Source organism: Pagrus major, chromosome 18 (assembly GCF_040436345.1).
Source record: "Pagrus major chromosome 18, Pma_NU_1.0".
Classification (NCBI taxonomy): Eukaryota; Metazoa; Chordata; class Actinopteri; order Spariformes; family Sparidae; genus Pagrus; species Pagrus major.
In genome coordinates, this window is record NC_133232.1 from 37,682,356 (window position 1) to 37,754,444 (window position 72,089).

General features: G+C 40.3%; 3 protein-coding genes across 3 annotated transcripts in view; all 3 read right to left on the reverse strand.

Moving 5' to 3' along the window:
- Positions 1–3,696: 3,696 nt before the first annotated feature.
- Positions 3,697–14,873, reverse strand: fgf24 (fibroblast growth factor 24). Its single transcript, XM_073487217.1, has 5 exons — positions 14,842–14,873; positions 14,620–14,656; positions 9,961–10,138; positions 5,946–6,052; positions 3,697–3,969 (listed from the first exon to the last, which is right to left on the reverse strand). The coding sequence occupies exons 1-5, from the start codon at positions 14,871–14,873 to the stop codon at positions 3,697–3,699; spliced, it is 627 nt and encodes a 208-aa protein (XP_073343318.1).
- A 24,561-nt stretch (positions 14,874–39,434) lies between these two features.
- npm1b (nucleophosmin 1b) lies at positions 39,435–58,436 on the reverse strand. The gene is made up of 11 exons (XM_073487152.1): positions 58,354–58,436; positions 57,957–58,039; positions 56,214–56,333; positions 55,784–55,877; positions 55,028–55,119; positions 54,702–54,760; positions 54,425–54,497; positions 49,466–49,564; positions 44,713–44,808; positions 44,546–44,620; positions 39,435–43,341 (listed from the first exon to the last, which is right to left on the reverse strand). Exons 1-11 carry the CDS (start codon positions 58,400–58,402, stop codon positions 43,288–43,290), a joined length of 894 nt encoding a protein of 297 aa, XP_073343253.1. The 5' UTR covers positions 58,403–58,436; the 3' UTR covers positions 39,435–43,287.
- Positions 58,437–67,328: 8,892 nt separating this feature from the next.
- The window catches only part of tlx2 (T cell leukemia homeobox 2), a 12,047-nt gene continuing 7,286 nt past the window's right edge, over positions 67,329–72,089 (reverse strand). Inside the window, exons 3-4 of the mRNA XM_073487430.1 lie at positions 71,684–71,921; positions 67,329–67,545 (exon numbers count right to left, since the gene is read on the reverse strand). Coding sequence (XP_073343531.1) covers positions 67,329–67,545; positions 71,684–71,921 — 455 coding nt within the window. The remainder of the gene's footprint in view (positions 67,546–71,683; positions 71,922–72,089) is intronic.

The window sequence follows — 72,089 nt, forward strand, 5'->3', positions numbered from 1 at the left end:
GGCTTTCCAGAAACCGTATGTACACTAAGCACATTTGTAATCCTGTAAAAACACAACTCAGCCGTGAGTTCAAAAATACTTTGAGAATCAGTGTTTCCCCTGTGGATTTCAGTCATAAAGGCGACCAGTCGACTGTGGTTTAGCGTTTAGCATGAGTTAGGAGGGCGGCAGTGGCAGGCCTGTTTTGACAGTAAATGACGTGACGTGAAACTACATTTAATGGCACAAGGTATATTATAGCTTGAAATCTGTTTTGTTTGGCGCTGGAGTTTTGTTTTTCACTGACCTTGAGGGAAGATTTCAGTAATATTCAGGAGACAAAACTTGTTTTATGTCTCAAACTGAACACATTTCTGTTGACAGGGCTAATTGTTAAGTGTGTGGTTGCTGATCTCGAGGCCAAAGAGCCACTTTTGGTTGTTCCACTAAAATTTGTGTAACTTATGCAGAACCACAACGTTGTTTTTTTTTATTTTCTCTAAATTGACACCGCTGTCTGGTCATACTGTATCCATTGTGCACAGTTTCTGTGTGCTGAGATTTTCTAATAATAGAATATAAACTACTTGGCAAGAAGCAGGACTGCATTTAAAGATTCCACCTCCTTTGTAACGGGGCTGGGCTTTGCAGAAGGGAATTCTATGTTTCATTTTGAAGTTATTGGTCCAGTTCCAAGACCATCTAGCCTCCAATGATCAAAGGTTGAGTCAGAGAAAGGCCTAGCGGGAGGCTTATGCAAAAATGTCGTCTCCTTATTGCGAATCGGCCGACGCGTTGGAAACCATCGGCGCTCGTTTAAATGTCAATATACCCAGATGCAGTTTGGCTGTGCTTGGTGAAGTTTGAAGTATGCAGACGGGAAAAAAAGAAAAGCTTCTTGCTCGCATAAATAGACTTTGGAGGGTTTCGAAAGTTGCATTGATTAAATTCAGTACACGACTGACTTTAACTCCCAGAACAATAAATATCCACACAGAACAAAACTTTTGCAATTATTTTTGAAGCAGTGACTTTTTAAAGGGTTACTACACATTTAATACATATTCGTGTCTGCGGTTGTAACTTGTTCTTTTACCCCTCAGTAGTGTCATCATTCTTGCACCGAGGAGATAATAAGCAGTCGACAGAGATGATGACAAGATGAAGGGACATAAAACATTCCTTGAAATCCTGCAGTCACCTCAGCTCACTGCTCCCCCCCTCCCCAGACGAGCACTACCTCCACCACTGATCCATTATGTTAATGGTGGATTTCTGGGTCACACATCAAGCACTACGTTTCCACCTTTAAAAGCAGGCCAGACGTCCAAAATCCCATGACGGAACGGGGGACTTGGAGTCGGAGGTGGAGGGGGGGAGGGAGGGGACCTGATAGCATCGCTAGGAATTTAAACAAAAGTATTTTTTTTCTCTCTCAAAGCCACCATCTTTCAGTCTGACGGTTACTGTAAACATCATTCCAGCACACGGCATTATAAGACATGCTACTCCACATTCCTTTAGCGCTTTTAAAAGATGGATAATTGTCTAGAATATTGTATGTTTACTGGTGTGGAGGACGGAGCGTTTTCATCAAAGTAAAGTCGTGTTTACGGCGCTCAAAGGTTTGTGAAGGAGCATCTGTGATCATCTTCTTCACTCTTGTTTTTTCTCATCTGTGTGTTTTGACTTCTGTGCCGCTCACTGCAGCTGTGATGTGGTTTATGATGCAACATTTAATCTCATTTCATTAATACATGTGCTAGTTGTTGACACTGAAAAAAGAACACACACAAAGATAACACTTTTCGTTCTCTGCCAGAAATACTTTTTATAATTATGCAATGATATCGGTGTTTAAAAAAAGCACAACTCTCAGCGATATAAAAAGCCTTCAGAGATGTCGCAAGAGGCCTTTCTCAATTTAAAAACCACTGACCTTAAAAGCAGTCCTCACACTTTGGGTTTGTATATAAAAATGCATACCTTGGCAGTATGCAGAGAAGGGAATGTACTCTATGTGGAACCAAACGCTACCTGCAGCATTTCTCTTTTAGGCAGTCTGATATTCAACGTGCACGTCGTAAAATTCCAGTCTGAACCGGGACATCGAGGCGCTTTCACCTTTCTCCACAGAGCAATAAAGACATAAAATAGGTCCTTTTTTAAAATATAGTCCTCATTTTATTAACAGAGGCCAAATAAAACTCATCACATTTTATTTACAAAGGGAGGCAATAAATATCTTAATAATAGTCATAAAATTATTTTTGCTTACATTTGTTTAAAAAAAATCATAAATGTGTCATGTTGTTAGTAGCAACTCATACAAAAACCTGCCGGCAGACAGGTGAATACATACTACTGGTGAGAAGGGCCGGAGTTTGTCGTCAGTGACAGAAGGAATGACAGAATCAGACTTTTCCCTTTAGGATTCAGACTCAAACTGCTGAAAATGTTCCCAGAATCCTGGAGGAGTTGGTCATCATTGTCAAAGGTTGGATTTATGAAGTGATCAGGGTTGGTTGGAGCTACAGTACTCCTGTCTGTGGATCTCTGATCTGACAAACAAGCACAGGCCTCTGTTCTCTGAGACTGTCATCCAGTGAGAGTGAAAGGAGCGAAGATGAGCTCACAGTCGGAAGATGATTTTGGAAGGAAGGAAAAAAAAAAAGAGCTCGGTTCAGCTCGGCGGCGACTGAAAGGTTCTTGAGATTAACTGAACACAGACAGTCAGACTAGGTGAAAGATAAACAAAGAGGTAGAGGAAGTCTTCATCACCAACCCCAAAATATTAGCTAGCTCACACTCAAAGAATCAAGGCATCCTTTTGTAGAAAGAAAGAGCTGTTAAAAAGCGACAGGAGACGAAAGGGATTAACATCCGTCTCCAGAGTGTGATGAAGTTGGAAGACTTTGCTGAATTATGAATCACATCAGCTGTTATATTTTTGTTTGTATTGTGTGTGTTTTAACAAGACTAAAGCCACGGCGGCTGCCTGACTAGTCAAAGCATGTCGTGTTTTAGCTGAATCACAGGCTGCATGGAAATGTCAAGGAAATCACACACAGCACTCGGAGGGGTTCAGCGCATTCCTGGAGCCGCGAGTGAAGCTGAGGTTGAGAGACATATGGAAAAAAATCAAGAAGAAAGAGAGAGACCTGTAAAATATTGCACTCAAAGCTACACAGTTATCCCGGCAGCACAGTGTCACCTGCGACTGCCACCTCTCTCCGTTTCATCTCCATGGTGTCTGATTCCAGTGGAAAGTATGGGATCCACGTTGTCAGGGGAAACACAAACAAAAACCGACAGGTATTCCAATAAATCTCTAGTTGGCTGATTTTTATAACATTGCGTCAGCTCCTGCTTCAGCCCCCATTGTCAAAAAAGAAAGCATGCCTTCAGCTTGCAGTTCAGACGTAGCTGAGGACGACGGCGACAGGAATTCTCTCAGAGGTCCTTTAGTTTATCCAGTATAAATAACATGACAGACACGTTAGCACAATGACATCAACCCAGAAGAATCCAAGAGTTAGGAAATATTCAGTCATCCTGAAATACAAAAATAAAACATCTTTGACTTTTTTTGTTCTTTTTGTCTGTCTTTCTCTTACAGAAGTGACTCTTTTAAGACAAGAAGCTTGAGATTTTCAGATATAGTTTGTTTTGTTTTTTCCACCCAAAAGGAAATGTAGTGCTGTCCCATTGGTCCCATCAGTTCCTCTTGGGTTTTAACCGCCGAGCCCTTCGTGTCCGCTTAGTTACTGTGGTGAAACGAAACTCCTCCAGCGGGTCCAACCTGCCCTTCGGCTGGCGCTTCATGAAGTGGACTTCCTGTTGCCTCTGCGTGGTCCGCGAGCCTTTCTTTGGCCGACCCTTCCTGTTGAAGCCAAGGTACCATCCTTTGTACTTGGCCGACACGAGAGCTGTGTAGTTGTTCTCTAGGAATTCCTCGACAAAGACGCACTCCTGCTTCCTTCCATCGGGCTGGAAGAAGGAAATGAAATAGGACATTAATTAATTATTAACAGGACAGCCTGACCTCTTTTTCATTCTGGTTCACCTCCATTGCATCAGTGTACCTGGGCTCAGAAGGGTTTGCTTTTCTTTGTGGATTTTGTATTTTCCAGTTCGCTGTCAGATCTAAGTCTGAAATGCTGACAAGGTTCCTACAAGCACTTTTTTTAAGCACCTCAAACAAAAATGTGTCGACTCTTGAAGCCTTTTTCATCACATCTAGGTTATAGACTTCCATACCAGCAGCAATCAATTTCTATTGTTGCTATTTGTATGATCATGATACATTTCTTATTTGGATGCCATAGATATATGATGACGGAATTGTTTTTGGTAACATGATTATGTTGATTTTCCAAGGACTATATTCAGATTCCAGCATATTCCCAAACTTGAAAACACAAGAGTTAAAAAATGTAAAGTGTTCAGCCCTGTGTTGGTGCATTTTCCCCTTCTTCACTGTGATTATCAGGCAAAGACAAGTTTACATTACAGTAGTAATTTATGTAAGTAGTATTTTATTTTATTGCTAAGTATTTTAAAGGTAATTTTTTTTTTTGGGAGCCAGAAATGACATATTTGGACAAGAGCGTGGACCATCATCTAAAAATGAACATCATGCTGTATTGAAGAAGACTTAAAACTGGCGATTGAGCCCATAAACTCATCAGGAAACTATTTATTGAGGCGATGAATCAAGTGAGAAGTAGGGTCATTTTCTCATAAGCTTACATACAGTCGTACTTCATTTTGAAACCAGTGCAGGTGCCCCCTGCAGGCCATTAGAAAGAATGCAGGTTTAAGGTTCTTGGCTTTACTTTTCCGACCCAGAGGCCTGTCCATATTCTATAAAGTCAATGGTATATCTTGACAAAAGAGTGGTTTCAATCTAGTGATCGAATTCTCTGCGAGACGTTAAACTATTGCTTTTAAGATATTGAGCAATAAATTGATGAAAGATTGGTCTTTTATATCCTCTCAAAAACATGCTGGTGTGGAGAATATCATGCAGTTCTACAAGACTCCAAAAGCATGGTTCTTTATTGAGACTGCACTTCACTATCGACACATTTCATAGAGTTTTTCTCTACAAGAAAGTAGCTCCACTGAAAGCTCTTCACAGTGAGGTGGATTATCCAAAGTAACAGCACGTGATTCTAGAAAAACTGACAGCAGAATTTTTAAGATTCATTTTGTAGTGAAAATCTCAGCGATAGCTATTTTAAAAGCCTGGCCCATAAAAACAAAACTCCCTGCATGTCTACACAGCAAAGGGGGCATTTCTGTGATTTTCATCATTAAGCAAGCTGAAAGCCTCCAACAATCAATAATTTAAACATCATCTGATCCGATTTTTTAAAATAATCCTACCGCGGTTTAAAGGAGGAAGTCAGGAAGTCATTTTTTAAACAAATGAGGCCCCAGCAACTTAAACTCAGAATACAGGTTTCTAACAGATGACCACGACGAGAGAGTGAAAACTGGTGTGAATGGCCGCTGACAGCACGAGTTATTAATGCCTCCACAGTGTACGTGTTCAGATATTAACTTCTTTTCCATATCGAGGCGGCCGTCCGCAGAGTCACATGCAGTCATCCCGCGCTTGTGGGCCACCTGGTGTGACTAAGTGATATAATTGCAGTGGCATTCCTCCTAAGTGACCATTAGTCTCTCAATGCATTGTGGTGATTGCAGTCCGTAATTGACTGATCGAGTGTCAAAGGAGTAGGCCGATTACGTAATGGAAGAAGGGCTGTGAGTTATCAAAGGGGTTTTGTTGAGCTACAAAAACAGCAGGAGAAAACAGATCTGAGGCTGCATCACATTCAGACCGGATTAAGAGCTCTGTTCAAAATATTCATTTTGATATTAAGAAGTGGCGATTTAAACTTTTCAGTGAAAGATTTAAGCTTTTACTAAAGTTTATAAAAAATTAAGATACTCACCCTTCCAACTATTTTGCCCTTCTCGTTCATGCAGATGTAATGTTCGCTCTCCTTTCCTTTTATTCGGATGTGGCTCCCGAAGGTTTCTGTCTCAACGACAAGAAGAGCTGGAAAAGAAGAAGAAAAGCAGACTCTGTTAAGGGCGCGTTTAACTCTTTACACCTGCAGACAAATGGTTCAAGACATACATGCATTTACTCAAATCTGGTATGATTTTTTTTTTTACTTGGTCGATAGTGTCTGGCTCCTGTACTTTTTTCAATACTCATTAATGTTTTAAAAATATTCCACACATATTTAAGGCCTAAAAATTATTAGGTTTAATTTCTAGTCCTGTAAAGGAACCCTAAAAAAATTAAACCTCTACACTCAAGGGGGCTAACAAAGAGCTTTTTCAAGCAAAAGTCTAATAAAGAAAACCTAGTTATTTCAACTGTTTACAGTATTTTAAGGTTTGTCATTTTTCATCACATACGTCATCATAAAGCAGACAACCGACACGATATTTGTTGTACCGGAGATTAAAATCCCTTTAATCACATCAAGGATTCCAAATAATTTATTTTAATAGCTGGAACCAAATAAATTATGTAAGTACTGGACGAATACATTTGTGATATTGGAGTATATAAATGAATTGACTCGACTTGACAAACACACATTTTTTCTCTGAATGTGGAAAATTGTGATGTTTTAGCCTGACAAAAAAACAAAAGAACAAAACCGATCAATTTTGGGTCTCCAGAGCAAATCATTCAAGTCTTTTAAAGGTATATTAAGTGTATAACTTTCTTTATACGACATCATACATGCACCCAAACAACAATGCCACCGTCACTTCAGCCTGACACAGTAGTAATCCACTCTCGAGATGCATCCTGGCGGCTCTTTTATTTCCCCACCCTAAATGTTAACCCCTGCGAGGTCACCTTTGTCTCTGCTCGCCCCTCGACCAGCAAAGAGATCTGCCAAACATTTGTGGAGCGGTTATGTGCCCCTCAGGATTAGGTTTCCAGTTCCCTTTAGTCTGTGCTCACTCAATCAAAAAGTTAAGATGATCCATTTGTTTAACACACAGGGCCATTCAGTAGCGCTCAAGGGAGCAGAGGAAGAATAGGCGAAGGGGATGGGATGGGCTCGAGGGCAGAAGTAACTCCCCGCCTCCCTCCCCCTCCTCACCCTTAGATCCAACCTTGGGAGGAAAGTGGGGAAGGAGGAAACCTGCCTCAAAGGTGAGACTAAAGGAAGGTTGAGGTTAGTCCTTCTCTTGTTATGACAGATTTCTCTTTGTACGTCTCGTTTGGGAACTAAAGAACAGCATTTCTGACTCTTTTATATCACTTGAAGATCACTCTGGACCTTCCTGGAGTCCTTGAGAAGGAAAAAAATCCAACGAGACTGGTTTGTATATAGAGTGAATGATGATTTAAAAGATATTTAATCTCTTTAAGTCGAATCAGGAGTCATTCAATAACACTTTGGCTTTCTCACTCAGCTGGGTTTGCATGGAGTCCCAAAATTCAACCTCAAGTTTGAAGCCTCCATGCAGAATGTCAGATAAAACAATATTTATCTTCCTACTGTTGGATATCAAACCAAATCGGCAGAAATAAATGTTGGCAATGTATGTTTCTTTAGGTTCAGTTGTAAATTAATGTTGTGACAACGCTGTGCTTATGTTCTGGTTACGTTCATCGTGTTTTGGCTTAAAATACCTGTTTTTGTCACCACAAACACAGCTGGACAATATCCTAACGTGTCGTTGAAAATATCCAGTGTTTTCACTCTTACAAATGTTGAAACACAGTCTCGAACAGCGGTTTCTAGCTTGGCAGATGGCTCTCCTAGCAAGCATCGCCTAGCATCCCCTCCACCCCCGAACAAGTCAGCTCATATACATATAATGTGAACTTGATATGAAAAGGATTGTAGAAATGTTGAAAAGAAACCCTTCCAAAGCCTCGTACGTGTCGTAGGCTACGTACTGAAATGACATTTCAACAAAACATGTCTTATCACGTTCACATTACATGTTTATTATCTGACTTTCATGTCATAGAGGTGGAGGAGATGGTGGTGGAGTACAGGCTGCCAAGCCAGTGACGGCAGTTCAAGCCTGCGTTTTAACATTTGTTAACATGACACCACTGGATATTTTTTTTTTAAGAGACCTCCTTAAGTGTTTGTGGCGACAAAACATTTATCTTTTAGACAGGAAGTCACCTGTGTGCAGCAGTGTTTGGTGGCCAAGAGGTTTTTGTGCCTAAACCTAACCAGACAGCGATGTGACGAGACAAAAATTGAAAATTGAACCCAAAAAAAATTTAGTTGCAACATAAAGGAAATTAAGGAAATTTAGCTAACTGTGCAGAAACATGCTCTGGAATGTCAGAATGAATATTTTAACATAAAACCCCTCTTCTAGTGACTTCTGAACGTTTCACCCTCGGTGCAATATGAACAATGCGGGGCATTGGGTATTCATTAGCCTCAGCATGGGGTCACCTGTCAAAAAAGCTGAAAACTCCTGCTTTAAGTCCACATTGGCGCATTTATTAGTTTAAAAGCCTTTCTAGTGACCTACCATGTGCTCTGAGTGGACAACAGGATTCATTTACAATGAATTGTTCTGGAAAAGGATTGTTCTAGTCTCTTTAAAATAATGAATATGCTACACTAATACCTAAGAAGAATGATAACACCCGCACTTTGGCTGCACTGATATGGAGTCAGCGGTCCTAAAGCTCTTCATCGACGCAACATATTTCTTCTGTGTTGTTTTGTGGCCCTCCGCTGTGAAGCTGCAGTGACTGAGAGCGGATTAGAGCACAGAAGAGTATCTTCCTGAACATTATTAGTGAGTGCAAAGGAGTTCACAGGTGCCAGGTACTGCAGCTGGATGGGGAGGAGGGGGAGGAGGAGGAGGAGGTGGGCGGCGGGAGAAGGAGGAAGGGAGGAGGGGCGGAGGGCAGAATTGGCAAGGCCTCATGGGAAAAATTGGATCTGCTTCCACTCAAGCTCTAACAAGCAGTGAGGAAACTTCGCCTCGGCGCATCTGCGACTGAACACACTCACTCAGAGGCATTCAAGACCAGCAATTTTCGAGCCGTGAGTCAGCTGTTATGAGCAAAATATCTGCAGGAAAGCACAACACAAGTCCTGCTGCCTTATGTTTGTGCCACAGCATCAAAGAGCGCTCCTCTGACCACCAATTTACTCAACTGCCACATTTGTTTTGATTCTGATTCGCGAACAAGTCTGCACAGAAACCAAAGACAATGTATTTAAGGTTGACGGAGGCATAAAATTGTAACTGAAAATGTTAAGTTCATTAAGTTTGACACTGCTAAACTGAGCAAAATCACCCTGGTCACCCAAGTCCAACATAAATGTAACAATGCACATTGCAAACCAATGTTTAGTGAAGAAAATGAAGCATTATACATTTAGTTTTAACTCCCTCTTGCCCTTTCAAGCTCGGGGACTAAACAGTTTTAAGTTTTCACCAATTTGTATTTCTCAATATGGACAGCTGCAGTCCCAGTCAACAGTGAAGTTGAGTAATGCCACAAGATTGCATCCTACATGACCATGGAAACTCATAACCTAAACATCAAAAACCAACAGTAAAGACCATTTTGCAGAATGGCAAAACAAGTCAGTTTTGGTCCATATTAGACATTCTGGCAGCAAATTCACACCGTTGGCCTATAAATCTATCGAGATAAAAATAGACTTGCTCTGGATACCCAAATGCTGCGATAAACATCCACTGCAAGGTCAGCAATTTCATAATGTTTCCAGACACTCCAACCAGTAGTTGGTGGCTTCCAAAAGTCACCATCCAGAGAAAACCAAATTCCAAACAAAGGGCCGTAAACAGCCAAAGCAGCTGGAGGAGTGAGACAAAATCTCAAGAAGCACCAAATCTGGCTGGAAGTAGATGGTGATTTCTCTTCCTGTTGTATCGAACTAGCTAAAGTGTCAGGTGAGATGCACAGGAGTTCTCCCATACCATACTTGCCCCCATCATCTCCGTTGGCGTTGATTTTCTTGCCCAGGATCTGGACGTGTTTCCCCGTGGTTCTGCTGTAGAGCTGATAGATCCGGACCTGCTTCCGGCTCAGGTCGTCCGGGTTCCTTGTGTGGTTCTCGATGTAAAACCTGAAATCAGCAGAGCTCTGCTGGGACTCCTGCACAGAGGTGTGAGACAGGAGGAAACGGAGAGAGAGAGACAGAAGATGAAGAAACATAGAAGACAGACGGTGAGAGATCGTCACCGCACAGGTGTTGATTGTAATCTGTGCTGTTGCTTTTATGGGCTCCTTGTCAAAAAATTGCACTTCAGGGGTTAAAAACTCTGATACCAACCGGGAAATTGCGGCTGTGGCATTTTAATGTTGCTCTTCTCGCTTTCAACTGGCACATTTTATATGCATTGCATTTACAAGCTGATAACTATGCTACAATGTGTTAATGAAGTCACGGTTTGAGTAAAAATCCCACAGAACAAGTGCAAAGCTCATAATGCAACCGTCTGTTGCTTGGTATTGAGACAGCGGTATACTATGCGCCCTGGGCGATATTGAGAAACCTGTACTCCATTTCCACAAGCAAGCAAGCCACTAGCAATTATACACCTGAAGCATCCAGACCTGTTGCACTATCATCAAACAAATATCTGCCTGCAGGCCAAGCAGGGTCCATAAATTAGGAAACGCAGCGGGCGGGAGACAAGACGGTGAGCCTGAAAGATGGCAAGAGGCACCCTGAACCACAAAAACACTCCTGCAGGAAGACTTTTGGATTGTATCGTCCAAATCCGCCTTTCAGGATCCACTATCCTGCTGTTTACGAGTCACCTTAGACCTGACATAAAAACAGAGGAAATCGTCGACAGCATGTCAGCCAAGCAACTGTGTCACCCAACATGTGGAAGAGCGGGAGGAAACGTATACTTTCAGAAGCCCTGGAATCTCAGTTCACGCCAAGATCTCATTTCCCCAGCTGTATGGTGTGGTAATTGCACAGTAATGGCTTTTTATGTGGCTGCTCTCAGGTGGCTAATTATATACACATTACATACCCCAAGTCCTTGTTATTCTAACTTGAGTAAATTAATGACATGTAGCAAACATGATGGGAAATTGTGGCCCTCAGAGGAGCAATTCCTTAAACTAAGAGAGGAAAAAACGAGCAACTTCTGCAAATCTTATAGAGGCTCCTAGCGTGGCTCTTATGAACCAACAAGTTGAGCCCCAGTTCCGGCGCCTAATCCTTTGAAGAACCCATGAAGATAGGTTAGACCAACACGTCCCCTAAAACTGATGGTTTAACCTCCCAGAAACCAAAGCTGATGGTTAGTTTGGACTTCAACTTGGAATATCAAGAACTGCCAAGTCTTTTTCAATGACTTTGCCCTCCAGTGCCCAACGGATTGTGAGATACAGCACTAGGCAGCATTTCTCTGCCACATTTGTACAAGCCTTTGAATTTGGAAGATCTTGTTGGCTCATTATGACGTATTGGGTCTAGAAATGTGGACCTCGGAGGATCCAGCCCCTGAAGTGGGACACAGCTTCTGTATCTTGACATTTAGGAAACACGCCCATAATGTTACTTTTGGCATCAGGCAAAGAAAATGAGAGGCTGGATATCAAAAAATCTGATTTGTGGTGTAAATACTGACTTCAAATGGTTTGACTTTACTACATGCTCTCTCATGAATACTTTGGTTTTTTTCTTAAAGCAAGAACTTAGCTGTTACTCTATTGGCTCATTTTGTCTCCAACCCCAACCTCTTTTGCTCCGGACCAAATTACTCGCGTAAATATTTTGTCATTTTTTTCACTACAGTCAGCACAATATTGCAACAAAATGAAAAAGACCAGTTCTTTTCTGAAGCCTGGCCCTAGAGTCTTTTTCAACCAGTCCCTTTATCCTCTAAACTCACCAAGAGATGAACAGATTGTGGCTTGAAGAGGCACATTTACATCAGACCAGGGAATCTGATGATCTGATTACACAATGCATTTCTGTGTTACCCTCCTTGTAACTTAGAGTAACAGATGCATAGAAGCATAGTGCATCAAACTACATTTACTGTATATGGAAGGGATGTTGAACAAGCTATGTTACTGAGTCATAGAGTACTATTAATGAAAGGTTTTTGCATTTGATGCTCTGGACATCCCCAGAAAACGATGCATTCTAGAGCTGAGCAGTTTGCATGAGCAGCAGCAGCCACAACGGCTGAACAAACAAAGAAAAAAGCGTCACCTACAGGATTTTTCATCCAAGGAACAAGATGACGTCATAGCACCAGTCAGATTGTAAAAATATCTCCACACTTAACAAAATACTACTACAAAGAAAGATGTTTCTAAAAAATGAGAGCAGCTGAATACATGTTGATTTTAAAATCAAACATTCATGCAGCTGCTAGAATTACACACAAATGTGTTGAAACCGATGCATCAGTTTCAGAAGTCAAACATCAGCATCTTCTGTTGTCAACGCTCTCTCAAAATGAACCTCAAAGCTGACGAGCCAGAAAAAAAAAAGCGAACACACAACAAAACGCAGCCTAACTGGGCTGCTACGGGATTTATCCCAAATCTCCCCATCTCTAAACAAACATAAAGGTGTGTTGGGTAGACAGTTGCATTTTGCGCCAAGGGAAAGACAAGCCTAAGCACATGGCTGAGGTGAACGCTAGCGACAACAGTTTTTTATCACGCTGTCTCCTTTCTTCAAAGACACAGCATGAAAACGGATATGGTTGAAACTTCAAAAGTCTGGCGCTCGTCTTTACCCAGGAAGCTTAGTTGTCGCATCCATCTAAGATACACCTTGCTATCTGCTCCACACACACACATGGGGTCACACACAAGAATGGTTAAAGATGCACTCTCACACATTGGCAGTGCATTCAAAGTTAACTTCCAACTGTGGTTGCTTCTGTTGTTTTTCCTCGTGAGATCACAACCACAGCATGACATGTAAGGGCCATTAGCTGCTCGGAGCAGCGCTGAGGAGGCCAACAACATGGAGAGGCAAAGTGACAGAAGCACATTAAAGGGAGATTCCTGCATTTTTTTTATCATCATTGATCATCAGCCTGAAAGCACTCAAAGAGCCACAATGCATTTGATAAATGCCTTCTCAAATCTGTCAACAAACATGCCAGAACAGCAAAAAAACAGGAGCAATCCTCCATCAATCAGCCTCATACGTGTCGGGCCACGATCTGCATGAACTTCATCCCGTCTTACATGTGACGAGCGGTCGGTCAGCACTGTCGCTTTGTTTGCGGCAGCTCTGTTGGAATAATCAAAGCACATAGACTTACATAGCTAAAACGTCCCGGTTCAAAGTTAGACCTGGTATTTTGTCCCTGAGGGCTCGTGGTTCCCGGCTGGGACAAGATGATCCGAGCAGCGCTGAGTGAACTGTGCAATTAATAAAATGTATTTTATATAAACAGACATTTGTTCCAGAAGATCAAACGTCAGCTCCTCTTGGTCTGATTCAGTTTTCTCTGACTAAACATATATATATATATATATATATATATATATATATATATATATATATATATATATATACGTATATATATGTGTGTATATATATATATGTATATATATATATATATATATATATATATATATATATATATATATATATATTGCATCTGTTAAAGATATAAGTGCATAAATAAAAACAACAAAATGTTTCCAGCTGTGAGATGCACCCTGCTCTTTTTTCTCTCCTGTTTTCATATTTAACATCATAACAACAACGAAAATTAATTTGAAACAACAGCACGTGGACTATTATGATCAAACACGTCATACCAATGAACTGATGATGAGAGAGCTTTATGAGTGAAGGAGCGTGCCCTCTGCGTCTTTATCTGAGTCGCGGCGCGCAATTAGGTGAGTGGATGCCTGCAAATCATTACTGTTCAAAGTGAGACGCGACTAATAAAAAGCGAGGCAACGAGCGCCAAACGAGCCCATCTGTTCACAGAACAACTCCTAACCCCGGGATCAAAATATTTATGACACAATTCTGTTGTAAAACACCCAAACTGCTACCTGAACTCCAGATTAAAAACAGGATTTAAATATACATTTTTTTTGCCAGATTGATTAGAGATAATTGTAGATTAATCCGGAAGAAAATGGTGGATAAGCTTCAGATTCGAGTTTAACCAAAGCCGAACTGCCTGTGATATTTTTTTTTTCACTGCAGGATGTTACAATCTTTATGCATTAGTCATTTTATAAGGAATATAGTGGAATTATTCTGTTTTTATCTCATTGTATTGAGTTTGGTGACGTTTCCTTATATTTACTTTTTTCATTGTATAGCATTATATTATCACCTCCTGTCTCTTCAGTAAATTTATTTTAATGTTTTTTCCCCTCGTTTAATTTTCATGCTCTCTTTCTAAAAATTCACGACCGATTTTTTCACTTTATGACCCAAATTAAAAATAATTCCAAAAGATTTCATTTAAGCAAGTCAACCCTGCCTCAAACACGGCAAGGACCACCTTGACAATAACCTATCCCCATCATCAGCATTATTCATCCACATTAAACATGTGCACAGTGACATGCAAACATACACACACACAAAAAGGAGTGTAACGTGGGAGTAAACATACCTGTAGCTGGAAGTAGAGTACCAGAAAATGTAAACACCTACGTGGAGAGAGAGGGCGAGAGAAGAGAGGAGGGGAGTGAATCACACAGGCAATTACATGAAGAAATAAACGCAGCCTACCTGGATGAAAGCAATGCGCGAATATGAAGCTTTTGGCGACTTCTATTGGTAAGAATGCACGAGTTTATGTGCGAAATTTCAAACGAAGATGTGGAACACTTACACGTATATGAACCTCGAAGGCAGCAGAGACATCTTGACTCGCAGAAATACACCTGAAATACACCTGCTTCCACAGATTTAGAGCCCCGGGAAAGGTTGGCGAAATCGCCCCCCTCTCTCTCGCTTTCGCTCCCCTGCGCGTCCTTTACGCACACAACTCCGGCGGTAAGTAGGAGATTGAATCCCAGTGTAAGGATAGATCGCTGGAGAGCAGTAGCAGAGTCACGGGGTGCAACATTAGGTGCTTCCTTGTTGGGGGGGGGATTATCCAGATTTTTTTTCTCAGCTCAGTCTCCCCCGCTCCCCGAAATCCTGCAACGTCTCCGTAAATCGGTGCCAAGCGAATTCAACCTCTCCAAAAAAATCCCCTCGCTCAAAAAATTATCCTCCGAGTTTTGCGCACCTACAGCCAAGTTTCCCCCACAATCCCAAATCCTGCTGCTCCAGAGATCACAGGCTCCTCAGCTCCGTCCGTACCTGCGGGGGATTTCTACACCTTGCATGGGTCATTTTATTCTACCAAGTGCTGCGGTGGAAAAAGGACACGCGGTGGATAAAATAACGCCCTTCCACCAAAAAAACACAACTCGCTAAAAGTGGGCAAACAAACTTATCCAGTCATACAAAAAAAAGTTGTGCTTTAAAAAAAAAGAAGGTAGTGTGGAAATCTTAGCGGCAGCAGCGGATCCCTGGAGAGGTTTGGGGGCTGATGATGGCGCAGCAGTGCCTGTCAGTGGTGTTTGTGCGTCTGCGGCTTGAGATTTGGGCACAGAGAGGCTTTTTTGTTGTTGGTGGGTGGAAACATGTCAGCGGTTTGCACCTGATAGGGTAATCTTGGAGAGACCATCAACTTGGAGAGGGTTTTTTCCTCTCGGTGGGCAAAGCGCTGCGCAGACGAGAGCAAGGACAAGGAGATGAAGTGCTTTTGGTTTGTTTTGTTTTTTTCTTTAAATGAGATTTTTTTGAAATCAGATTTCACTGTTTTTCAGATATGCAGAAGACAACTTGATTTAATAGATCAGAATCTAATGGGGGCATTGAATGATGTTCTTTTTTATTATTTATAAGAGTTTAATTAAACCAACTTTTACATCAAACAATATATTTCCTTTATTCTGATGACTTTGAAGGCCTGTGGGATAATAATAATCAGAGTTGCTGCGCTCCAACAGCCACTGAAACTACCTCTCTCTCTCTCTCTCTCTCTCTCTGTTATTTGGGCTTTTTAAGCTGCTGCCGGTTTGTGGATTGGCCTCGGCTCTCCAGACAGCATTCAAATGCAGCTTGTTGTCGATTTTTTTTCAATAATGTGCTATAACTTATCCCGCATTTAAATGAAAGAGAGGTGTGAATGTGTTTACGAGCTGGCAGCAGTAAAGTGAGCCCACATCCCTGCTGCCATTAAAGAAAAAAAAACCTTTGTGGTTCTCCTTTATTGTCCCATTAAAACTGGATCCTCGGCATTCCTGAGCCATTGATATTCAAAATGATTTTTAAATGATTACATACATAACTTCCCATGTTGGGGATTTCAAAGGGCCTCCTGGAGTGGCTTCAGTGGGAAATAAAGAGGAGTGTTTGACTGCTGCTGATCAAAGCTAACACAGAAAAATCAACAACAACAAAAAAAACAATTATTTATCTGGAAATATATCAATTTATGGCTTTTATTTTAAAGTATTCATGATTTATAATGACAAGTTAAAGTCATTTGCTTGTCTGTTTGTACAAATGTGAATAAAGTAGGTTGATGTGGGTTCACCCTGTGATTCATGGCTGTCTGCCTAACAAGAAGGTTTGATCCTGTCAACCACAGTGCTCTTTAATAACTCCTCTAACACAGCTCATGTATAATGTCATTTAAAGCATGACTAATTTAGTCGTGTCTGCCTTAAGGGAGGGAAATCACAGCAAAATCTGAGCAAATAGTAATTACAGAGAACATTACAAATCCAAGGCTCTGGGTTCTGTTTGATCAGATAAGGCTTACATTAGCTGTTGCTCACTAGCTAAAGATTTCTCTCAGAGTCCAAAATAAAGGCAGCTGATAAGTGATTTAAAGAAGGAAGGACGATAAACAGCAATTACCACACCGACTGTGACGGAGCCAGCACTGTGGAGTCACTCATCGCCTCTTAAGCACATGTTTGTGACAAACTTCTCGGAGCATGACTGTAAATCCACAACTGAGAGGAGAGAGCGCAGCAGCCGGCTTGGATGTGGCCACCTGTGAGTCACCAGGAGGAGGAAACGTATCTGCACTGGTGGCGAAAGGGAAGATCCCAGAGGTCTTTTATCATTTTATCAGGCTTAAAGGAAAAGTTCACCTGAAAATTAAAAACACAGTTGTCATCTACTCACCCCCATGGCGACGGAGAGTCAGGTGAAGTTTCATAGTCGACAAAACATTTGTGGAGCTTTGGTGCAAAACAACTGAAGTAGCTGGAGACTTGTTTTAAAATGTCAAACAACAACCGAAAAAACTAAAACGGCCTCATGCACCTGGTCCACCTAATCCAGACTGAGTCCAATTTGATTTAAAAAGACGTTATTCACACCCTCGATGCGTGGTCGAGCTTGTGCATCAACTACAGACAACGCTTTTAGCTTAGCAGCTACAGTGAAGATTTCAGCTTAGAAAAGAGTGAAAGTAACACACTTTTACACCAATTCTCGGGTCTTATGGAACTTTGGATTGTGCCAAACAAACCGTATGGTGCCATTTTATGTTTTGGGGTTTTTGGGTTGTTTTCCCGTTTTAAATCAAGTCTCCAGCTACTTCAGTTGTTTAGCAGAATGCTGCAACTCTGTTTTACTGTGAAGCTCCAGAAATGTTCTGTGGACTACGAAACTTCCACCCAACTGCATTAGGGTGAGTAGATATGGACTGATATGTTCATTTGTGGGTGAACTTTTCCTTTAAGAGTATGGGAAATAAGTCATGGCTACAAGCCAGATTTTGGATGGGTCTGCCATGTACTTGTCTGGACAATCATTCACTTTGGCAGCTGGCCAGTCAGGAGTCAGAGGAACAGATTTATTCTAGAAACTAATGCCACAAAAGACACTGAGGTGGGCTCAAATATTTATGTTTTTAGGCCCTACCTTCACATCATTGGACTGATGAAAAGGGATTTATAATGACCTTTAGGTAACTTTATTTGTACACGTAGGTGGTTCGGAAGATGAGGCGTCCTGCTTGACACACATTTTACAAACAATAATGACAATAGTCAATCATAATAGAAGTACTCAAGACTTAAGAGAGAACTAACAATAAAAAACACTAAAATAAATAAGGTAAAACAAATTGGTGTTGCTTCTATAGCATCTGTGCAAATGTTGCTATGACTTTATATCTCTTTGTTTCTACAACTTGGGATTATAAACCTCCATCAGAGGGAAGAAGCTGAAATGAACTGTGTAAACTGTGGGAGTTGTAACTGGGCTGTAACTGTCTGGTGTAAGCTGTGACTCACCGCTCAGTCTACTAGAGCACTTAACATTTTGATTCAGAGAATTTTTGTCAGGTTTTCAAACCATGAAGACAAAAAAGAGAAGTAAAAGATCAAATTGACTCAATGACAGCACGATAGAATGAGGTCATCGTAGTTCTTATTGGCTACATCTAACCACCTTTATCCATATGGATCCCCGGTTAGTTTTTTAGAGAGGACAATTTCTGCAACGTTTGTATGTTAAGAATAAAGTGATACTAAAGTCCAATACAAGGTGACAGGTTCATAAACATAATATGTCATCTGTAGCAGGTCGGTTGGTTCATTTTGAAGAATCCAGCGGTGCCATCGATCCTTGTGTTTCCCAGTCTTTTTTTTAAAATACATTTCCCAGATTTCTGCTCACAGCTCCAATACAGTGAAAGTAATTGACAGCATCTTCTCTGGATTATCCAGAGAAAGTGGGATATCTTTAAAATGTTTAAATGTTACATTTTTTGCACAGTACAGTCCTGACCATGCACCGTTCTTTATTTGGTGGGAGATTAACTGCCATAAATTTTATTGGTGTCACTATTTTCGTTATGGCATTTTCCTCCAAGAAGACACATGAAACAGGAGAAGTTGATACTCTGCTTTAAGGTTAGAGTATTAATGTGATATTACTTTGCACATTTTGAAGATTTACGTTGCTCAAGTGTTTTCTTTTTGTGCTTAATGTCTATTTATGCACAAGTACACGATAAAGATGTAAAACGGGAGTCAAGTTGATTTTTAAATGTTTTGAGTGCAAGTAAAAAAAAAATTCCATCAACCTCCATTTTAATCATGTGGTGGCAAAAATGTAAAAACCTGAGCATCTGCATGGAGAGAGAGCAGGAAGGTTTGGTTTTGGTTTTGTTTTTTTAACCAATTTGGGTGAACTGACCCTTTTAAAGGGAAGATTGCAAAATACATTGTCAGACCATCAGTCAGAAGTCAGTGCCTGCTGACACTATTTGAAAAAGTAGGGAAAAAATCGATAATACAGCGAGAATCAATCAAACGCAGTATGCTGCTGGTCGAGCATAACAAGAGTGAGCTTTATGAATGGGGAGAGCTGTTTCGCAGTCCAGTTTCTGAGGCCCAGAGGAGGGGGGGAGGGGGGGGCAGCCACTCAAGAGTTGGGATAAGGTTACCCACAGAGATTAGTTGACAAGAGTGAGGCAGTGAGAAAAACAAGCAAGCAAGTTAAAGGTCTTAGTTTACCTGGCTCGCTGTGCTTGGCAGCCAATGAAAGTGCTTTGAAACCACAGATTCAAACGGAGCCTGAAACGATCCTCTGCGGCCACATTTGCCAATTCTGTTTCAAATTTGATGAGAACAATTTGAGGTCAGGAGCTCGGTCGCAGAGTAGCAAATGATGTTATTTACACGACTCCCAGACTCCTTTCAAGCCTTTGAATCTGAACCTCGCCGCGGCCGTGCAGCTATGCGTGTCTGTCCGCAGCGACGGGACTGTGGGAATGTCAGCGAGGATATCTCATTGAAGCTAAAGGAGGAGGCATCAGAGGGCGGGCGAGCGCTCAGCGGTTCAAAGGGCCCTAGCAGGCATTTAGGGCTTGACAAAAGAACTTGGCAGATCAGTAAGTGAAGCCCAATGTACTACATTAGTGTCAGGACCCCCTCCGCGTCCCTCCCACTTTGCACTTTCATCTCTGACACGGACATATTGACTTAAAGGAAAGGAGGGGTGTCAGGGCCGCGAAGGAGGGGTGGGTAGCTGCGGTGTGTGTCGGGGGGGGGAATATGTGTCCCATTCAATTCCCAAGGTGAGGCGATTGATGCAGAGGGGTGACCACTGACTCATATAAACCACCCAGAAGCCCTTTTTTTAACTAGAAGTCACAGGCCGACAAGCGTGTGAGACCTGAACAGGATGGCCCTCTTCCTCTCATCTCGCTGAAATCAGCCTCACCCCATTAGTACAGGCTGACCCCACCCCCGCCTCTCCAAACACATCCCTTTTCACACTGTCGGCCGTGCCCTTCTGCAGGCGACTGAAGTCCAACGGCCAACTCGGCTTTAGGTCGTAACGGGGTCGCGACACCTTGACATTGCGGAGGGTGACAGAGAGAGGAGCCAGAGGAGGGAGGGGAGGCCACAGCTACCTCGGAGATCTTTCAACTGAAGGAGAAGGAGGAGGAGAAAAAAGCAGGAAGTGTTTTGGTAATTTGTCCCCCGTCACACGTTGTTTGCATGGAGTCATTAAGGCCCATTTAGGTTTTGTCTTGAAGGGAAGAAGCCAGAGAGTTTTGGGTGTGGGCGCTCTTTTGGGGGAGAGGCAGTGGAGGGAGTGAAGGGTGAAAATTAAAGCGTTGCTCTTCAACAAATCATCTGCGAGCAGCACGGTACACGCAGAACATATTAATGTTTCCACTGACTTCAGTCGCCTGTTTGACATTAATGATGATTTGCTCCGTCTCATCCAGCGGGGAGCCTACAGTTGTCCAAAAACATAAACAAAAGTATGGGCTGTCTTGTTGCTAACACGTGGAAGAACTTTATGTGACTACATGCATTTTAAAGACATCACTAAACTGTTCTTGCTTGGACGGATTCTTTGGCCGTTGCTCAGTACAGAGAATCTGCCAAAACGTCACAGCGCTACAGCCCGCTAACAATCAGCCGACAGACCCCATGTGTGCACAGTTTTTGGCCGGTGTTTGACAGATAAATGTCAAGTCCCCTGGACAAGCAGTGGTAATCAAAAAGTCTGTTTCTGTTCTCAGACTTCTGCTGAACAATATGAGTGCCTTAATGACATAATAAGCCGTCAGAGCTGGGCGGACTGCTGGTGAAAGTTTGGGAAGTGAAATGATGTAAGTGTTCTTTCCTCAGCTCTTTAATTTCTTTTTCCTCCCTGAATTGAACGACCCCATAATTGTTTTCTTGGATTGCTGTAATTACCAAATGAAGGTGCTGGTTGTTTGTAATGTGGCATGAAATGGCTGTGAGACTCACAAACTGACTCATTCACACACAATGTGAGATTATTTGACAATTATTAAAAACACCTCGCTGCCCTGCTGTGTTTTTAAAGCATCGTGAACCTTTGATGGACGGCACTTCATAGATCTCATTAATGACACAAAGGCCCAAAGTAAATCAATAATCAGCTTAAAAGCAGCTTTGAAAAGGTGATACTGTGGAATCAAAAGGATGTCGAAGCCCACCAAGAGTGTGACCCGGACTCACCCACATAATTTGATGAGGACTTTGATTTGAAGTTATTACCTCCATGATAGGGGTGAGAAGTACTAAGTGAGTGTTCAAAGGGGAAACCTGTCAGGCTCATGTTTATCTGATTACTGTGCCGTCTGAAAGGAACTTCCTCAGGTGCAACTGGTCTGTTGTACATTTGTTGTGGCAACACACCAGATTGGTCTCATCTTGTGTAACGATCAAATTCAGGAACAGTTTAATGATAACAATGCTATTTTGATTTTGAAAATTGTGGGAGAGATGCATTGTTTAATAGATGCGATTAATTACATATTTTTTAATGTCCACCTTTCAGAATAAAAGGCATCATTCTCATGTTAAATGGCTTTTATTCGTCTTGCTTTGAATTTGAAGAAAAACATTATTTTACACAAAATATTTTAGACTTGTTTTAAAGTGAGAGTCAGCAGAAATCTGCAACAGACGCATCTCTGTATTGTTTTGTTTTTGGTCAAATGATAAGATAAGTTAGAGATATTATTGATCCCACAGTGGGTAAATTCAGTCGTTAAAGCAGTTCAAGAGTCAGAATCATTGGGAAACAGTGATGAAGTGGTAGATAAATATGAAATAAGACAAAGCAAGACAATGAAATGGGAAAAGATCAAAATAAAGACAATATAAACTACATACACTCAAGTCACATGAAAAGGGATAAAGCAGAAAAGTCAAGTTTTTTCTGCTAGCCTTGTTAAGGACCAGAAGGGTCGTCGTGAGACGGCACTGCAGCCCGCTTGACTCGGTAAAACTGGTAGTGGAAAAACAAATCATCGCGACAAGTGCCAGTGGAAAAGCCCCATTAGTTGCCTGTTGAGGGCGTTATATCCCCTTTCCCCTGGTAGCTGCTATAACTTCAAGGAAAACACAGGAGAGACCCGATGATACATCAGAGAGTGAGGCAGGAAGTCCAGCATCCTGCTAGTTAGCTCCTCTGGTGTTTACCATTGTTTGTTTTCTCAATCGTGATGGAAGACGATTTTTCATTTCATTTTAGTGAAAATCGCTCTCATTTCCTTTTTGTTTCCAAGTGAAGTCAGTGTCACTTAACTCAGTAATCAAAAAATAATTTTCCTAAAGCACGTAAGTCGCTTCAAATCACATTTTAAAGCAACATGTTATGAGTGACCTTATTTCATTGCTTTGATTGAGAAACTTCTAGCGGCAGAAATGGCACACTGTGAACACAGTGGGCTATAATGAACATTTTACATGGAATTAAAGGCCTTTAGTCCTAACCCAGGTTTCGGCAGAGACACGACTAATCCAGAGCAATACAAGAGGTCAGTTAGTCCACTACACAACTCCCTCAGCTCTCCCTTACAATTTAAGTTCAACAATAAGTTGCAGTGGAGTGCAGCTGCGGCACACAAGTCCACTTTTCCCAGTCACGAAAGGTCCCACAGCAGTTGGAGTGGATTCCCTCCTTGAGCTGCCTCTGCTCTGCTAAGCTAGCCTGAACCTGCACTTCCACTCATCCTAATCGCTGAGCCCAATCCATTCCCCTGTCTAGCACCTCTTCAGAGGCCGCTCGCCCCCTTTGTTCTGACAATACACAAACGACCATTCAAATGGAGGGACTCTGTAATCAGTGAAATACTAGCCTCTGGGCTTTGTAGAATAGAAAAAAGGGAGGGACAGAGAGAGAGAGAGAGAGAGAGAGAGAGAGAGAGAGAGAGAGAGAGAGAGAGCAACATAGAAAGAGAGAGAAAATCCATCCATGACCAATCAGCTCTAACTACCTGTCTGGCTTTTTGCTGCAGATGTTATTTGGAAAAGAGAGAAAAAATGTGCCCGTTCCAGATGTAAGATGTACAAAGGGAAGGCAGGCTGGTACCTCCACCCACCAAGAAAAAGGCTGGACCCTCCACACCCATCCAGCTTTGATATGGCTGATGTTGTTTTTGCTCTTGCCTACATTAGAAATATGTGATGGGTTGCATCACCTTAAACTAAATTTAGACAGTGAGAGAGATAAAATAAAACATGATTGATGCAGTCTCACTGTCAAAGCATGCCGAGATCTTACTGGATCACTGGTGCTGAGCTTCACCTGGGAATGATTCTGGATCGTTTATGCAGGTAAAAAAATAGCTCATAAATATTTATATGAATGTGTTTATAGTGGATATAACTCATCTCTGGAAAAAGGGATAGTATTAGAAATTCAGTTCAATGTCTTCAGATTTATAAATCCTGAAATCTTACTACCTATTTGGATCAGAAGTCTTAAGATGAAGTGGATGCTGGTTTGCTGCAAAGGCACCAACCAAAAATATACAAAGGGTTTACTGCATATTGTTCACTTTTGCTTTGCTTTACCTCTTGAGCTCCTGCAACAGAGGAACAAGCTCCAAGTCATGCATCACAATGCAATAGTTTAAAAAAACAAGTTGATATTACCTGAAATCATGAGTGTTGTGCATTTGTTAAGTATGAGTGACTGTTGATCTGAGCCAAAAGAAATAGTTTATTGCATTTGCGTATACGACTTGGTTCATTTACGGCCCTTTTAAACAACCTGTCCGAGGCGGGAACGATGCGCCGTTATTCTGCCTTGCTCTGTATAAAAGGAACAAAGACGGAGGGGGTCAGTGTTGTTCTGCCTCTGAGCAGGCAGCAGGGTTAGTTACTGTACAGCAGTATAAAAAGAGGAAGCCAGTGAGACGGACAGACGTGTGACGTGTTGTCGACATGTTATGTGTGCATCACACCGGGAGATTTAAAAAAGCAGATCACAGCGAACTCAAACAAAAGCTACAGCACTGCATTGTCTGCCATATAACAGGGCGGTAAACTCTTGTCATTGCCATGTTATGCCAGTGTTACTGTTTAGAAAGCGCTGCCCAACCTGAATGTGAAACATCACACTAGATGCTGATGCCGTGTTAAATGTCATGACAGCTGTGCCTCCTTCGTTTGTAGAAGGCTGGCATGCTATCCAAAATCACAGTGTGTGGCGGCTCGTTTGGTTAATTTTAAGAGACAACAAACAAAACAAGCTGGTGTAAAGAAGGCTCTTTGTGGCGGCAGCATCGCATAATCTTTGTGTAAAAAGGGCGAGGTAGGTTGTTTTGTGATCGGTTAGGTGGTGTATTGTTCTTTTTTAATCTTTTATGCCTTAATTTCACCTGTGTGCTGTTGTGCTGGTGATACAGTAAACAGATATAATATGAATTTTATGATGTTGCCGTGCTGAGCAGTTGACAGTCTGGTCAATACGTCTGTATTATTAACTGGATACTGGATAACCTCTGTCTCAGTCAATCAATATTTACAAAATATCTGATTCAAAGATTACCTTGACATTGAGAATTTGATGATACCAAGAATGTATCTGTTACTGCGTCCCTGAAGAACTGCATGCTGGGTGTTGTAATTTGTCAATCAAACCCTCAGTGTTGATACACTGACATGTCAAAGAGCAAGAAACATGAATACTCAGCACAGATATCTGACAGCCAGCTGGTCTGGGGCTGGTGGAGAGCTTTTATTGTGTTGACAATTTGTGTCTCTGTGTCTTAAAAGGACTAACATTGGTTGCTAAGCTAAAACAGAAGCAGTTAAGCCAGTAAATCAGGTTAAAGCCCAGTGCAGCGTTGTGTTGTAGGTGAAATAATGCATTAACTCAACCCCAAATAAAGTGTGGGATGTTTTGCATTGAAAAAAAAAGGAGTACAAAGGAGGGACGAATTACAACTGACAATGTGAATCATATGTGTCTAGAGCCTCGCAGCTTGGCCTACATGTGCTGGGGAGCAGCACAGAGTTAAGTAATGTGTGAATGTGACTCGTATTGTAGAAACGTCAGTATGACATGAACACATTTGAATGTATCTGTGGTTTGCAGAAATGTAAACTGTCAGCTTTTTATTCTGGCGACTGGGCTGTCCATTATGTATCCTGTAGAAAAGCTGACAATGAAACAACGATATCACTGGCACAGAGAGAATCAACCAATCATTCTAGTTGCCATGTTTTGCTTTATCTTCATCTTGTTAAGACCTTGTAGAGAATATACAAGGGAAGCACGACAAGATGCAAAAGTGAGACAACATGCAAGGTGCGTCACGGCCTCACAGACCCCAGGGGCTGAAGTCATTACAGATATCAGCTTTTTCAAGTTTGGTGGCTGACAAATGACCTTGTTGAACCACACTGGTTTGAGTGAGACATGTCAGTCAAATATATGATAAAAGTGCTGCCTCAGGCTGCTGGTGAACAAGGACAGATAGGTGTGAAACAGACAAATGTGCATTTAGTGAAGTACATTTCTGGTGTAGTGATACATTTAAGCTTTCCTGCAGAGGATAAGCAGTGTGAATCCCCAATAGCTGCAGCACATACTCCTTTTATAAAAACAAGAATCACCACATCAGTTTAGCATTTTGTAGACCTAGTCCTGAATTTAATAAAACACTGGAAAGACATGCTGAAGCACAAGGGTCCTTATAGAGGCCCTCTGGTCAGGTAATACTCAGAGGATATTAGCAGTCAAGGTCAGCAGTTCTCCTCTGCTGAGAACCACAACTCCACCCACCTCTGCAGTAAAAGGTTTGAACTGGCAGTTTCAGACCTACTGATGACCCAGTCATTCTCCGAGGAAACCTTTACTGGAGTGGTGTTGAAGCAGGACCTCATGACATCCTTGTGGGCCCGGTGCATCTCACACTAGAAAACTCCAAAAAAGGAGGGAGGCCAGCCTCTTAACCACAAGTCTTGTTCCAGAATCTGTGGTGTTGCTCCATCTTCCACACCAGCTTTGGCTCGCTGACCACCACAAAAGTGGCACATCTGAAGAGTCAGTTGTCTTAATGACATGCCAAAGCCCCTGTTGCGCCTGCTACTAGATTTGCAACCCGTCCTTCACCCACACCTGAACCCACAGTCGGTTAGCCAACAGGGCAACCAGACCCCTCTCCGAAGTCTGGCTCAGGAAATGGCCCCGGTTTCACTGTTCTGAAAGGGCTTGCCTTGGACTCCATCTTTACATGGGACCAATTTGCCACGAGAGACCCTGCCATGTGCTGTTGCCCTTGACCACACAGCTCATGGCAGCACGAAGTATATGTTGAAAACAGGACTAATCAAACAATGAGACAGATTTACTCCAGTCAAGCACAATCCCACACACCCTGTACCCGATCACTGTATATAAAGATGAACAACACATCTCCACTTCTTCTGTCTGTACAAAAATGAAGTCAGAATATCTTGGATACGAGCGCAGCCATCTTGTGCCGGCAACAACTTTTTGAGCCAGAGTCTGTGAAGTAGTGCCGGGGGTTGGATCTGCAGCACAACCGGTCAGCTTTCACAGCATCCTTCAAAGGTTTTATATCATCATTACAAGATAATTAATTGGCAGTAATTACTTCAGAATCCAAAGAAACTGTTGTATCTGTAACTTTTTGGTCGTACATGATTTCTTGTAGTTTCAAGTAACTGGACAGGAGTTTTTAAGATTTTGATGAATGTTTTACCTCTCCACATTCCTTTTAGGAGGGTTTGAATTATTCACCCGTTTAATATGTAATTTGCATCAGTCACATCAAGTCATTGTGATAGTTACCAAACCAAACACAACACTGAGTCATATAGAATCTGGCATCTCACTGGGAATTTTGGTAAAAACAGATTATCTTTTGAAAAACTATGAGCTGCATCTTTATTTTTACTCTTAGTCATACCTTATTTAGTTCAACCTTTACTGAACAGGTAACCTACATTCCAACATATTGTTTCAGTATATATCCAGACAGCTGTTTTCTCAGCCACTTTAGTTAAATTTCAACAGAAAACATTCAGTACTTTTGCAAAATCATCATCAAGTATAACCTTAGAGATGAAAATGTGCGAGATGAGTTGTCTTAAGCATTGCCTGAGCCTTGAAACCCTCCCAGACGTGAGCCTGACAGTCAGAAGCCTCTCCTCTGTGTCAGGGGAAAACAGCTCTGAGTTTGTGGGCAGAGGAATGCAGCTCACATCTTTGCCATAGCAGCCGTAGAGGTAATGCGCTCGCGTGTTGGCGCTTGTCGAGGTGAGTGCACCTCCCTCTTCTGTATTAATAACCGCATGTCCTATTGCTGTACCAACTGGGCTGTGTTTTACTGGGCCAGGGTTTGCTTACGGGAAGATAGATGATGAACTCCCCCACCTCTTCCTCTAATTTACACAATTACTTCCCGTGATGTCTGTTTCGCTGGTGTTCCCAATCCCTGAATGAACAACCCCACCCTGTCATCCCACACATATTCCCAATGCAAAGAGCAGCAAAAGATTTGACTACAGCATTAAAAAGATGACTGAAATAGTTAAAAATAACTCTGTTCACACTATTCAGGATAATGCCACAGAGTTCACAAATCCTGACAAGAAATGAGTTGCCTGAAAGGAGAAGAAGAAGAAAAATGTTTACATAAGCGCATCATCCGTGACAATTGACTTATACATAGAAGGAATTGTTATTAAGATACAGTCAACTGTCAAAATCTTGCCGTGAAAGAGAAAATCACTGGTGATGACAATGATGGCTTCCTTTCCGCCTAATATAAACATACCAGCATGATCACTTTTTTCCCCCAGGGCAAAGTCATTGTTCCATTTTGAAAGCTCTCTGTGAATGCTTGAAATGTTCCCTTGATATTTTTTCCCTCCGCTCGTTTATTTGCTTGTATCCAGGTGATGTGCCAACCTGTCACATCAAGCACAGACGGCCTTATTTCCTCAGAGCAAAGGTCAAAACAATTGTCATGGGAGGTGTGCGTGTGTGTGTGTGTGGGGGGGGGGGGGGGTTGATAAAACACTCTCAGTAGTTTTAGTTTGACGTGTTAAGTACAAACTACCAGAGGAAACACATTGTTAACAACATGCTCACTCAAACAGGCCTCTGACAGGCTTTGACATATTGGGAGACATTTTTTGAGACATCTGTGATTTTAAATTTTCTTTTAAAATAAAAATACAACATTCTTTTCAGTCTAAATCACAAACTTTAACAGAGATTGTATGTTGACATATTTGTATATTAAATGAAATTCAGCTGGTTTTAGTTTCAGTGAAAAGAAACTACGTTGTCCATCTGCAGAGGTGGGAAGTACAAATACATAATTCACTGTACTTCATTTTTCAGGTATCTGTACTTTACTTGAGAATACATTTTTCTGGCAACTTTTTACTTTTACTCTCCACATTTGACACACATATCTGTACTTGTAACTTCTGATCTTTACCAACCCAAAATGTCTATTTGACGTCCTGGGAATGAGACTCAACAATCAACTGTCTTTGTGGTGCGTTTACGAGCAGCCTTGACAAATCCTACTGATTCTACAGTCTTTAAATTACATTAATATGACGTGAAGTTCAGTAGAGATGTTCTTCAGAGGGATACTTTTTACCCCGATACTTTACTGAGACTGTACTTTCTTACTTTCATTAAAGTAAAGATGGATCAGTACTATCTTTACTTTTACTTGAGTAATGAATGTGTGTTCTGCTGCCACCTCTCTCCATCTGTCCAAATCACATTATGTTACATTACATGGCTGAAAAAGAGGGTAATTAAGTCCAAAAATCCAAAAGTTATCTGTCACCGCCACTCGGGGCCGCCAAAGTAAAAAATCTGACAGTGCAGCTTTGAAAAGAATGCTTGTTTTTGTCCCAACTGAACAACCATTACCACCAGTTACATTACTGACTACACTGTAAAGCAGTTACATTACTGACACACTGTAAAGCAGTTACATTACTGACACACTGTAAAGCAGTTACATTACTGACCACACTGTAAAGCAGTTACATTACTGACACACTGTAAAGCAGTTACATTACTGACCACACTGTAAAGCAGTTACATTACTGACCACACTGTAAAGCAGTTACATTACTGACCACACTGTAAAGCAGTTACATTACTGACCACACTGTAAAGCAGTTACATTACTGACCACACTGTAAAGCAGTTACATTACTGACCACACTGTAAAGCAGTTACATTACTGACTACACTGTAAAGCAGTTACATTACTGACCACACTGTAAAGCAGTTACATTACTGACCACACTGTAAAGCAGTTACATTACTGACACACTGTAAAGCAGTTACATTACTGACCACACTGTAAAGCAGTTACATTACTGACTACACTGTAAAGCAGTTACATTACTGACCACACTGTAAAGCAGTTACATTACTGACCACACTGTAAAGCAGTTACATTACTGACACACTGTAAAGCAGTTACATTACTGACCACACTGTAAAGCAGTTACATTACTGACACACTGTAAAGCAGTTACATTACTGACCACACTGTAAAGCAGTTACATTACTGACCACACTGTAAAGCAGTTACATTACTGACACACTGTAAAGCAGTTACATTACTGACCACACTGTAAAGCAGTTACATTACTGACACACTGTAAAGCAGTTACATTACTGACTACACTGTAAAGCAGTTACATTACTGACCACACTGTAAAGCAGTTACATTACTGACTACACTGTAAAGCAGTTACATTACTGACCACACTGTAAAGCAGTTACATTACTGACTACACTGTAAAGCAGTTACATTACTGACCACACTGTAAAGCAGTTACATTACTGACTACACTGTAAAGCAGTTACATTACTGACCACACTGTAAAGCACAGACTTAAGCAGTGATGGAACTCAGTACATTTACTCAAGTGTTGCACTTAAGTACAATTTTGAGGAACTTTTCAGCTACGTTAAACTTCCACTCATTTTGGAAACAAATGATGTATTTTTACTCCACTACATCTATTTGATAACTTTAGTTACTTTGCAGATTGCATCATGCATCAGAGCAGAAGTTACACATTTTTTAGTACATTTATTTTAATGGAAATTAGATACAATTGGACAGAAAAACACCAATAACCAAAGGCCAAAAATCTGAAAAATGCTTGATGTCGGATCGTATCAGTCAACCCATATTATGCAGTATATCTAAATACATGTATAATTCTACTTTGAACTGTACTTTTGATACTACATTACATTATAATATTGCATTTGTTGCCAGACAATTACTTTCGCTAATTAAGTACACCTAATATTAGATACTTTTTACCAAAGTAATATTTTAACTTGATATCTTTATGACTTTTGGCTACTTTTTGCAACACTGGAATAATGATATAGTAATAACATGTGTTAACAACGCCTGTTGTGTAGAAGTGAGTTCTTTTTCAAACTAGATGCACAGATGTGTTTAAATCACACTTCCCTTTGGGTCGTGAGAAAAAAGAGGGCGGAAATGTACATGCCTGCAGAGACATGACCTTACATTTCTTTCCACCAGAGATGAGCATGAAAACATTGTCCTCAATTAGATGTCCTGCAGGTAAACCCCAGGAAGAAAATTTGACTGATAATACACGATTTCATTGAACATTTGCAGAAGCTCAAATGAAGTAAAACAACACCTAACAACAACAAACAAAAAGCTGGAGTTCACACTAACATAGGTAGATAACAGGACTCTCAAAGGTGACATTACTTTAAAAACCCTTAAGATTAGAGTTGTTTTACTCTGCTTTTAGCTATCAAAACTAGAGTTGTGAAAATGCAGGCTGAGTGACAGTAGTGTTAGCATTCCCTGAAGGCAGTTTAAAGAACAGTGTAGGATGAGATTGCATAATATGTGCCTCAGATTCATGGAAAAGAGTGCTTGGTGTTTGAGAAAGATGTACTGACACTTCCAACACGTCTGCAGAGAAGCATGTGGAGCAACACTCTTGGCAGCAGCACAGGTGATTGTATCAAATGGAAATTTGTAGTTTAATTGATACTAGTTGCTACAAGCCAGACTAATAAAGGAGGTGATGACAGGTGACAACACATGTCTGAATTTTAATGAATTTGAGTGTTTGTTTCTTCAAGGTTATGTAAACAGATCTTTTTATAAATGACTGAACTGATTGATGGACTTTGACTTGGAAACAAATTTAATCTGACAGTTTTAAATAAATGTCAATTATTTCTGATTAAATTCTCAAATGAGCAATCAGTACTTTCTGTAGAACAAGAGCATTGGTTTTATGGGGTTTGCATTTTGTTGTTGTTGCTTTCACACTGTTCTGTTGACCACACATTGTTTGGGTTGCCTGTCCTTCTTCAAGGTCTCCATGCTTGAGAGAAGGTCCTGTGGGTAGGTTCTACCTATCTGGCGACACCTGAAGCTGCTCAACGTCCTCCTTAATCAACGCATCCTCATACTTAAACAAATGAATAGGTTGATTGCCAGTCACTCCCAAAATGACATGCATCACCATTCCCAAAATAACTTGAACGTTGCAGCATACCAGCGACAGGTGCGCTGAACCCTCATCACACAGTAGCAGTTTGGTTAGGTTTAGGAAAAGATCATGGTTTGGGTTTAAATAACTATGTAACTTGCATATGTATGTAACTTAAGTAACATTATCTATGTGATGACAGTTTACTATGTAATTAAGTTAAAAATACTCACTGTTGACTTCCGGTTTCACATGAGACAAGATAAAAGTCCTGTGTTTATTTGACCTGTCCAACCACCCCATCCTGCTCGTTATGTGGTCGCTCTTCATACTCACCTGATTTCTGCCTTGGCTGCCATAATACTTAATACGGCCACTAGAAGTCGCTGCATGACAATAAACGTAACTATGGGTCATAATAACCTGCTGGTACATTCGTACAGTTGTACATTTCTGATGAGTACGGGCTGCCTGCATCCACATCTTTACCAAATATGATCAACATTTATCTGTTTTGTCCTCATCTGAATTGAGGAACTAAGGACAGAGGCTGCCGGAGGCTGAACAGATTGTAAAGCCCCTTGAGGTAAATTTGTGCTTTTGGGCAATATAAATAAAAAATTGGCTAAACTTGCAGCTAAGATCATCAGCACCACTCAAATCCAACTTTCAGAACTTTACAGTCGTGCAGTAGAAAGAAAAGCAGTTTGTGTCACTGAGGACCCTTCACACCCCCTTCACCGCTCGTTTCAGCTGCTTTATTCCCACTGCCATAAGCCATTTTAAAGAAGGCAAAACAGACACTACTCTTTTAAAGTAGCTTTGCACGCGTGCTTTTAACTGGTGTGTGATTTTATGTGAGTCTCATGGGAGTGAATGTTTTCTCATGTTGTTTGAGCCCTAACCATTGGTCATTTTCTGTCGCTATGTGATAGACAATAAAGTTTCTTGAATCTTGACCAAAAGTTGGTGGCTGCAACATGCCAGGAAATGCAGCAATGCGCTAAAAAAGACAGTGTAGAGGAAGACAACAAACAAGCTAACATGGATGTAAACCATGCACAATTAAAAAGTATTCTAAAAATCTTCTGAAAACGTTTCATGAGAAAGTTTGGTGTTTGTTGGAACTCAAAGAAATACAATAGATTTAGTCCAGAATCACTTAATGTAAACTGACTGTTGCAGCCACAAGCTGAGAGAGTTTGAACATCATTACTGGAGTTGTATAAGTCCCAAGATTATCCTGGCAGACGTTGAGTATATTTCTGGTTTTCATCCGTGGAAAACCAGTCAATTTTGCAGCCTTTTCATTTGCATATATCCACACAAAGTGTTCTGTCATGGCTCATTAACCAGGTAAATCCAGGTGAAAGTTCTAACATGTTGTTGCTTTCATCAATTAAATCCACTACAATCATGCAGAAGAGACAAAAAGAGGAAGAGCGTAAGCTGAAATAAGTAGATGGTGTTAAACAGGGTGAACTTTAATTTGGAGTACAGCAGATCTTTTTCTGCTGTTTCATCCATTTTGCTTCACAGTAACATTGTCCCTGGAGGCTGGTTCTCATTTTGTAATGTAGTCTGATCTGTCACTTGTTTAACATGGCATGTTGGTTTATATTACACAGTGTTGCAATCTTTCAAAAGTGTTTTAAGGACTATCTAAAGGTTCTTGCTGCTTTCACAACAGATTGTTTGAATGTACAACAACAACCGTAGCTGTTATCTACTGTACCTTCTTCACCCACACCTGTTGTGACAACAATTATTTGTGTGCAATCATGTCTGGTTTGCAGTTGTTTATATATTTAAAGTTGTAATGAACACAACTTCCCTGAAGCTGCAAGTTTTTTAATTGAAATTTTGAAAAAAAATCAAAAGCAAATTATACGGTACAAATGATTCACTGTGGTTGAAAGATTATTTAATCTGTCCCCCCCCCCCCACACACACACGCACGCACACACACACACACTCACACGCACGCACACACACACACACACACACACACACACACACTCACTCACTCACTCACTCACTCACTCACTCACTCACTCACACACACACACACTCACTCACTCACTCACTCACTCACACACACACACACACACACACACACACACTCTCACACACACACACACACACACACTCACTCACTCACTCACTCACTCACTCACACACACACTCTCACACACACACACACACACACACACACACACACACACACACTCTCACACACACACACACACACACACACACACACAGGCTTGAGGCTTTTAATAAGGCAGATGGTAGAACAAGCTGGTTTTATTCAACACAAACTGTCGTTCTGTGCTTCACTCACACGTTCTTCATAGGGGGCACAACCACACTCACAAAAACAAAACACACCTGTTCTCCTCAGAGCACAATCACACACACACACACACACACACACAAAGGTTGAAGAGATCGTCCTCTGATGTTTATGACTGAGAACACACTGTCATGACTGTCCTGTGCCATATCGTGTGACTGCTGGATTAGAGGAAAGGGCGATATTTCCCTAATGGCCTAATGTTGTGTTTGGCTGCTGCCACACGAAGGGAAGTGATACCTGCTGTCTCACATGTACAGGACACCTGCCTTGTCCCTGTGTGCTTTAACTGTTATAGTAAGGCACTTACACTAACAGAGTAAGAAGAACCATATGAGGGTCAGTCAGGGGTGGACTGGCCATGTGGCATACCGGGCATCGTCCCGGTGGGCCGTTGACCCAATGTGGGCCGGTCCGGTCCGGTCCGCTATGTTTTTTGTTTTTTTTAGTTTTTTCTTCTTCTCTAAATTCCCTCCAATTGGCTACAGAGGGCTATCAGTGTGTTCCCAGCATCGACACATATAATTGGTCTATTGTTTGTCATTGTCAATCAATCATGGGCTGACAGTGCTGTCAATCACGACACGAACCAGGGGGGCGGGACCTCGATGGGCGGGCCGGGCTGCTGCTGAGCCAGTAGTAACGTTAGTGAGTGGTGGTAGTGAGCGTCTTCCAAACTGTGTCCGCTACTTGAAATGGATAAGAGGAAGAAACAGCTGAGAAACAGCGATTAAAAAGTCGAAGTCTCTGGAGGTGGAGGCTGCTAAATGTGCGAAGTTGACGGAGCTTTTTGGTGCCGGGACCAGTAACACCGACCCACCAGCAGCCACAGGTGCTGCTGCGCCGGGAGACGAGGGAGGAGGACCTGACGATGATGAGCGAGTGGAGGCAGACAGGGTGAGTAACGTCAGCCTGGGGCTGGCTCGGCTAAATGTTTGAGACACGTCCAAAACAAAGTAAAAGACGTTTTTACATTGAATGTGATGCGACCTCACTAACATACTGATGAACGCGGCTGCCGCTAATGCTAACGTAGCTGCCGCTAATGCTAACGTAGCTGCCGCTAATGCTAACGCGGCTGCCGCTAATGCTAACGTAGCTGCCGCTAATGCTAACGTAGCTGCCGCTAATGCTAACGCGGCTGCCGCTAATGCTAACGTAGCTGCCGCTAATGCTAACATAGCTGCCGCTAATGCTAACGCGGCTGCCGCTAATGCTAGCGTAGCTGCCGCTAATGCTAACGTAGCTGCCGCTAATGCTAACGCAGCTGCCGCTAATGCTAACGCAGCTCCTCAGGGACTGAAGCCGTTATTTTCTAACTTTGACAATCTAACATGTGGCAGCACATCAGCCCGGAGTTAAAGGGCTGTGACTGTTGGTAGCTGTGGTTGATTTTGTTCAAATATGCCGAATTGTGATATTATGGGTTATTATTGTTCAGATGATTTAGCTAAGCTAGCTAACAGATGCTAACGTCAGCGGTCTCTTGTTGCCATAGCAACAGTAAACATTCACGTGGCCTGATGAGCTGTAAACAGAGATGCAAAACACAAGTAAACCTGTAGGAAATAATAAGTTTAATTTGCAATATTTGCCATTGAATTTATTGTAATCTTTCAATTAATTTATTGTTTACTGAGGTGATAACTATCTAATAGGTATAATTTGTGTGTAACTTTAATGTGTGTAAATGTGTTACTTTTACTGTAGTTTTCAAATGGCTGTGTATAGTGTTAGTGTATAGTCTTGAGCATTTTCGGTTCACAAAGATCTGCTTTTTTAAGTAAAGTGTCCTAATGAAAACACGACAAAGCCATTTGACTACCTTGTTCATAAATGATGGTGTCAGGACTTTTTTTTATGACGCACACACTTTCATTGATAGGAATACTTGGTTTTGAGGAATGACCTCTATTTTGAGCATGTGACATGCTTTTGCAGGTTATCAACAAGGTTTTGCAGTTTGTACTAATTGTTTTGAGAAATGCACCAACTGTTGTGCAAATGTAAGTAATGATGTGAGAAAAACTCCACCCCGTCTCTGGTTTTGGGTTCTTCCCGTTAGTCTCGTCCCACCCCTGGTCATGACATAACTTCTGTTGTGATTTGACACTATAATGAACAAAGATTGATTGGTTGATTGCTATAGCTGTCAGTTTTAGTCCTTGAGTTCATAGCTACGTGCTTTATTTGTTAACTGCTATCAAGGAATATGACTCTCCTTTGTAGTATGTGTGAGAAAGGACGCCACGAGATTTGTGGACTTCTACGTGGTGTCCGCTGATAATGTAGTGGGCTGGTCTGGACAGAAAATGCCAGAGCTGAATTTTTGTCCCAGTCCACCCCTGGGGTCAGTTCACCCAAATTACTGAAGAAACACCTCACTTACATCTCGTGGTATCTGGATAGTTTAATTTGTCCAAAGATATCCGTTTCTTATTTCTGCCTCCATCCAAAAACCATCAGAATGAAAATGAACAGAAATCGCTTTGAATCGTTTTCACTGGAACCACATTTTTATTTTAAGAATCATTCCCGGTGAGAACTGTAATGTTCTGTATTATCCAGAGTATTGAAGACTTTATTAATGGTCGAGACAAGACGCCACTAGAAGGTATTTTTTGTTACTAGGGTGAACGCACCAGGTTGAGCGTTGTGTTCGACCCAATCACCAGAATGAATGTTGACATTTCTTTATGTTCAAGTTACAATTTTTGCCTATGGTCCTGTGAGGTTAGGTTTAGGAAAAGATCACTTTTATTCCTTTTACTTATAATGACTCATTGAATCTGACTTTTTGTGTTTTTTAAATTTTCTGTTCTGCTTTCTGGTTTTAACTCATCGTAGACGAGGCGTCCTTGTGTTCAGCTCGACTGTTGAGAGTTTATTCTGTAATATTGTCTTCCTGAGTTTCCTGCTTTTGTAAACTCTGTTTTTAAAGGTGCTATATAAATAAAGTTTATCATATTATTTATTATAAAATACCGTGGCTTTGTTGCCACAAACATGGCCGGAAATTGTCCTGGCATTTTGCCTGTAATATCCGGTTCTGTTACCACTACCTCGGCCAGGAAATCTTTCATTAAAAATAGTAGTTTCACGCTTACAAAAGTTGAAACGTTGTCTCGAACAGTGGTCTCTGGTTTGGCAGCTGTGTCAACCACCCACTTCCTGATGTGAAAGTCAGCTCATGTGCATGAATTTGAACATGATTTTACAGGTAATATTGATATGACACGTATAAAACATACAAATTGAATTTAAACATGGTTTGCAGTAATGTACAATGCCAACATTTTATTCTGGCAATTGGGCTGCTGTTCAACCACACCTACAGTTCAAAACCAGTGCAGATGTTTCGTTTATTGCATTTTGTCTATTGTGTTTAAGTTCACAATGTCAAATTACAGATGGAGCGAGACTTGTAAAAAAAGATATACAGGCGTACTTATGAGAAAGTTTTTCTTTATGAGGATTTCTTTCCTTTTTCCGTTTAACCAAAAAAAATATTGTATGAAGGCAGAAATAAACAGACAACAGGCACCAAGAGGATGGACTGGAAGACAAGTCCAATATCAAGAAAACTTAAATAAACAGCTTCTTTCTCAGTGCCAAATACAACTTAATACCTTTCTAACCTGCCTCTACAAGGGACTTTTGTGTTGTCTGTGGCTGTTTCCTCTAGATATCTGTCTTCTCTGGTATCTACCACCCAACTGATGCTCATTTTATTGGATATTACTTTTTCAAATGGAATTAATCGCCTCAAGTGTCAATAATCCATTTTTTTCTCCGATGAGGTACCCGGGCAACTTGCAGGTTTACCATTCTTTATATAAATGTGTGTGAGAGAGAGCTTTTTGTGGTGTGTCTGTGTGTCAATACCTCCAGGCTGGTTCAGTCAAACCCTGGACTGGAATTCAAGTGAACCACAAAGGGGGGATTTCCACGTGCCTCTCAGTCGTCTTGTTTGGAACATAAAATTGTGCGTCATCCCGCGGCTGCATCCGCTAGTGCGCCTCACTTCCTCGTGGCTACGGGGCAAAAAGCGTTCAGCTGGCAGTGAAGTAATGCCTGACTCACAGTTCAGGTAAGAGCTTAATCAATTTATATCATTATGAAGTCTTGCTTTGAAGTCAACGCCCGGACTTCAGTGCCACCCAGTGGTGTCAGCAAAGATAAGTGGTTATTACAATTAAAGGAAAAGTTCATATTTTAGCAAGTATGTCTAAAAACAATTTCAGCCAGAAAAAGTTCAGCCGAAGCTAAAATGAGCTTTCAGTCAAACAAGTGGGTGTTTTCCAAAGTTCAAGTCTTCTCTGCATGATACAACCTTTTTGTTGTTGTCTATCCTTGCGTCGCAGCTCAGTTTCTGTTGAAACACAAAAAGCAGTCCAACTGTGGAAGACACCAATTTCATCTGTCTAACTGAAGACTGCTGAAGCCTCTTATTATCTTTATCTGAATTTTTAAAAGACATTTTTGCACAGAGCAGTGAGGTTGGAAAGACACCTGACAGTTAGCAATAGTGGCTCGGACTGAACCACAAACCCAGAGTGTCGCTATTTGTCGACCTGGGAATGAAACTCAACAACTGTTTTTCTCCAGAATCGCTTACTCCACCTTTGGCCGTCTAATTATTTTAGCTGTGCTTGTACATACGGATGGGTAACTCCATTTATAGCAAAACATATTTATAAGTTCAATGTATGTTTTGTATGCAAAAATCTTAATTTGTAAAGTCACTTGTGACTAAAGCTGTTAAATAAATGCAGTGAAATTTTCCATCTAGTAAAGTACCTCCAATTTTCACAAAGTACTTGAGTAAAAGTACTTTGTTACATTCCATCTCTATCAAAAATGTCCAAGATCATCAAGCAGCATGTCCACTCATATTGGTCTTTTTTGTCCCTCTCACAGTCCCCAGCACAGACATGGTTGCAAAAACACCGGCAGTTTATGTGGAAACTCAGCTGGTGCCTGCTCAGGCCTGTGAGAGCTGACCAATCAGAGCAGACTAGGCTTTTCAGGAGGGGGGCCGAAAAGAGACAAAGGGTGAATAGAGGTGCTGCAGGAATGGAAAGTTTAAGATTATAAGATTATGCAATATTACATTTTTTAATATTAAAGCAATTCTAGTTGAAACCCAAAATAAAAATCAACAAAATATGGGACCTTTAGATAGTTTAGCTGCCTTTTATTTTTTCTTGGTCTACAGGTAAAACACTTTTAAATGAGGGACTCAAAACCAGCTGGGATTCACTTTATTCAGGTAAATATTACAGGTAGGATAAAAAAAAAATGGATGGATATGTTCATCTCGACAAATCATGAATGAATGTCCACCATCAGCAATCATGCATTAACTAATCAATAAAATTTGACTAAACAGACAAAATGCACTTTCTATCAACACATGTTGAGTCGGCCCAACCATCATTTTCTGTCATCAATTCAGATTTCACAATAGTACAGTGTTACAATTTAATTTGCATTGACATATGCAGGAAATATGCACCTTGTTTCTTGTCAGTTCAAAGTAAAGATGCCTCTAAACACACACTGATGTTTCACAGCAGGTATTTCAGATCAGACATGAGGCGATATCGTAGATAAAGGAAATACAGAAGGGGTCATCAATCATAGATACATCTCAGAACTACTTAGTCTGATACAATAGTAGATATTTACTTATTATTAAGATAATAATTAAAAAAAGATTTCATACATAATAATGCTGTTCTAAACTCAACGTTCTGCAGCGCTAGTAGCCTTATAGGGAGCAGTTAAATTTCAGTGTTTGATGCTAATTGTATTTCCAAAAGCCAAATTTCAAACACTTTTTTTTGTTATTACCAAAGTGATTAAAACTTGGACATGTGTTGCTAATTGAAAATTACTCCCAATCAAAGGACAACTAATGTCAGGTTAACACAAACAGTATTTAAACATTTTAAAAAGGGGTTTTATACTCAACACAAAACACTTCTACACCAAACTAAAACAACAATTCAAATAAAGATCACGACAACAGATCCAAGCTGCAAAACCAGCTATTAGCAAGGGCGGATTTAGCACACACTCAAAAATATAACTTTTCAGCTGCCGTACTTGTTAATAAACGCAAGAGATTTATTCACAGAGAAAAGTTCATTAAGTTTGATACGAGGGAACTATTAAAAATCATTGAAGAAGGACTCATACACAACCTACCTGCTCCTACTGAAACCTTACAAGCAGGACATCACAGATATTTAAAATGCGATGCCTAGGTCGATTATCAGGGTGACTTTATTGACCTAAGTTTAGTATTAGAGTTTCAAATATCCTTTAAAGACAACAGCAAGATTGGACCTAGCTATTTGATTGGTTAAAGATGGTATCCATCTGCCAACATTTGGCTCATAAAAGGCATTATACTGGATCATAAACACATTATAAGCACTGAGCAAGTGTAGCTTATTGTCACCAGAGCACCGATATACAAGAGTGCAAACAATTATGGGGCTGAGTTCTTTATGGGGTTTCTGTAAATGACGTCATGTCGCGCTGATGTAATTTTCTGATCTATACCTTATGATTATGTTGTAATAAATAAGATAATCCACGTTAATCACAGGCTTGTGATCTGTGTTTAGTGCATTAGAGCACATTGACATGCACTAAAAAACAGCGTTGGTGCCACATTGTAAAGAACCTCCTGGAGCTCGTTAACAATCTATCAGCCTTGTTTTTAACTTTTTGTATGTATTTACTTTAAAGAAAAGCATTTTAGTCCGGCCAGCTGTTGTTGGTTTTATAGAGATCATAATACTCTCATGAACACTTTTGATACAGATTATTTTTGGCTGAAATTACTGCATTGACTACTCTCTCAAATAATGACAGACATAAATAGCTTCACACTCCAAACAAAATGCTTTTTGAGATGGGTCCAGTCAGCAGGTTTGTAATATTTTCAGGCTCTCTGGGTACTTAATTATATTTGTTTTGGAGTATAAAAAAACCCAAACATTAACAATGACACCGCTCTCAGAAATGTCAGGTGTTTCTGGTAAAAACATGGGATGAAACATTTCTTATTTACTCAACAGATTGGTTAAGATATGTAATGGTAGTAGTGTAAAAACTGCATGTATCCATGAACGTAGTTTCCACACTCCTTTTTTAAGGGAAATGTTTTATAAACAGTTGAATCTATTTGCGTATTTGCTTTATCATTGCAGGAAACAAAGTAACCCTCACTGCTGTTCAACAAGTTGTTAAAAAATACAGTTCTGCTGCTGGATGACTAATCTGAGTGTACAAGTTAAAAAAAAAACACATTCCTGTACAATATGTATAAAGCAGACAGATAACCCTCAGCATGTTTTGCAAGCTAATGCCTTGTAAAGCCAAACAGAAGCTAAAATAAGAAAACAAGATATTGTCACTGTCCCTCAGTATCAGCGTTCCTAGCCATCTTTGTTTATACTGCTCAAATTCACACAAACTGGGACTCTGATTTATCTCAGTTTACAGTAGAGATATTTAAAGGCACATTCTGCAATATCTCCTATTGCATTGTTGACTTGACATGGACACACAGTGTCATGGATGCGAAGCACCTGAAACCAGGCTCAGCCAGTATTAACAATTTTCAGAGTTTCATTCTTGCAGTTCCAATGCAAACATGCAAAAATATGTCATGAAAGTAAGATGTCTGCATGCTGATCTCACCTTCTACAGGCAAGGAAAGGAATAGCTTCAGTAATTTGACAGTTACACCACCTGCAATTGCTGTCATTTTTATAGCCGTTTGATGATTTATAAGACCTTGTAGGATTTCAAAATGTCTAGCGACTCCTTGTGGTAGTATCACAAAACTAAAGCTACTGTTGCAAACCTCACAGATGGCAGCTTTTTTGGGCAAGACCAAGAGGCCATATCAAACAAAAATTAGCCATGAATACCTTAACCAAGTTCTGTCTTTCTTTGGCTTTGAATACTTGAACTATAAACTTGTTGTCACTTGATAACTTACATATCTGCTATTATTGCAGATGTTGAAATCTGCAGGTGCATTTATTGCGTGTAGGTGTTGAAAGTGCAACAGTTATTCCTTTTCTGTAGATAAGCAACATAGGGTACTTTTCATTATGCTAACATGTCTCCCTGCTTCCCTCTCTTGCCTTTCTTCCATGCATCCTAACTCCTGCCGATAAGAATATGAGAAATAGATCCATGGAAGACAAGCAAGTGAGGGAAGCGAGGAGAAACCCATGTTTCTCGCTCTAACCTGGTCCAGAAGCCTCCTTCCTCCTTGAGTTGAATTTAAGGGATTGCAAGATCCTCCGTGATGGCAGAGGGGAACAATTTCCCAGTCAAGGTAGGAAAGAGGACGCGAGGAAGCATGGGACGATGAAAATGTTAACATTTCCTATCAGATTATCCTGACCATTCTTGAAATGTCACTAAAACATACATAACTATTTTTATTGCATTACGGGGTGCCTCATCTCCTGTTATTTAGTTTGGAATCCATAGTACAACTTTTTTCCAGGGACATACAATGAGCAAGCTGGGCCTCCAGCATCAGTGACCTCCTCCTCGTGGCAATTCAAAATAAATCAGGAAATCTATATAACACTGTACGTTATCAAGTCAAACAGCTTTTTCAAGTCACTCAACTAAGAATATTCGCAATTATCCTGATAATGGAAGTTCAACATGATCAGTGTTCAGATCTGATTCTTATTTATCGTCTATAATGAAAAGCAACCATAGACATGTGCAGGTCCTAACTGGTGGTGCCATTACTTTCCTTCCCTGTAGGTGGTGATGAAGTAGACTGCTTCCCCTTGTGGAAAATCTGCAGGCTACTAAGTGTGAATGAGTGAATTTGTGAGTGAATTACAAACCAGCTCCAGAGCGTGCTTCGCATCTACAAAAAAAACAATGACACCTGAATCATTAATGGCTTTACCCATTTTCAGTCCTGTTCACTAGAAGACAGAATTTCAGTAGAAATGATGACATAATAAGGCCAAGTAGGAAATCTCGCTGACTGTGCCTTTAAATGTCTTGCAGGATGCAAAACATGGAAATGCTTCAACGTTTGTTACTTCTTCTCGTTCTTCAGTGTTTGTACAAAACTCCAAAGGTCCTTGACCACCTGAGGAAGGTGCAAAGAGGGGAGAGAGGGGTAACAACAGAAGAGAAGAAATGAATGATAAATCATACAAATGAAGTGCTATACAGCGTTACACACATGACTCACTCTTACTCCAACGTGCTTTTGTGCGTCTGGCCTGTGGGAACGCTGAGTTTAGATGGGGCTGTTGGGAAACGACGAGGGGTTGGGTGGGGGCAACAGTACATACCAGAGTATATGACTAGGTGCTCCAGGTCTGACAGATCTCAGCCTTGGCTGACGAAACCAAAGCACTTCCACAGATGTTTCTACACACTGGGATCAACAAGCTCTCCCCGACCCGACTCCACCCCCACTCTTTTCCCTGTCCAACTGGCCCTCGTGTCGCTCTAAAGAGCTTTCACCTGCTCTCAAAGCTGTACAGTTAGCATTTTATCACTATAATGCAATCACAAATGAATGTTCAAATAGCCCTTTTCAAGTGATCGCCTTCTTACAGATGCTTTGATACTTAAAAAACACAGCTTTCCTTTCTGACACAGTGCCTGAAGTGATTTAGTCTGTGGTGATAATCTAAAGGTTTTTGGGCGATTAATTCATGCTCTGCAAAATAATGTGCAGTGGCTGTCGTTTTTCTTCTCAAATGACAAGCAGCATTAGAAAAGATTTAAGTCCTGCATTTAGAAAAGCCCCTTGTTTTTGGGTTGGTCAAAGGCCTTGAATGTGAAAGAGATTGGTACCATCCACATACCACCAGTCCCTTCATTAGGGCTACAAAAGACACACAATCCAGTAAATCACTGAGAAAGAGTTTGCCTTGGCAGGTATACTCCCATTCCATCTCGAAAGAGCCCGCTGACACCAAATGAATATAATTCAAAGAGAACACGCTGTGCTGGAGAGACGTTTGAGGCATAATGGACAGTGTGAGGTATGAAGACAGCGTGAGGAACAATAATGCATTCCTGGGTATCTATCATGGCAAAAAGCTCTTACAGTGACTCCTAACACCCGGCAACTGGAATATTTCTAGAAAACAAATAACTCCATATGGCTACGTGTTTGAGAGACAAAATACACAGACTGCAAGAGCACAGAAGCAGGAACATGATATAAAGTGCACATGAGATGTCAGCGTTGAAAATGTAAAAAAAAAATCAAATTAAATACAAAAATACTCACGATCATATACACATTATATATGAAATGACTCATGATTACTTACTTTTTTGTCTGAGATTTTAAAAGAACTCTTCACGAAATTCTCAAACTTCTGCTCTGTCTTGGGTAGGGGTCTTCCCTGATGAAGAAGGCCATTAAATCATCAGCTTAACCGTGCGTCAGACATTCAATTAAGAGTGGTAATTTGCAACAAGGGGATGACAGCCTTACCTCCTTGGCCGCTGTTGACAATTTGCTCTTAATCTCATTCAGAGAGGGAGATTTAGACGGGCCGGCCTGGGGTTTGTCTTTTCCTGGGGCAGGTGTCTTAAAAAGATATATATCACTTAGATAAGAAACACTGATTGATATGTCAAATAGAGAGAGATTTACAATGGTGTAGATAAAAAAGATAACTTCATATTAGGCTGCAATATTTCTTCTTCTGCTCTGCACTTGCTTTTGAATTTCACACAAAAATTGCTAATTCTAACTTGTTGTCCATTTGCTGACCAACAGCTACAGCCAGTCTGGGCTGCAGCCCTATCGTGACCCATTTTGTCTGGGTCTGTGTTTACAGGCTTGGCATGTGCAACCAGCTGGAAGAAGATGAAAGCATCAGAAAGGACAACAAATTCTAGCCTAATTACACCATCTTTTTTATGTTTTACAAATACATCAGGTACAAATTATGCTTTAATTGTTTGCAAGCAGGAGAGGGCAAGCCCCGACTCTCCAATGAGCAATAGAGATTGTTTGTCAATGGTGTTTTTCCCTTGATGGTAAATCCCAAATGACTGAATCAATTTAAAAGAAAAAAGGTCAAAGTGCAACCAATGTTCTTGTGCTTGTTTCTCAATAAAAGTTATACTGACAAATCAAATTAATGACTTCAACAAGTGAAGATGACATCTATGGATAGTCAAGACTAAAACGATACCGTCACAAACAACCTTGATGCTTTTCCAGCACACAAAGAGTCCGACTGTGTTTGTGAAGATGAGAGCAGCATGAGCACGGAACCAGCGGACTCACAGGTGTGTCCAGACCTGGGCAGCTGAGGCCCCAAAGGGCCTAAATTAGTGTATGAATGTGACACAACAACAACCATATGCCGCGACTGCATGTTACACAAGCCACAGAGCTTGTCCCTACATGCAAAGCCAGTGTGGAATCCAGTGAAATTGCAGGGTTTCATTGATAGCCAGAGACGCATTTAAAAGAAGAGGGAAGGCATGAATAAAGCAGCTCTTTACCCCTGTGAGTCAAAGATAAGCGAACCCTCATGAGCAGATGGACAGCTGTCCTGTGATTGAATTTCGATCTGGTTGTAAACAGGTTTGGTCAGGTTTTCTACTTACTGGTCATGTTACTTAAACCAAAACATGTCGAAAGCAGAAACTGTTTATTTCTGCAGATTTAGGCTGCTATAAACACTGATTTGTCATAAATGACCTAATATCTTTGTAGGGCTGTCCTGAAAAACAATTTTGTCAGTGAGGATTACCCAAGAATATTCAAAGCTTGGATGGGGAACAACATAGGCTCTCATACTTTCCTGAAACTTGCGGTCATTATTTACTAGTCAGCCCAACATTGTGTTGAATGTGCAGTTTTATCAGCCTTGTAATCAGTAGCTTCAGTATGCCACATCATAGACATGTACACTACGTCTCAAACCACTGCACATGGTCTTGAGCTTGGGTAATCAAGATGTAGGAAAAAGTGCAGGTCACCATTTTGCATTTAGGAATGGATAAGTGGAATCAAAAAGCAGGTTTCTTAATTTCCCCAGTTCTTATACAATTGGAACGATTTGATTAAGTTCTGACCCGAATGGGGTTGTAAGTTTCACCATGTTCAACAGTCACCATGTGTCACTACTTGATACTTCAAAACCTTTAGCAACTCCAGGCTTTGAAAACAAGTGTAAGACTTGAAATGGTTAAAAACAGGTGGAATGATCTTGACAAAATAAATTCCCTCTCAGGTTTGAAAAATGCAATTATCTGTCCCTGTCCCCAAGAGATCAGCATTTAATTGCGCAGATCAAAAGGTATAAAATGAAGAAAACCTTGACACACACATACCTCACTACAGAAAAAAGAGCACATATGCTGCTGGCTCCCGGCCAGACAAATGCACTGCGTATTTATTATTTATGGGCAGCTCTCTACTTCCAAGGGACAGCTGTGGACCTGAAACAGCTGATAAACACACAAAGCCAGCAAGCTTTTTCATCTGGGCCAGACACTGATTACAGATACCAGAGACATGGAACTTAATCACAAGCACGCTATCATTTGATGCAATCTCTTGTCTTCAATCCAGTGCAAACACATGGTTGTGACACCTTTGCTCATCAGGTCTGTCTCGGGGTGGTAATTGTCATTTTGTCGGAATGAGAGCCTGGAGGCCCATGTCTGTGGAAAACGTCAGGTCACTGTGACTCAACTTGTATATGTAAGTAAAGGGGTTGGTCTTCTGGACATTTTTCATGCAAAACAAGTCCAATCAATAGAGTCATAGTTATAAGCAAACATCCTTACACTCACAGGAAAAGTAAATGAGTGCTAACAAGACAGGCACCTGCTCTAACACATGTCAATCAGTCGCTAAAACAATGACTCACACCCTTTTGGGATAAGCCTGAGCGGAGTGGTTAACAACTTTACGACTGTGACGTGTGCTCGAAGGCATCAACTTCTTCTCCAAACCCATCAATCAAAAGACACCAGCTGCAAGATAAAGTTACTTCAGATCAGCACAACTCGAGTTAGCTGGTTCTCATGTCGAGCCTGTTATGCAAGAAGGTGCAGCTACATGCTGGGCTGCGAGAGGCGAGAACTGCGGCACTGGCAACAGATCTGACAAGCCAATCTAATGACCAGTCACCTGCATTTAGTAAAGAAAAAACAGACATCCACGCCCGCTTCCTCGCTCCTCAGGGGCATCTGGAAGCGCAAGCTGCACCAGACATCAAACGCTGGTAATGAGAGCAATTGGGAGAAGGTGTGTCCAGGAAGTGAGGGGTGTGAAGAGGTTGTAGAGAGCGAACAGTTGTTGTGCACAAGTGGAGAGGGGATGGGGCCAGTTCAAGCTCCACGGGCCAGAAAGTTAAACTGGCGGGATGGTTTCAGCGGTTCAGCTGCCCGTCGGCTAATCCCCCAGAGCATTTCAAGAGCCACTGTGTTATGTCTGGACAACGGCCACTACAGAATTAGCTGCACTCTCCCACACACTAAGAACGCCGGCCCTGGGGGGAATCGCTTTCTCGCCTTAGGAATTCAGCAATCCTGCAACTCCGTGTTTAACATGATGAGAATTACACAGCTTTCTTTCAAGACGACAGACATGAGGTGACAATGTTCTTATGTGTTAGATGGTCTGCCTTTAACATAAGTCATGTCTTATCAAATCCAGTCAACATTCATTTTTATCACTGTAACAATTTGTAAAGAGAGTCACTTGCAGATTTGTATTCCCTCGTGTGTGTGTGTTACAGGGGGTGGGGGGGTGGGGTGGTGGGGTGGTGGGGTGGGGCAGTAATGGTGGCTGCAACACAAGAGGCCGAGGGGTCGTGGGTTTAAACCTTGCCCCAGGAAACCAGTTTAGAGGTCAGGTGTGTTTGCTTAGAGAGAGGCAGAGTTCAAGCTTTGGGTTTTGAGAGGCGGCCGTCCAAAACATTCCATCCAACAAATTAACTATCAGGTTGAGCTAAAGGCTTTTATCACATTCCATAGAGGTGGAACGAGAAGGTCTCTGTTTTCATTGTGCCATTTAAAGCAAATAATTACCACTGATCTACACACCTTGTGTCTTCTCAGGCTTCAGCAGAAAAAAATAAAATAAAAATAATATTGTGATTATTTTTACAGATATTATGATTCTGATATGATTCAAAATTTTTGCATCACGATTTCAATTTCACTCAAAAGACGTGAGTCTTTTTGTTGATGTGACATTTGTTGAAAATTCATTCGGATGCCCTTTTGTCGAACATTTCATCTTTATCAAAATATTGCTGCTTCTGCAATGTGGCTATTGCACTCAGCCATTTTAACAACATTTTTGATTAACTGTGCAGCCCTTACATAAATAATTTAACACAAAAAGATCAACTTGTTGGTCTGGTTTCTTTCCTTTTTTTTTTTAAATGCACTACATTATGTATTGCATTTTGCTTGCAGGCCTCATCAGGCTTTGCCATGTTTGTTGCAAAGAATGAGGTTTAACATTTGTTGCTCTCCACTAGTTTATTTAGAGGAGAGTTCATTTCTTTTCTGCATATATGACAACAAATCATATCAACTCATACTGTATCAAAGCTGTTTTCTAATAATGCAGCAGATAAACGCATACTTTTCTTCTTTAACAATTCAGTTTTCTTTATCCACCATTCTTTTGCATGGAGACATGATGTCTTCATTACGAATAGATTTGTGGACGTAAATGCAGTTTTTATCAGTCAAAGAAATAATATCCTGGCTGTCTAAACAAATCAAGGTAAATTATTTCCGAACAAATTAAAATAATGTAAACAAACAAAAGTAAGAGGCCCTGGGTAAGATGGGAATTTTGTGTGGAGGAGGGACCTTTGGCATTAGATGACCATAAGACCTTTTCTACAGTGTAATGGCTGTTAACTAAATTAACTAAGGATGCACTGATGTGAAAGTCTGTTCAAAATAACAATTTGGTAGCTTTTTTTTGTTATTTATTCTGCCTTTGCTACCAGGGATAAATAAGAAATCATCATTTGAAAAAATAACTAAACTGCTTTAAAGCCACTCTCCTTGTTATACTACATTTGAAATGGCACATATTAGATCATAGAAATGTATAAAACAACCTTGAATATAATCGTCTTTCACACAGGCTGCCAGCAGTCAACAAGATAAAGTCGGTGCGTCCCTTCTGTTAATTGATAAACTAGAACCACAAGAAAATAAAGCTTGAGAGCAGGTGATAAAGCCTTTCCTACTTTCATCTGTGGTTTGACAGCTGATCCTGATGGTTTTCCTGCAGGGCCGTTTTGTTTCACTGGAGTCTTGTTGGGTTTCTTTCCTGAAGACTCGAGGCTCTGAGAAAGAAACACAACCAAAATTCATAAATAAGACATCCCTTTACTAAACACTAGGTTTTCAGTAAGAAAGTAAAAACGATAAGAAGAACAAGAACACTATGTATTACCATCATTCTTTATATTAAAAGCTCATAAACTGTATGAATTGAATTGATCATAAATCACATTTGATCACAGTATAAAAACACAAAGGTAGGATGACAGCAGGGGTCAGCATACTGGAGCTACAAACAGCTAAAAATGTTGTCAAGGCTTCATGAAAAACTTTGAAGAAACTGAACGACAACTGCAAACACTGCTACGAAGGTCTAAAAATCACACTATATTCTGTATATAAATGAACCTTTTTCTTGTCAGCTAGTTCTGAACTCTTAATAGTTGTTCCTTTTTTACCAGTGCATGACGTGTACACTGGTTGAGGCTCTAGCAGTTGTGTTGTTTTGAAAACTCCCATATCAAAGCGCTAATTGCCGAGCCTCTTTAATAGCTGACAAATTATAATTGGCATGAACCATAATGTGAACCACATTTTGTGTAAGTGCTTGCAATTGTGGTTAATTTTCTTCAGAGTCTTTGGTCATGAGGTGTTCATGTTGTTTGCTCCCCCCCCCCATAAGGTCATAATAATATCAATGTTGCATGTGTAGACTCTGTTTAAAAGCATTTTAACCCATGAAGACAAAAACTGTACAACAACAACAACAACAAGGACAACAGTATATGTCATTTTAAAAGCGAAAGGCACAGTGGCAGTCCTAATGTTAAATATTATTAATTAATTATGGTTATGTATCTCAGCAAAAAGGCTTCTCCGTCTACTAAAAACATAACTGCAACCAAATCAGGGATGACATGCAACCAAAACTGAAATTATCTCCACGCAGCCGCGCTACATGAAATTACAGAGGAAGCACCAGACATACTTGGTAATTTGTCACTGATCAGATACTTAGTACCCCAATAACCTGTCATTGTTCTTCTCCGCACTGGAGGCCTTCCCGTCAGGTTTCCATTGCTCTCAGTCACCTGTGTAATTACCTTGTAATAGCTGAGGCAAGTACCTGCATTTCCTGAGCACCAACCCTTTCCTCGCAATCACTGGTATTCACTTTGGAATGGACGAGAAGTGTAATTGCCTGTGTTGACATAACTGCAACAAGGCAATTACACATGTTATTCCCTAGAGCAATGCCTGGTAATACAAAATGTTGTAAGACTGTTCCAGTGTGGTTGCAAAGGTTTTTTTTCCTAACAGAGGGATACTGATACACAACCAACAGATTCAAGTAGAGAATGTGTGCTTTCTTCAAACCTTTCATAGATGCACCTGAGTGGATGTGATTGGTATTTTAAACTCAGGATAACTACATGAGATGTTATCGTTTCCCTGGGTTCTTGCCTCTCTCCTTGTCCAATGATTTGAATCACTTTACTTCGAACACAAAGTGAAGTACAACAACTAAAGTCTAGAAAGTGTGGACTATTTTTTTTGAATAAGACAAGATAAGAACACAGTTCTCGTGTTGTACATCTGATGTTTGGAAGGAAATGTTAAAGCAGCTACAAGGAACTTTTACTTAATTTTAATTCTGGCAGCCCCTGCGGACAAAAGTGGTATAAGAACCACCGCCTAGTGTCTAAAGAGCTTGATAAAGTAATTTGTCCAATCATAATAGCCATATAATCACTCTGTTCATTGTGATTTGTACAATTTGCCTATAAAAGAGATTGTGGACACCTTGAAGCCCAGTCTCTAAAATCTTCAGATGGTCCACCCATACTGTAGACAATGTGTAACAGTCTCAAGGCTTGTGTTGGAGATGTTCGTGCTGCAAACTCCAAGTTCTTGGATCATCGGAAAGTTCTACCTCACGAGAAGCGACATTTTTGGAGGCAAGTAGTGGAGCCCTGCAGCCCAAAATTGGTAAAGTCCCAGAGCTCCAAAGGACACCCTTACTTGTGTTTGTCTGAAAGACATTTCCTTTTCTTGACATTGGCTTCTTTTTTGGCAGTTTTTAGCTGAACAAAGGAAATAAATAAAATTCAACTCAGCTATTTCCTTTTCTTAACATTGGTTGTATTTTATTGTAAATACCAACATTAGCAATGCCATGATGCTCTGGTGCCAAAATGATAATAGTTGTCTCAAATAATGATGTCAGATTTACATGCCATGGCAATGCTATTTAATTGCTATTCAAAGACCTAAATGTAAGTTCAAATGTCAGCCACAGTCCTCACGCGTTCACTCTTAAGAAAAACATCATAATTATGCGACCAAAAAAACAAACTTTCAGCTGACTGCAATTGCACCTATAATCTACAATTCTATTAGAGCTACAGTTAAAGTTTGTTGATACCATTACAAGCAAGCTTGTAATCAGTTTCAGTACAAATACCTCTTACACACTCAATCAATACTTAATAATGTTGTTCAATACAAGCAGAGATACCAGAACTCTAAATTTAGTGATGTTTCCAAACTTCCTGTTTAGATCAAATATATCCGATCAAAGAATGAGTAAAGTATACTAAGTGAACTAATCTGTATCTGATCAAGCATTTGATGCCAGCTTCTCATACCCACAACTATGGACACCGTTTTAGTTGGTACTTACAACAGAAATGAGGTTTGATAACACAAAAAAAGGTTAAAAAAAAATGATAAACATATTGCAGAACAGGGAGCCAAAAAAAAAAAAAAATTGCTCCCAGCCCTACTTGCTTAAGTTTTGTGGTATCATTGTTAAAGAATGAGACAGGATAGGCATGGAGTTAAAGAGTAGGATGGTGAAGAAAGGGATTAAGGTCATGGAGGGGAGGGGTGTGGGGTGCAGGAGTTGGAGGAATTGGAGGAGAAGACAACAGAATAAATCAACAGGTGACAGAAATGCTCAGCTGTCATCTGACCCTGAGGCAGGGATCGGCGCTCACGTCGCAGGTATGCGCATCTGCCCTGCTTTGATCTTTTGCTTGGCACAGTTTGCACTGGAATAGCGTGTTTTAAAAAAAAAAGGGGGGGGAGAGAAATCACAAACAGACACCGACGTAAAAATGAGGTAGATACACACATGCACCCACACACTTGCAAATGATTGTGGTAACACGCAAAACAAGTGTTCAAAGGCAAAGGCCAGGTGCAAAGCTGAAATGGCATGAGAGACGATAAAAAGGAGCAATCATATTAACAGTGGGATGACAGAGGGACAAAGATATGCAGGGTTACAGAAAAATGGGGGAAGATGTTTCCCATAACTGGTGCGTGTGTGTGTGTGTGTGTGTGTGTGTGTGTGTGTGTGTGTGTGTGTGTGTGTGTGTGTGTGTGTGTGTGTGTGCGTGCGTGTGCGCTTCTCTGCATATGTACCGTTAATGTTTGCAGACTGTATGCATTTTTGCAAGTAGGCATCTGTACTGTACATTTAAGTGTACATGTCTAAAATGTATATATATTTTTGAGTGTGCGTGCATGTCTGTGTGTGAGTGTGCGTGCATGTCTGTGTGTGTGTGTGTGTGTACAGGATTACACAGTGCCGTCTTGTTGGTGAGACAGTGAGAATTCAAGCAGATTACAGAGGAGAAATCCAATCATTACGCCACACAGACCCTGTGTTTTACTCGTGGAAAACAGGTGGGTACATGAGCGAACAGGATGAAAAAGTTCCATGTTTTCTCTCATACAAAAAGGTGGACGGTCAGTGAGTACAGGACTGGGAAGGGCCTGCTGGAATGAAATGCTACTATAGGATACAGTCTGTGGGGCTTTGATTGATGTGATAGAAAGAAAAAGGTAGCAGGCAGACAGCAGCAACACAGATAAATTCCTTTAACACAAAAAAACTGAGGGCAAGCTCTGGGCTACCCTGACACCTGGTGGACAACAGGGGACTGGAAACACTCCAAATAAATGTAATCTATGGTATAAATTAAAGTTTAGTGGCCTACAAGGACATTTAGGTGGGTTTGAACATTGAAAGAAGTGAATCAACAAACACAGCAAGATCTCTCACTCAATAATATTGAAGGTAAGATTAAACAAAAACATGAATCTTGATGGACAAAAAACTAATCTCATTCCAGCCAGACTCTATTTAAACACAATCCAATACTATTAATGTTTGAATTAATAAATTATGTGGTGTTCATAACCCAAAAGAACAGACTAAGTAGTAAATGAAATGGAGCATCAGTATCTCTAAAAAGCTTTCAAAACATGTACTGATCAAATGCAAACAATCATCCTTTTACACCCAGAAACATTTCATGTTTGACTGCTGAACGGACAGAAATGGATCAATCTACCCTAATGAACCAAACACAGTCAACAATCCAGAACATGGATAAATGTTGGTTTGTTGTATTTTTACAATAAATTCCAATTTAATGTGATGGCGATCACACTGGCTCATGTAAGTTATAAATCAGAGATATTGCAGGTGCTTTATAATAGGTGATGTTTGCTTCTAAGGACACCCAGTATATTTCTATGTGTGAGGTACTGGACAATATTGTATATTCTGCAGTAAAATTATGTGTTTACCTACCTCATTATTCCACATCAAGTATTTGTATTCACTGAAGCCCAACTGATTTTTTTTTTTACTCTTTTTCTTCAGCAGGGATTTTCAAAGTCTGACCCTGGGCTCCCCTCTAAACAAAATCGAGACATCTGCACCTCCCATACATGACTTTATCTCTCTGATTTCTACCTGTATTTATGGATACAAATAATGATATCCTTGGAAAGTAATGCTGAACCTAAAAATATGTTGTATCATGTCTGTGTCTATACTATTACTACTATACTGTCAAAATTTTTGTAAGAATAGTTTTAAAAAGGAACAGAAAGACCAGACTTACTTTTTTGAGCTCTTTTCCAACATTCTTCTGAGGCTTCACATCATTATCATCACTGTCGTCATCTTCATCATCGCTACAAAAAGGAGGACGAGGAAAAAATGCCAGTTCAGTTAAAATGCATTGTGACAATTGTCTCTATACAAATGCTAGAAAGAAATTTGATAATAAAATGAGTAGTTATATTATTTGTACACTTGACTGAAATTTTAGGCAGATAAATGTGGTGTTTTTTTGAGGCAGGCACAGTGACTGAAAAGGTGAAAATAAAGAAACTTACTCATCATCGTCCTCGTCGCTGTCGTCTTCATCATCGTCAGAATCCATCTTTAGTTTTTTCTATAAGGAAAACAAATTATCATACTTTTAAAGAGGGCCTGAATGGTATTATTGTGGGATGACTAAATAACAGTATACCGTCTTTTCAAAAAATCTTACTGAATCATCAGAGGTTTAAATGCTTTCTCTAGGTCTAGGTGCTGTATTGTAGGCAACTGGACTTGTTTCAGTTTCATCAACACGTTGCTTTCTTTAGGATAATTTTCCTTCAGAGTTGAAGGCAGTTCTGAGGCTAAGTGAATTCAAGGAACACAATGAGGTAGCTACCAATGCAGGCTTCTTCCCCGACATCAGGCTTGCAGGTCGCTTCACCGGTGACGTGTTGTTCTCCTCTTCTTCATCCTCTGAATCCTTCACACCTTCAAAGCAAACACTGGTTACTAGAACTGCACATAGCATTGGTTGATTTTATATTTTTCTCAGTATAGCTAACCTTCATACTACTGGACTAATCAGCCTAACCGGACATTTATGCCTGTATGCCCAAAGACTTCTTGTGGTTGAGGTGTTTTACAATTTTTGAAAAACCCATTTTATACCAACACTGACTGCTGACTCCTCACTAATCTGAACCGGCCAGTAGGAGCCACAAGTGAGCAGCAACTGCTTTAATTTGCTCCCCAGATAATATGACAGAGGTGTGAATTCTACTTAGTGCACTCTTCTAGTTACTCACTGTAGCAATTTTAGAAACAACGTCATTGTAATTATTACTGTATGCATTTAGTCATAGTAAAAAGAGTAGCTGTTTTTATACATTATTAACTTGTCCTTTACCATTAAAAAAACAGTAAAGAAGCAATTCTTAACGAAATTAAGTTCATTTCAAAATAAAAGTCTGAAGAAAATGGGTTTGTATAATAAGGCTCCCTTAACTTCACTGTAAAGTTGTCAGTGGAGAACATAAGTACTGAGTTTATATGATGTGGTGAACTGAACATGACTAGTATGTTAAAAAAGTATGTCTGTAATTTGAAGAGAAGAAAGAGAAGAAGCACTAGCAGCTGTTTCCTTAATACTCACTGACAAAATGCTGCCCGCTGATGTGAACTGGTCCAGAGCCGGACTGGAGACGGAAGGTAACAGGAGGTGTGATCTCAAATCCACCTAAACTCATCTGGACAAGAAAAAGATGACAATTACAATGATAAAATTAACAATTGAATAATAATTAATAATAAGGACATTATATTTGTATTTACATTCTTCACTACTGGTTTCTGTATGCTCCATGGTATGAATAAGCCAATATAAAAAGAGGCTGACAGCCACATAACTTTTACTAATATTAGTTAAAAAATAAAAGGTAATTACTAACTAGACATTATAGACCTATTATAATAATAATTATAATACCTATTGCCTGATAGACATTCCCTTTTCATTATTTTTACAGCATTAAGTAGCTCCTTAAATACTTCACAAAATGCTGTCAGTTTTGATGTTCACTCACTGAAGGCAGGACAGATGGCTTCAGGGCAACCAGTGGCACTTTGGATTTTTTCCCATCATACGTGAGACCTTCGACTTCCACCATGTGAAACTTATCCTCAGCCTCGGCTCCCAGACACACCTGGAAAAGCAGCACAGCTGACTTTATACAACAATACCTCCATGTCTCAGCATCATCAGGTTAATGTTGTCTGACTCGATGGATCACAAAAGTGCAGGTTTCAACTGACAAACCTTCTTCTTGTTTTTCCAATAAGATTTTGTAGAAAGAGTTTGGCCTCCAGGTTAATATTTCTGTCACATACCTGGTAACTGACTACTACAGTTAATCTGATTAATGAGTGTTACAACAATGAATTAATGAGTTACTGTAAGTATCTGATGTCATGTTTTTAATGAAAGTACCATTGCTTTTCGAGGTACAACTGTTAAAGTTAAGCAACGACATGATCAGTCAAGATCAGTCTCAAATTTTGGGATTCACAAGTTTCTTGCATTTTTTGTTTCACATTGCAGCAGTCCCATTGTTTAAGACTTGCTATCTTTTTTGTTTTGAGCTGATTCTCCAAAATCCCTCTGGACTAATTGCAGGTGATTCAGATCACCTGTGTGCAGGTGGGCGACTGACTCCTGATTGAGGAGTGGAAGCAGCTTGGGGCATTTCCCTCCCAGCCAATCAGGGTGTGACGACGCCCTCTTTGTGAAGGCTTAAAAGAGGTGGTGAATGGCACCAGGTGGCCCTCACACTCATTCTGGATCTGTCCCTCGTCCCCTTAGATTACCAGCCAGAAACTCTGGTCTGTTGAGGCCCTGTTGTGTTTTCTTGGCTGCTTCACGTCATTCTAGTGAGGAAACTGCGTTTATTCTTGAACCCCTTGAAACCCAAAACCTTATATACACCTTCAGTCTGACATGTTACTTCACTGGGGCTTGTAGGAGCACCTTTCAGTTTGATTATCCCTGAAGAGGCATTTGTTTGTTTGTTTTATTGTCCAAGTAGCTGACATTGGGCGTCCCCTCTAGATTTACATGTTATAATGTAGGTTGGACTGCCTGGAAGCATTTTACTGCCAGTACTGCCACAACGTTATTAAGCACCATTCTTAGTTTAATAAGGCAAATAAAAACATACACAGAGAGAGAAAGCGATCAAAAGAAACAAAACTAACTACTATTGGCTGACATCAAATCAGACGGCCATTAACTCTGTGTCCAACGTATTGAACCGTTCAATAAACATTTTTTTAATGGGCTTTTCTACACTTTAGGCATCCATGAAAAATGTTCTTTTCTACTTGGGAAGGAAAAGAAAACTAAAGACTAGCAGCCCAGCTTGTTACCTGCTTCCACAAAGTAAAAGACAGACACTGAGTAACTTGTAAACACACAGTTTACCTGTTTTTAATGTATAAAATACAAGTAATGCATGAAATAAACACACATGACCTGTGTTTGGAACTTACAACCAGATTGGGTGAAAAAAGAGCATATTAAATGAACAGACACTGGATATTTAATCATCTTCTTTAAGGTTCAGTGTTGATAGATCTTCTCTCATACAGCAGATATTTCTTGTTCTTGTTTCTGGGACAGACAAAACAGGGCTAACTACAAATGTTTGCCCCAGTTGTGACCTCATCACAACCCTTTATTAACCCTTCTGATCTTTCCATTTGAAGCTTGTGTTTCAGCTGCATTATTCACGTGGAATATTTATTCTGCGTCAGATGGAAAGTGTCCTTACTGCTTTGAGTGACAGCTGTTGCTCCGTATCATCGTCGTCTACGTCAACTTTGAACTCCCGTTTGTCCGATTTGAGGGTACAACCTAGTAGAGAAAACGATACGTGCAAAGTGTAACAAACCTCATGTCTGCACTCATCTTGAACAACACACACAGACGTATGGGCGTGTTGGAGATGCGGGGTTAGTCACTGCTACAGCTATGCATCTCCATGCCTCGCTCGGCTAGCTAACAAAAGAGCTGAATTGGCGCGAGTGGGGGCAGGCACGTTCGCCAGCGATTTAAGCTAACTTCCTCCATCTTAAAATGATAAGTGGCTATTGGTGCGTGATAACATGGCGACAAAACTGATTGTGCGACAGAAAAATATTAGGCTTTGTCGGAATAAGCGAGCTCACCAAACAAGTACATTTGTGGTCTGCTCACATCTGAGGTATCGTCCTCCATCTTTGCTGTGGGTGGTTACACTTCCGTAAACTCGCGTGACGGACACATCGCCGCGCCAATGGTGAAGCAGAACGTGCGGACGTTGAAAAACACTCGAGCCAATAGAATTTCAGAATGGGCGGGACAAAAGAAACTGCACGTTCTGCTGGCTCAACACTAGATGGCGCTGCTGTAACACAGATTGACGTCATCCTTTGGGTAAATAACAATATGTCAACAAGTATATGAACAATTAAAAAAGACTATAATAATCACAATGTGAAGGTTTGACAATTTGCCACATATTTCAACAAAGGCGTACTATTAGAGGCTCATTAGATACATACATATATAGATCCATACACGAGTAAATAATATATAATAACATAGTTTGTGACAATCTAAAGGTCTACTACAAGGTACATTTAAAGAATACGTTAGAAGGAATAGCACAAGGCTCATCAAGACTGACAACAAGATGGCAGAAAAGAAGGTGGATAATTTCCACTTGTTTGATTGTCAAGTTGTTTGTATCCTCGTAATACACAGTGGCTTCCTCAACTAAGCACTACAGCTTTTATTTTAAGATTGGGATATTCTCCCTCATGTCCATCGCTTAATGTGCTGTTTGGACTAAATAAAAGAGGCCTTTGGCCAGTGATATTAAAAGTCCAGCCCAGGGGGCAGTTGCAGTTTCTTTGAAGAGTCTTCTGCGGTTGTTAAAAATATTGATAATAAAATGGAGAGCCATTTGAGTCTTAGAAGTATTACACATAAGAGAAATGAACTGCCTGTGAAACTTTCCGAACTGCACACAAAATAATTTTAATCAATGGCGCTGTTTATTTTAGTGAAAAAGTTAAATACAATATTTATTTAATCGCATAAACACATTTTTGGTTTGTTGATTTGAATTACAACCATATAATATCTTTTTTTTAAAGAGATGATTATCTTCTCTATATTTTTATCTCCTTCACTATATTTTGTATTTTTCAACACAATTCCTTGTCTTGTTTGAGTATAGGCCAGTAGTTGGACAGTCTTCTTATCCACTGCAGGCCTCTGAGCCAAAAAACAGCCTTTCACCTTTCACCTTGACTCCCTGATGTACTTGACTTTAATTCATTTCTGTTGCAGTGACAAAACATCTCTGGATGCACAAGCACCTAAAATGCCTTCAATCTAATTGTGAAATGTCTTTCTAACCTAAATAAGTGTCTCATAGTGTGTCAGTAACTGGCCCGTATCGAGCAGGTGTTAGGGTTACCAGTCACCCGGCCACAGTACCAGTATTTCCCAAAAGGAATGAATTGTCTTCATGCATGCCTGAAAGCTTGAGAAGGCTTTAATGTGTCACAGACTGCCAGGACACGTCTGCAGATCCGTTCTCATGGCTGATATGTCGTGCTCATGGACTCACTCAACACATTTCCTTTGCGTGTACAGATTCCTGAAGGTGTAGGTGTGTAAGAAGTTTCCTTTTATGTATTGACTCATCATCTTCTGTTACCACAGAGCCTGTTTCAATAGTAAGTATGCATGTTGCCTTCCCACTTACAGTACTCACTTATTTTGCTTGCATTTTGTGCCTGCACGTAGTCTTTAATGCAAAAATGCATGCGTTCAACTGTTTGTACATGTATATGAGTGAGCGCATGCATACAGTATTTGAGTGAGTGTGTATATGTGTGGTGAAAAAGAGGGAGAAGGTAATGAAAGCGTGTCGTGTCCGCAGGTTGACTTCACTCTGAAGTCTCGGTCATGCTGTCAGACTGCAGAGAGAGTTCTTCATTCTTCACTTGACTCAGCTGGAAGTGACTCCATGCTGCAGGATTTTCCTGCTACAGCAACTAACAGTTATTTAATAATCATTAATCCAAAATATTATGACTTAGAGAAGTGGAGCAGAATGAGGTTGAAAACTCTGTCACACACAATCAGTGTAGGTTGGCCTACATATGAACATTTTGTTAAATGGCCTTAATGAATTTGAATTGTAGGGAAGCATACTGCTGCCATGCCAAAAGACTATGATGTGAAAACTTTATTGTTATTAGATGTTTTCTCGTTATAACAAGATACTTTACCATATTTACGAAACACAACTTTTTCTTGTTATACCAATATTCTATTTATCTTATTCTACATAAAACATTTCAATTTACAGCAGGATAATGAAACATTCATTCATTCATTCATTCATTCATTCATTCATTCATTCATTCATTCGTTCATCTTCCTACGCTTATCCGGGGTCGGGTCACGGTCGCAGCAGGCTCAGTAGGGAGCTCCAGACCTCCTTCTGTGTGTGTGTGTGTATATGTATATGTATAAATGTATATGTATAAATGTATATGTATAAATGTATATGTATAAATGTATATTGTTATAACGTGAAACGTTTAATTGTTGGAACAGAAGATGTTTTCATGTCATAACAAAACATTTTCACAATTACTATTATCTTATTACCAATCTTGTAGTAGTAAAATGTTTCATGTTATAACAAGATATTTTCATATTACATTATCACGATATAATGCAAAGTGTTTAATGCTATAACAATAAGTTAACATGATAATATGAAACGTTTCATGTTATAATAGAATAAATACTTAATTGTTATAAGAAACTTTTTGCTCCATTGTGCCATCTTCACCTTTCACATTATAACAAGATAGATGGTGTATTGTTAAAACAAGAAAAGATTTTTGTTATAACGTCAGATGTTTGTCTTTTTATAATAATGTGAAAATGTCTTTTTATAACTGAAAACTTTTTGTTCTAACTTTTTACATTATAATGTGATATTGATCATTATCTCTCTTTCTGGCATGGCAGCAATATGCTTCTGTAAAATAGTCTTGTGTTTATATACATAATTGCTGATGTTTGCTTAAGACATGGCTTAAATATTTAAACAAAGTTAAGGCCAAAAAAACACAGAAGTTTTTGTCGGCAGTTTCAGACCTCAAGATTTGTTCCAACGTGCCGCCCTCGTTCAAAGACAAACAGGCTGCATTAAGGCGGTTAACCTCAGTTGAATTTAAAGAAACCACAGGACATAAAGAACTATATTTGTTCCCTGAGCAAGAATCCATTTCAAGACAAGATAATAAAACTGAATAATACGGGGACATTACAGCTATCACCAGAGCACTGTGGGTCTGAGTGATTCATTGAAAAGGATCTGTGGGAAAATCACTTGAATACCCATGATGTAAAATGTTTTGATTTAGCTGGTGTGTGTCTGCTTCAAACTTTCCATCAGAGTTGAAACTAATTCAGACATCAAATGTTTTTAATTTTCAACCTCTAGTGGAGCAAAACTATTGTGTGATTTTCAACTCTGGTTTCACACACACAAAAGCCTGTTTATGAGTAATTTTTGCAAGAATACTTCATAGTTGACCAAACATTAGAGGTTAACTGCACAGATCATTGCACATCATAATGCAGGCTTATTATTGTCGAACTATTGATTTAGAACTAACAACAAAATGCTTCTCCCTCTACGACAGATTTGGTCTGCAATATGCAATCGTTATTTTCCAAGTAACTCAAACTAACGGACCGTGGCAGTATTTTAAAGTCATGAACAATAAAAGCCTTTTGTCAATGAAGCCTCACATGTCAACACATTAGCAGCAATCTAATAGCGTTTGGCAGTCTGTGGTGGCCGTTGCTTTCCTCAGAAATCTTGTGGCTACAGCAGCTGTCGTGGCCTGAAAATGGCTGTTAGGACTGTGGACTGATATTATTACATCTGGCTTCAAGTCAAGTAAAACAAACAAACAGAAAAATGATTAGTCATGTGTTTGTGTTGTACCCATGTGGATGTGCTGCAGATAATCCCAGTCAGAAAACTAGACTTCATCTTTATAGAATAAAAAATGTGTCACTCAAACAGATACGGTGTGCACTGAAAACACTGGATAAGGTCTTGGGGCAGAAATTTGTAATGCTTTTTGTTAATGTTCTTGTAATAAGCGTTAGTTAATAGGCTATAAGGCCCTTAAGTCTTTATGATGTACTTATTAATATTAATAAGACTATATAAGAGGTAATAATAGCACAATAAACACATTTATTATTAGATTATAGAAAATGTTGAAGTACTTATGACCTTAAACTTTTGAGGTTTTATATTTTCACAATGTTTTCAGAATATATTTTACAATATAGAATTTACCTCACTTCTCGATACACACCTCAATAATCGTAATAATAATAATTGTATACATTTTTTTCAAAAGCCGGGTATACATTGTTCTCTTTGTGGCCACATGTCGGTGCCATTTAGGTGAAAGTGATGAAAATATTTTTATATGTTATTTGGTATAAACCTTGACTACATGTAGTGCTTATTTCAGACGAGCAGCTGGGAAAAGAATAGATGAATGTTAAAAACTTCTTTTAAACAATTTTTACTAGGCCTACAATTATTGAGGTAAGTACATTGAAGTAAGTCGTATATGGCATTATTAAAACATCACTAATCACATCAGCACATTGTTAACTGCTGAACAGTCCTCACTGCAGCGGCCTTGTTCGCTTCCACCGAGCCCTTGCTGCATGTCACATAAACTGGTTTCTTTTAATAGCTTATCTATGTTTTATAATCTAACAATAAACATGTTCATGATTAACACTTATAAGATGCTTATCAAAATTAATAAGACTATATAAGAGACTTACTACCTCTTAACTAACACTTACTACAAAGACCATGAAATATAATCTTCTGTCTTGACTTGCTTAACATTTTTAAACTTTTTTTTTTTTTTTTATAGAAGTCTTGGGAAAAAAGACTAAATTATCATATATTAACTAAATTTACCATAAGATAATAAAATTGTGGTTTGTGTTTTAAGATTATGTAATGGGTTGCAGTAAATGTAAAGTATTCCACTGCGTGAATAAACTGTGTAATGCTGCAAAGTGATCATAAAATATGACATCTGCTGGATGTCTGTCAGCCTGTCTGTAGGACAACAAGTCACTGGATCACTGAAGCTACAACTGCTGCCTGAAAACTTCCACGTTTACTGCATTTCTCAGGGACGGAAACAACTGATGGGAGCAGACGGAGCGTGACACGGAGCACAACACAGCTTATGTGATGAATAGTTTTTTTAGGTGCCCCAGTTCCAAACAGAGTGCTTGATAGGAAGTCTGATATACCCGGAGCCTCTTGCTCTTGTTCATCTTGTGTGGTGACATTTTATTGGATAAGGACAGGGCTGTTTGGCGGAGAAAGAGAGAGAGAGGGGTGAGAAAATAAAGAAAACAGAGCCATGACAACAGAGGAGAAAAAAATCTTTAAGCACCTGTAGTAAAACACAATGCACGGTTTTGAAAACAGTAAAGGGAGGAATTTTTCGAGAATGGGCCAAGTCACGTCTTCAAGGCAGCTGAGACAGAGATGAAAGCTCCAGGGAGGGGAGGAAATGGGGGTTGAGGAGGCGTCACCTGGAGAACTGCCTGCTACTGACAGGATCCCAACCAGGCAAGACACCCTAAAAACTGACTAAACATACACGCTGTGTTTTAGAGAAAGCACAGGGTTGTTGGGGGTGGCTGCAGTTGCAGACAGCTGCTTCGAACCAAATCATCAACTTGCTTTGAGCAACAATTTGGAGGCTCCACCAGCCAGATGCTGTTCATATCCCAACATCCCAGGTACAAGATGTTTACCCTGGAGTCTGTCATTAAGGTCTGCGATAGGCAAGATGAACAAGAGGCTGGCATTATGCTCATAGATCAATGAAATCGAGTGATTCGCTGTTCAAGAGAGGAGGTGGGCACAGCAAGGCCCATTTCCTGTGACGCTCATGGTGGTGGCGGCTCATTTACGGGCAAGGAACCTGAATGATGTGTTTACTGTACTTGTAGATGAGACGTTTTTTGTTATGACCTGCGTGATAAGCATTTGCATGATAGGTGGATGAGGTGATAACAAATGTTTATGACTGTTTGGTGTCTATGTGGCCACGATTCACCTAGACAACAATGGAAACCAATACCAAGAATGGTGCGGGAGCTAACATCCAAAAAAGATAATTGCTGGCGTCATTTAGGGTTGTAGTGTACACTTCCCAGCGACCATTTCTATTTCTATATTTTTTCAACCAGCTTTCCTCCCGTCGCAACTGAATAACATCAACAAAACAAAGGAAACACAGATGTGTTGATAAAGTTCGTCTGGTGACAGGTATCTGAAGGATTGTTTGAGTCTGGAGATTTCCATTCCTCTCGTAGGTGTCAGCTGATTCACTGGAAGCAGAGCGTGATGTAATGCATACAGAAAACCAGTGAACTCTGACCAAATAAAACTACGGCCTCTTGTTTCCTGACTGATCAGCTCACTCTTGCAAAAGCTGTTTTTCACACTGTGCTAAGAGTAAAGTTTTGTCCTGGGCATTTGTACAAATTAGTTGGATAGCCTCTTTTGCATATTTAACCAAATTTTTTGAAAACCTGTAATGCAAAAAACTATTATCCTAATGCAAGTCAACAACTGGGGAAGTTCCATGGTGATATCTATTAAAAATGTCACCCTTTTACCATTTTTTTGCCAGAAAATGCCAGAAAATATCTATTCAGTAGCACTTCAATCCACCAAACCTTCCATTTTTATTCATATCTGTGTTCTGAAGGTCTTTAGAGAGGGATTTGTGCGTATATCATACAGCCTGATTCATAGAACATTTTCTTCATAAAAACAAGGCCAGTTTTTATGACTGACAGTATTTTGTGATTTATGGAGAGAAAAAGGGACACTGGACTCTGGATTTCTGGATTTCTGGAAATGTAAGCAAATGTGTGCATGTTTAACCACATAATGCCTCATTTGCATATTTAGACATAACATTTCAGAAAACTTGTAATGCAAAAAGTAATTGTTTTAATATAAGTAGTCAATTTGGGAAGTTTTATGGTGATAGCTAATAGTTAAAATTTCCACCCTAATCACCTGTGGTGTCTCCTCTTAAAGGGTAACTCCACTCATTTTACACATTAATATGTGTTAACAGGGGAGCTTTATAGTAGTATAAAGCCTTTTGTGGCTCTGGAGGAAGCTGCATATAATCTGACGATGTGGCTAAGTTGCATTGTGGGTAATGCAGGAGCCAGGTTTTGAACAGGAAGAAGAATGTGTTGAATAAAAAATGCGACATATCTGGTTCTGCTGTATTGACTTTAATAATTTGTTTATAAACTGTCCATAATAAGTCTTGCAGTGTTATAGGAGAGCAATGCTAGATCCAAACCTGGTGCCTACATTACCCACAATACACTGTAGCCACTGAGTGGCATCACTGGAGGCAATTTATCAGATTACATGCAGCTTCCTCTGGAGCCACAAAAGGCTTCATACTACTTGTTTTGTCACATATGAAGCAGCACTCCCTCAGACCTGTAAACACACCGTAATGTGTAAAACTGGAGGTTGAACTCTGAATCCAGGCTGCTGTATGCTGTACACATTATAAAGCCCCTTGAGCTAAATTGTGAGTTGTGATATTGGGCTGTTTAATAAAATTGACACTAGTGGCCATCCTTTCTAGTTCGTTTTCATATTTCCTGCTGCACTAGAATCACTGGGAAAAAAACAAAGAACATAAATAAAAACCTGATGGCTGCATTTCCCTCGGCGGCAGCACAACTTGTACTTTCTCCTGCACTCTCATTCTAATTTGAGCTGGCATCAGTTTTCAAAACCTTTATTTATCCAGGGAGGGTTCTGCTGAGCACGCTTGCTGTTTTTTCGGCAACGCCACCCTTCACACTCACACCTGGGAGCTGTAGTCATGAGTTTTTATGGATAAAATAAGGTATTGCGCTGTCCTTTCGATATAGTTCAATGGTATCTTACCTTAGGGTGGTTTGAAACTTTAATGTGTAATCATGGCTAAATCCCATGAGGCTAACTAGCTCACTAAAATCATAAAGTATTATTGCATGGTTTTCATAATGGTGACACACAACAAACAAGCAGTGAGAGAAGGAACCCAACGAGACAAAGAGGGAAGAAAAACGGAGAGGTTTGTCATCTTTTCAAAAAGTCACAATATTATTTAATATAAAACACCTTTAAATTGAACATAATGAGGAATTCGTCATCAGGAGTTCCACCAATCCACTACCACCTGAACACTGCGGTCCACCTCGACGGCAGCTGACTTCAATGGTACTTCCAAGTGCACACAGAAAAGGGTTGAAACATGCATTTACTACATTGTACAAAGTCAAAAGCGAAAAACAGGAGGTCTTTTTTTTTTTGCCGTTTGTGGCAGAGAGTCTCTGCTGCCTCGTGAGGGATCCCGAGGCAAAAGGGGGGACAGTCTTGATAGTTGGGCATGTACAGAGGTGTCCATTTGTTTCCTGGCACTTACGGATAAAGTGCCCTCCTCTCTTTTAGACTGTCAGCTGAAGGGAAAGCGGAAACTTGGTGTAAGGCAGGAAAATTACTCAACATACTTCAGATATCAAGATAACAGTTGTAGACTTGCTTAATTTTTTTGACAAACAGCAATGTCAGTGCGGCTCCTGTGCTGTGAAGTCCGCAGACAGTGTTTTGTAGGTCTTGGCAGTAACAGAGAGCTGTCTCTCTCTACTCACGCTCCCCCACCACGTTGCTGGTAACGATCAGTGAGTGAGGAAGCACAGTGTCCATTCTATGACAATCCCATAATGGTGCTGCGTTTTGAACGTCAGACACGTCAGAAATAGACTGAAGAGATTCCTCCCTTTTGTCCATTCTGATGACACTTTGATAAACACATTTCATTTCCAGCTTTGTCCCTCCCTCCCCCTCTCTCTCGCTCTCTCTCCTTCTACACACACACACACACACACACACACACACACACACACACACACACACACACACACGCACCCACATGCTCACACACACACACACACACACACACACACACGCTCACACTACAGATGCCACGGAGGTGACGGAGGTCACCTTATTGTCTTCTGCCCAGGGCTGCAGGTTCTGCAGGGCGTAGAGGGAGGAGTTGTGCAGGCAGAGCGGGTCCGGCTGCAATGGCTGGCTCAACGTCTTCTGGAAAGCTTCCTGCTGAAGCTGCAGCATCAGCCGGTTGGCCTGCTGCCTCTCGGCCTCTCTCTCCTCCGCAGTCTGTCTCCTGGGTGGATTTAAAAAATATTTTCAGAAAACATCACTTTCTGTTTGTGCAACCAGTAAAGAAAGTAACACCTTGCTTCTTTTTAAAAGAAACTGCATGTAAATATATATTTAGACTGTCGTGCTGTAGCTCCTCCAACCCAGTCGCCAGAATAAATGTCGGCAATGTGCATTTCTGCAAACCACGGATATGTTGAAACTCAAAAACCACTTAGGGTTAGGAAAATATCATATTTTATTGCCACTAACACAGCTGGTAAATGTCCCGACGTCTCAATAAAAATATCCTGTGGTTTCACGCTTACAAATACTGAAAGGGCAGCCAAACCTCACCCCAGCTCTAACGCCATCACCATCCTCTCGGCATCCTGACAAGAAAGTGAGCTCATATATAATCTGACTATGATATAACACGTACTAAAAAACTGGGTGACTAAGCTGAGCTCCTCTTAAAAATACCAAAATAATACCACTATCATAAAAGCTGCAACATAATACTTGTTGAAAATTAAATGTATCTAGAGGCAGAAAAGATACCAGCCTGTAGCACCATTTTCTGTGTCGCTCATGATATTTATATTTGTTCTCTTTGGCAGCTGCTCCTGGCTGGTCAGTCACAATGATAAAGAAATCAAGGAATTAAAGTAAGAAAGGGGTTCAAAAGAAAACCAGAACAGTTACACGTGTCTTCTAAATCTATTCATTTGCAAGTGGACTGCTTTCACTGTATGTTTAATCAACACCTGTGCCAGTAACTTCTAACAGCTTGAGGCCACCTGACAGCTGATCAGGATGAGTGACAGGTGTTAGAGAGGGAACGTGACTAACAGAGGGAGGAGGTACAGTACATTTCCAGCCTCAAGGTGAAACGTTACATCTGTTTTATTCTCCTGGTCAACACAGCACATGTTCACAGTAACATATATCCTGTATATTTTGTCCATAGATATTTTTATATAGATATTTGCTGTGTGTTTTCCTGAAAGACAGAAACAGGTTGTTTAAATGATACATACTTTTAATGGAAAAGTTGCAGTGTTAATGTTGGAACGTATCCATACTGAACACCAAATGATGTTTTAGTGATCATTAAGGACAAGTTGAGTCTGCAGGATTACAAAACCAGGAGTAAGTTTGTAAATGTATTAAGAATGGGCGACACCAGTCCCAAATTGTGCTCCCATTGTGAGATGTGGATGAAATCAGTTTTTTTCTTCTTTTGAAGGTTGAGGTTTCTTTCATATTCAAATCAATTATCCTGAGAGATGTTCACATTTAAATTAAGACTTCCCACCTCTGTGTGTTTGCTAATTTTAGCCAAAAATATCTCTAAAGGGTCATTTTTCAGCAACAAAGATGAATGAACTATTAAGAGTTTTCTGTGCTCTTTTGAAATCATGGAGGTGTCACGATTAACCCTAACCACAATAAACAACTGATGGCCGTCAAAATCAACAGCACGATGCAAACGGTGGAAATCACCGGCGGAAACACACCTCGAAAACACTCTTTCATGCACACCGACCTCCATCCATTAGCCACACATTATTGTTAACAGCATTATCATAATCTGATTCCCTGGCTGTTGATTCGATCATCCTCTTGTTACTAGTGTAGTCGTCACGCAAAGACATCCCTCATGCTCGCCCTATCAGGTGCACACTGCAGGGAAATGGCATAAATCTCAGCAAAAGTAGGAAATCAGGAAAATGAGTTAAGCCAATTCCCTTGTTACTCCTGACATGTCGTTCAGTCTTGGATTTGGTTTGGTGGTGTTTTATTTACACAAATTCATTTTTATTACGTCTTGTAGTGAAAAATGTGACTTGGCTTTCAGTTCTATAGGATGTGATTGTTGGATCTTTTTCAAATAAATGCACAAGTAGCGTGAGATCATGGGAGTTGATGTCTTCATTGTTAACAACGACCATCGCCAGTAAAAATCTGTCTACGTGATTCAGACAGAAATGTACACAGATGAGGTAATCTTTTATAGGAGGCATATTATGCTCATTTTCGGATTCATAATTTTATTTTGCGTTACGACCAGAATAGGTTTACATGCTTTAATGCTCAAGAACGCATCAGTTTTCTCATACTGTCCAGTGCTGCAGCTCTGTTTTAGCCCCTGTCTCTTTAAGGCCCCCCTCCTGAACACCCAGTCTGCTCTGATTGGTCAGCTCACACACGCCTGAGCCAGCACTGCTAACAACAACAAAGCAGCTGTGCAAATCAATTCTTGCATACCAAACTAGCTGCTAATCATAAATTATGTGTGGCACGGTGACGTAGTGTGATGTCATTAAAGGCGGGACATCTGACGGGGCGTTCCAGGAGCAGTGTTTTTCTGTGGGTGAGGAGCTCCTGTTGGTGCCGAAGAAAAAAGAAAACGGAAAAGGATAATAGGTCTCCATTCAAAGTGTATTCTTGTTATGTTTAGTCATGTTTGCTGACTTCCTTCCCCACTTGGACTCTCTTGGATATTCTGGTGACAAAATGAAACGCACCATTACCAAAAATAAAATTACAGATTTCTCTGGATTTGAAAATTATGAAATGCTTGAGATAATGTCAGTCCACAACTCAACAAAATATTTAACAAATGTCTAATTTTAACACAGAAATGTTACATATGACACATTCAAGACAAGGAAGCCAACAAGCTAAACTATAAATGTTAACCAGCCAAAAAACAGAAGTCTTAAGTGTTTTCTGTGTGTAGTAAATTCAAAACATACTCTAAAAAGCTTGAAGATCATTAAAACATTAAACCCTAAAAGGCAATTTAGCTGTTTGTAATATGCTTTTGAAATATGTGTCCTGTCCCTTTAACTACGGGCAGGGCTTCATAATTTGATTTCCTACTCATTTACCTCCAAATGGCTATAAACAACAGTTAGAATGAAGTGTGTGTGTGTGTGTGTGTGTGTGTGTGTGTGTGTGTGTGTGTGTGTGTATGTTTCTGTATGGACTTGGCAGTCAATTCCTCCTGTGAGTGTTTCAGTATTGCTTCGGACAGCAGGTTTCTAAAAGGCCTTTCAGGATGCTCAGGAGTAATTGTGCTTGGTCAAGTGAACTGGCTTCGACGGCAGCTAGGCAAAGCAAAAGAGGTGTTGTGTTGTACGACGCCTCGGACGCTTCGGCTGCGGGGCATTTTGCTTGTGTTTCAAAGCGAAACATCCATAAGCATTTTGAATCCAAGAGCAAAACACGGACACGTTTAGTGATGATGATTTATGGCGCTAGAAAAAATGGAAGGAGTGGCTGTTCAGAGCGAACATCCTGCCCTCATCAAGACAAACAGCTTCTGGAAAATCCACCACAGACTCTTTGTTTTGTTTAGAAAGATCATGAGGGAGAAGGAATGATCAAAATATGGCACATGGAAGGGAGAATTACAAGGCTTTAGCTTCGCTATTCTCTACTTTCACATCACTAAAGGACATTAAACTACATCAGATAACACATTAAAGGACGCTTCACCCCAAAAATATAATTCAGTCATTATCTACTCACCCCCATGCCCATGGAAAGTCAGAAGTTTTGTTGTCCACGAAACATTTCATGAGCAAAACGGCGTCACAGCATTCTCCTGAAGAACTGATGTAGATGGGGACTTGTTTTAAAACATAAAAATACAACAGAACAGAAACATGAAAGGACTCCATACATCTCATCCAGCATAACCCAATACTCTAGAAGACCTAATTGATTTGTAAGGATGTTATTTACACCCTTTTTTTAGCCAAAATCTTCACTGTAGCTGCTAAGCTAAAAGCGTTAGCGTGCATCCTGTCTGAAATGGGTGCACGCACATCAAGGGAGTAAATTACATCTTTTAAATCATTTTAGGATCTGGAGACTTCCTGAGACTTGGATTATGCCGGACGAGCTTCATGAGGCCATTTTTATCTTTTTCTTTGGTCTTTTTATTTACATTTTAAAACAAGTCCCCGTCTACTTCAGTTGTTTAGGAAAATGATACAACGCTGTTTTGCTGTGAGGCTCCAGAAATGTTTTGTGGATTGCAAAACTTCACCTGACATTTCCACTGTCATGGTGGTGAATAGATAATGGCTGAATTAAAATTTTTGTCTGAAGGTTCCTTTAAGTGAAGGAGCGCCCCGCTGTAATCTTACCGCCATTTTGTCCGTCTGTTCTGAAACCAGGTCTTGACTTGTGCGTCTGTCATCTTCAGGGCCTTTGCCAAGGTGGCACGCTCAGCTGACGCTAGGTACTTCTGCCGATGGAAACGTTTCTCCAGCTCGCAGATCTGCACCCGGCTGAAGGATGTGCGAGGCTTTTTCCTCTTGGGTGGCGTCCGGTTCTGATACGGGTGGCCGATACGACGGGTCACAGAGAAAGGTGAGAGGGCTGCTGGAAAAGAACAATACAAATATTATTTGTTTGACTTTGTTTGATAATTCTGAGGCATTTAATGTGGTGGATTTTAGCTTTGAACATCATGCAAGTGATTCTTGAAAAAAGTCCACGTTAGCATTAGCAATTAGGGTTGGACTTTAAGGGTTCATGTTAGTGTGAGCT

Coding starts and splice junctions, on each gene's coding strand:
- fgf24 (XM_073487217.1), bottom strand. CDS start 14,873: ATGTCTCTGCTGCCTTCGAGGTTCATATACGT. Junction 14,657..14,841: donor CCTTCGAGGTTCATATACGT/GTAAGTGTTCCA, acceptor CTCTCCACGTAG/GTGTTTACATTTTCTGGTAC. Junction 6,053..9,960: donor AGATGATGGGGGCAAGTATG/GTATGGGAGAAC, acceptor CTTCTTTTCCAG/CTCTTCTTGTCGTTGAGACA.
- npm1b (XM_073487152.1), bottom strand. CDS start 58,402: ATGGAGGACGATACCTCAGATGTGAGCAGACCACAAATGTACTTGTTT. Junction 55,120..55,783: donor CAGCGGGCAGCATTTTGTCA/GTGAGTATTAAG, acceptor TTTGCTTTGAAG/GTGTGAAGGATTCAGAGGAT. Junction 54,761..55,027: donor CGGGGAAGAAGCCTGCATTG/GTAGCTACCTCA, acceptor TTTTCCTTATAG/AAAAAACTAAAGATGGATTC.